General features: G+C 46.1%; 4 protein-coding genes across 5 annotated transcripts in view; 2 read left to right on the forward strand and 2 right to left on the reverse strand.

The window, feature by feature from the left end:
* Positions 1–1,203, reverse strand: part of CLDN19 (claudin 19) — a 16,588-nt gene extending 15,385 nt beyond the window's left edge. The window contains exon 1 of the mRNA XM_069068176.1: positions 781–1,203. Within this exon, the coding sequence (XP_068924277.1) occupies positions 781–1,003 (223 nt within the window). The 5' untranslated portion in view covers positions 1,004–1,203. The remainder of the gene's footprint in view (positions 1–780) is intronic.
* An 8,656-nt stretch (positions 1,204–9,859) lies between these two features.
* On the reverse strand, positions 9,860–32,287 carry P3H1 (prolyl 3-hydroxylase 1). 2 transcript variants are annotated; one of them, XM_069068177.1, is made up of 15 exons: positions 31,733–32,277; positions 28,444–28,596; positions 27,493–27,682; positions 27,000–27,131; positions 22,354–22,493; positions 14,800–14,889; positions 14,458–14,510; positions 14,136–14,257; positions 13,035–13,162; positions 12,792–12,887; positions 12,263–12,413; positions 11,880–11,997; positions 11,658–11,733; positions 11,212–11,352; positions 10,195–10,724 (listed from the first exon to the last, which is right to left on the reverse strand). In XM_069068177.1, exons 1-15 carry the CDS (start codon positions 32,222–32,224, stop codon positions 10,566–10,568), a joined length of 2,241 nt encoding a protein of 746 aa, XP_068924278.1. In that variant the 5' UTR covers positions 32,225–32,277; the 3' UTR covers positions 10,195–10,565. The 2 variants fall into 2 exon arrangements, with proteins under 2 accessions (XP_068924279.1, XP_068924278.1); XM_069068178.1 differs by lacking the exons at positions 11,212–11,352; positions 11,658–11,733; positions 11,880–11,997; positions 12,263–12,413; positions 12,792–12,887 and having other exon boundaries at positions 9,860–10,300; positions 13,137–13,162; positions 31,733–32,287.
* Positions 32,288–33,136: 849 nt separating this feature from the next.
* On the forward strand, positions 33,137–43,783 carry CUNH1orf50 (chromosome unknown C1orf50 homolog). The gene is made up of 4 exons (XM_069068180.1): positions 33,137–33,547; positions 37,030–37,116; positions 38,026–38,157; positions 41,120–43,783. The coding sequence occupies exons 1-4, from the start codon at positions 33,191–33,193 to the stop codon at positions 41,300–41,302; spliced, it is 759 nt and encodes a 252-aa protein (XP_068924281.1). The 5' UTR covers positions 33,137–33,190; the 3' UTR covers positions 41,303–43,783.
* A 10,457-nt stretch (positions 43,784–54,240) lies between these two features.
* The window catches only part of TMEM269 (transmembrane protein 269), a 12,772-nt gene continuing 6,277 nt past the window's right edge, over positions 54,241–60,735 (forward strand). Inside the window, 3 exon segments of the mRNA XM_069067876.1 lie at positions 54,241–54,259; positions 55,438–55,647; positions 57,055–57,609. Of these exon segments, the coding sequence (XP_068923977.1) occupies positions 54,241–54,259; positions 55,438–55,647; positions 57,055–57,609 (784 nt within the window).

The raw sequence follows: 60,735 nt of genomic DNA on the forward strand, positions 1-60,735 counted from the left end.
AGTTCCCTCCCAGCTCTGACATTCTGGCTTCTAAGTTCCCTCCCACTTCTGGCATTCTGGGTTCTAGTTCCTTCCCAGCTCTGACATTCTGGCTTCTAAGTTCCCTCCCAACTCTGATGTTCTCTGTTCCAAGGTCCCTCCCAGCTCTGACATTCTAGATTCTAAAGGTCCTCCCAGGTCTCATATTCTAGGTTCTAAGGGCCCTCCCAGCTCTGACATTCTGGGCTGTAAGGTCTGAGGTTCTATGATCTAAGGCCCTTTCAAAGGCTCTGAAATTTTACATTCTTACTTTCTATGTTCTGTGTGCTAGGGTCACTTGTGGTTCTAACCTTTTTTATTATGGCCTTCCTAGCTCTAATATTCTTTATCCTAAGGTCATTTCAACCCTGGCTTTCTATGTTCTGAGGGCCCTTCCCACACGGACATTCTCCAAGTAGGAATATATAGCATTATGAATCCTACATATGTAAGAATTATGGATCTGGAGGCGGGGCAGGAGTGTCTGATAGTGGAGCTCTGAGTGGAGCAGAGATACATCAGGGGGCTTGGGGCATAGCCTCAGAGGCACCAGGACTTCTATCCTATCCCAGTGAACCCCATCAGGTACCCCAAGTCCATTTTTTGCCTCCCTTGAGCCTCAAAGGGCCAGTGACACAAAACAACTGCTTGGGGTGCCAGATACTGGGGCCAGAGGAAGAAGGGAGCAGGAGGAACAGGGGAAAGAGCAGGGGGAGCAGGGGAGGGAGCAGGGAGGGAGCAGGGGAGGGAGCACAGTCCTACCGTCCAGGGCGAGCAGGGAGTCATAGAGCTTGCATTGCACCTGGCCGGTGCTCTGAGAGGCACAGGACATCCAGAGTCCCTCGTAGAGGCCCACTGCTGTGATGATAGCATCTCCTGCATATGAGGACTGTTTCCATTGGGGCAGGGCTGTGCTGGCAATGATGCCCACCCAACCCCCCAGCGCCAGGAAGTAGCCCAGGAGCTGGAAGCCAGAGTTGGCCATGGCCCAGATTGTCCAGTAGCCCGAGGTGACAGCTCAGAGCAGGATTGGGGTCCTTGTGGGGCCTGGGGGCATGGCCCCACAGGGCTTCTCTCCTGGAGGACAGCTGAGGGACTCAAAAACACTTAGACGCCAGTGAAGGAAGGGGGCAGGGGGTGGAGGGCAGTGGTGGCAACAGCAGTAGCTGCTCTGGGCTCTGGCTCCAGAATGCAGGGGGAGGTGAGGGGCTGGCAATACTGAGGCACCGCCCACTGCAGCCTGCCTGGGACATGGCTGAGTCCGGAATCAAAGTGGAGAACTGCCCCAGGTCTCTGAGCAGGGGGATGGGGTGAAACATGTGGCCATAGGAAGCTTCCCGAAGGAGGCAACCCTATTCTCCCAGCCCCAGGCACTAAAGGAGAGCTAGGGGCCCAATGCACCATCCATCCTCCCCTACCCAGAGGGAAACCACATTGGGTTTCATAAGACCATGCATTTGGAGCTGGAAGAGCCCTTCGAGTCCAATCCCCTGATTTTATAGAAGAAGATCTGAAGCTCAGAGAGGTGGTGCCTTGTTTGAATGATAGTAAATGGGAAAAAATAGATTGAAACCCAAATCTTCTGGCCCTAAATCCATGTTTCTAGAATGTTAGAGTTATGAAGGACTTTGGAATCATCTAGTACAAACTCAGTGGTATACAGATGAAGTCTTCCCAAGGGGAATGACTTATCCAAGGTCACATAGCTAGTGATTTGAACACAGGTCTTGGGACTCCAAATCCAGTGGTTTTTTGGTTTTTATTGTTGCTTTTTTTTCATCACACCACACTATGCTGCCAGTGATTCCTGGTCCTAGAATTCTCTGACCTTTGGGGTTTTCTATCCTCCGAATCTAGGGGCAGAACTGAAGATAGGTATCATGCAGAACTTCCCTCAAGCACAAACTGCTTGGAGACCTCTAAACCTTTGCTCCCTATTCTTGGGTTATGGGAGTCCATGTAGGAAGGGCCCAATCCCTCTGAGACTATAAACAGGAGAGACCAAGGTGCAGAGAAGAGGAGGCCCCCCCTCCCCCTGCAGCAGCCAGGAAGGGGGATGGCCTGAGGCTTGGCTCTCAGCCAGCTTGGGGCCTGGTGTTGGGGGGCGGGCGAGGAGGCAGCACCAGTCCTTCCTGGCATTAGTCTGAAGGTGGATTGTTCCAGCCCCCTAATCCCCTCCCCAGCAGCTGGATTAGCAGCTCCTGCTGGGACCCAGGCCCAAGCTGCTTCTGCTCACCAATCCAGGGATGGCCTGGGGGAAGGGGAGCCCTGACTGTGAAAAACAAGCCTAGTAATTCCTCAGACCGGAGAGACAACTGAGGGAATCTTGACGAGAGTGGGGTTGTCCTCAACGCTCCTCCCACCCCACCCCCAGGTTGGGCATCACACCCCCAGCCGGGGATTTGCCCTGATCCAGAATATTTGGAGTTGAGGACCCCACAACTAGCCTGGGTTTGGAGGAGGAAAGGAGGGGGCAGCCACGCCCTCTCAGGCCTCTGGAGCCTGGGTTAGGAGCTCAGCAATCCTGTCCCCCCTTCTTTCCTCCCACAGCAGGGGAATGTTTAACTGCCCTGGCCTCATTAGAAATCCCCTCACGCTCAGACTCAGAGGCTCTAGGTCCCTGCAGGTGGGGGTTGAAATGTGGGTCCCACACCCCACCACCATTCCAGGCAGCCTCTACCAACAGCCTGGTTCTAACACTAGCCACGTCTTGGCTTCATTTCATTCACCAAAGTTTCTATCAGCTACCCACCTCACCTTGCCAGTGCCAACCTGAGAGCAGGGGATGTAGGTTCTTCCCACCTTGTATTGGGGGCAGACAGGTGGGGGGATAGAGGTCCTGGGACATTTCTACCTGAGGTGTTGAGGGAGGCTCCAGAACTCCCTCCCTACCCCCACCCCAGGAGCTCTGGGTCCATAGTGTGCTTGTCTACAGGGCCTGCTCCCTTACATTCCTCACATGACTATGCAAAAGAGGAGGGTGCCAGGCTCTTGACGCACAATAGCATCTGTGTGTCCAGGACCCAGGCGTGGGCCTTGTGGTATGGTCCAGCACTCTGACCCAGCAGGCACCGAGAGCAGCCCACCACCCACAAGGTCAGGGGCTGTTTGTCTGCCAGCTCCCCAGGCCTTCCACAGCCTCCACATCCCAATCCAGTTTGGCCCCAAGGCAGATTCCCTGCCCAGGCAACACAAAACTATACAAATATGGGTCTTGGAGGTTCTCAAAAGGCAAGGTGAGAGAATGAGCAGGCTCAAGGAATAATGAATTCTAAGGCCCAGCCACCCCAAACACTATAGGCCAAACCTATAGAGTCTGAGTGGAATCCACTCTGAGGGAACAGGAGTATCAACCACTCTTATCCCCTTCATGGATTAGGAACTGAGGAACAGGGAGGCTGGGTGAAAGTCACAGACCCAAGCTCACCCTCAAAGCCACCTTCGTGTTGGAAGAACTACAGTCTGGCTTCTCCTAACTCCCAGTACCAGGGCTGGTTCTGTTACATGTCTCTCAGTCCTGTAGGTCATGAAGATGGGACCTCACGGAGCCTACATTCTGCACTTTGGATTTATACATCCCCAAATGCTGCTTCTGTACCCTCAAATCAGCCCACCTTTGTGCATAGCTGTCCATTCTGTCCAGTGCTCAGACAGTGCATGGCAGAGTCGGGACTTTTAATGTTCATGAACTAGATATCCTTGTGGCTTGTCCTGTATAAATTTAAAATACTTGTCCTCCATGCAACTTGCTTCTGTATATGTGTGTGCACTAGTATATATATATACATATATATGTATATACACACACACATATATACATATACACATCTATTAATGTATATGGGGACAGGTAGGTGGCACAGTGGATAGAATGCTGGAGTCAGAAAGACCTGAGTTCAAATTTAGCCTCAGATACTAGCTGTGTGACCTTGGGGAAATCATTTAACCTCTGTTTGCTTCAGTTTCCTCATCTACAAAATAGGGATAATAACCTAATTCCCAGTGTTGTTGGGAGGATCAAATAAGTAATATTTGTAGAGCTGCTTTTCGAGCCTTGAAGTTACAGAAATGCTAGTTATTAGTATCATCACTTCTGACCGAAGTCATTCTGAACTTACAAAGGGAAGCAGTGATCACTAAGAACTGGAACGGGCTTGTCAATCATGCCATGCTTACCCAATCTCCTTTCTGATATTACTAAACTGACAGATTAGATATCGTCATGAATAGCATTTATATAGTGCTTGCAAAGTACTTTACGAATTTTATCTCATTTGATATTATCTAGATGACAGATGAGAAAAGTAAGGGAGACAGCGGTTAAGTGACTGGGCCAGGGTCACACAGCTATTAAGCATCTGATGCAAGACTTGAACTCAGAGCCTCCTGACTGCAAAGTTAGCACTCTTTCTGCTGTATCCACTTTGCCAGGATTTTGGCAAAGCATTTCACAAAATTTCTTACAATATCCTTATTGAGAAGGAGAGATGTGGGCATGGTAGGGCAGAGCAGGAACTGGATGAGGACCAGACTCTGAATCAATGTGAGTGAGGTCTCTAGGGAAATGTTCTAGTTGACATCTATATTGGCTTGAGAAGCAGCATGGTGTCATAGAAGGAGAGCTGGCCCCAAAGCCAGGAAGACCTGGGTTCAGGTCTCACCTCTGTCACATGCTGCTTGTGCTGGAGAACTCTCTAAGACCATAAGTTTTAGAGAAGGTGTTTGATCTGCACTGGTTAAAGGGGTTTCCTCATCAGGGGATTCCCTACACCAATAAAATCCTAGATCCAGCCCCTAAGTAAGTCATCAATGACTTAGATGAAGACACAGAAAGCATGGTTATCCAAATTGCGGATAATGTGAATTTGGGAGGGATGGCCAATGAAATGCATAACAGAATGAAGAACCTACAATTGATGAAGGCTAATTAGAATGAATCTAATTAGATAAGCAATTTAAAAGAGACTCATATTAATCTTATACTTGGGTCCAAAAAATTAACTGTACAAGCACCGGATAAAGGACATATGGCTAAACAACGATTTCTGTGAAAAAGATCTGGGGGTTTTAGTGGACTGCAAGCTCAAGGAATCACCAGTGGAATAGAGCAACTGAAGAAAGTGCAATTTTAGGCTGCATTAATAGAAGCGATAGAATTGCTTTTAAAAAGGGAGTGATGATAGTCCTGCTGCCCTTTGCTGTGATCACACCACACCTAGAGTACTCAGTTCATTTTGGGCGCCATATTTGAGGAAGGGCTCAAACAAGCTGAAGCAGGCAAGTAGGGGTAAAAGGACTTAAAACCATACCTTGAAAGAGTCAAGTGAAGGAACTAGGACCATTTATCACCCTCAGAAGAAAAGAATCGGGGTACTTTCTGTCTTCAAACACTTGTAGTGTTCTCATGGAGCAACAAATCAACATTGGCTCTGCCTGGTCCCAGAAGGCAGAGTTGGGAGTGGAGAAGGAGGGGAAGAGAAACAGATGGAGCCAAGTGATGCCAACGAGCATTTATTGAGCACCTACTCTATGCTGGGCATTTGCTAAATGATGGGGATGTAAAGAAAGACAAAACTAGTCCTTGCCTTTAAAAAGCTCACATTCTAAACAGGTGACAACATACATACATATGTGTTTCGTGCACACGTGTGTACACACATGAGGTGAAGAGGATATTTGGAGGTAATGTCAGAAGGAAAGCATTAACATGAAGGGGATTGGGACAGGCTTCTTGGAGAAGGTGGGATTTTAATTGAGACTTCAAGGAAGCCGGGGAGCCAGCCAGGAGGCAGAAACAAGGACAGAGAGCATTTCAGACATGGGCGGGGGGGGGGACATTCAGTAAAAATGCAGAGTTGGGGGATGGGATGATTGAAGGATAATCGCAAGGTTGGTGTTACCTGATCATATATGGAAAGGAGCGAAGTGTCCGAAGACTGAACACATAGGATATTTGATCTTAGAGGTAATAGAAAACCACTGGAGTTAATTGAATAGGGGAGTGGGTGACATGGTCAGACCTGTCGTTTAGGATTTAGGATGATCACATTAACAGTTGGAAGAAATGTATTTCTGTACCCAACTCTTTGTGTGTGTGTGTGTGTGTGTGTGTATCCTTCATTCTTTTGACCAGTTCAAGTGAGAGTGAAGTTCAAGTTTAGCCATTAACCCACTCCTCTTTTTTGTTTGTTTAGATCCTAATCATGTGAGATAATTCTCCCTAAACTCCCTTTCACCCACCCTCCACCATCTCTCTTTCTATTCTTTTCACAAGATCAAGATCATCAAGACATAAACCTTAAAGACAGAACATTCTCAGGCCTCATCTAATTAGCCTCCCTCTATGATAAGTAGGGTTCTAAGGGGACACATGTACAACTCCCCTTATTTGAACTTAAGCTACTTATTCTGGTTTAATCCTTTATCATTGTTCATTCATGGTTTTTTTTTTTTTATCTTTCTCTTAACTTTTGTATTTGAACTTTGTAACTGCTTTGCAACTCTGATCTACTCAATGCTTAGAAATCCCACCATAGCATTATGCTTAGTTTTGCTGGGTAAGTTTTTCTTGACTAAAGCCCACGTCCTTTGCCTTATGGAATATCAAATTCCAATTTCTCTGTTCCTTTATAGTGATGGCTGCTAAATTGTGTGTGATCCTGACTGTGACTCCTTGTTACATGAATTCTTTCTTTCTGGCTGCTTGCAATATTTTTTCTTTGACCTGAAAGCTCTGGATTTTGATCATGTTTCTGAAAGTTTTCATTTTGGGCTTTCTTTCAGGAGGCGACAAGTGAATTCTAGTGATCTGGGCAGTTTTCTTTTGTGATTTCTAGGCTCTAGGATACCTAGGCTCTTTTTTCAGTTGTGATGTTCATATAATCCAATGATTCTTAATTTTTTTTCCTTGATCTGTTTTCTGGGTCAGTTATTTTTGCTGATATAATTTAATTTTTTCAGACTTTTCACTTTGTTTTAATGTTTCTTATTGTTTCATGGAGTCATTAGCTTCTCTTTGTTACATTCTGATTTTCAAGGAGTTTGCTGCATGGGCAAGGTTTTCTACTTCTTGTACCAAGATATTAATTCCTTTTCCAATTCTTTCTCCCATAGCTCTCATTTCTTTGCCAATTTTTTCCCCTCAAGTACTCTCATTCCATTTATAAAAACCATTTTAAAGTCTTTTTAAAACTCTTGCTTTGGGAGCCAAGACGATGGAGAAAAGGCAGGGCACTCACCTGAGTTCTCCCCCAAACGCTACAAACACCTTTAAATTATGCCTCAAAGCAAATTCTAGAGTGGCAGAGCCCATGAAAGGTCAGAGTGAAACAAGTTTCCAGCCCAAGACAACTTAGAAGTTGGGCAGGATAGGTTACACCAAGGTGAGAGTGGAGTGCAGCCCATGCCCCAGCAAACCAGCAATAGTCCTTGGGGGCTACTGAACCAGTGGTGGCAGTGGCAATTTCTAGACCTCTCAGCCCACAGATGCTAAGAGAGATAGATAATTGGTTAAAAGGAGATTAGAGGGTCCCTTTGTTGGCACTGTGGGAAGGATTGTGTGGCACTGCCCATATTTGCACCTGCATCACAGTCCTGGGTCAGGAAGGGCACTAGCACACCAGAGCTTGTGGCCGCAGGGGATTGGGGACCCTACTCACGGTTCCAGGGTGGAAAAGAGAGCATGTTCTCATTCACAGACCAGTGCACAGTACTGGAAAGTAGTAAACATGCCTCTCCCTGGATCGTACCACTTTGGAAGAACCACAAACTTATAGGCCCCCAAAATTACCTCTGAAAACAACTGCACAAAAAACTCTGAAGCTTGAGAGGGCTCTCTGTCCACTGGGGAAGCAGATCCCCACTTTAGCATAGAGATAAAAGTCAAGAAATAGGCTGGAAAATGAGCAAACAGCAGAAAAAATCCTGACTGTAGAGTTACTATGGTGACAGGGAAGATCAAAACACATACTCAGAAGAAGACAATAAAGTCAAAACTCCTACATCCAAAGCCTCAAAGAACAATATGAATTGGTCCCAGGCCATGGAAGGGCTCAAAAAGGATTCTTAAAATCAAGTAAGAGAGGCAGAGAAAAGAATTGGGAAGAGAAGTGATAGTGACACAAGAAAATCATGAAAAAAGAGTGAGGTCCTGAAGATAGGATTTAGTCTGGTGCATTTTCTCATTATGTTTGGAGGAATTTCTTTACTGCTATCTTGGCCCTGCCTAGAACTGTCTTTTCTCTGGACACCCTCGAGGTTGAATCTAGACCAGGGACGATGGAAGAACCCGGGACTGGAAGTTAGGAGACCTGGGTTCTGATCCTGGATCTGCCACTTCCTATGTATGTGAAAGACCCTTCTGTCTCTGGGTCTCAGTTTCTCTGCTGGAGATTATACCTGCAGGCATGTTCTAAGGATCCAAAGGTAATGGATTTGAAAGCATTTTGAGAAGCAGAAAGTTCTGCAAACTCAAACAACTGCTGGAGAGATTTGTTGAAAACAAAACAAACCAAAAAACCATGGACTCTTGGATATTCCCTATGTAATATATAATAACAAAATGACAGCTAACGTTCATATAGCTTCTACCATGTGCCAGGCACTGCCAATCACTCTACAAACATGATCTCGTTTGGGCCTCACAACAACCTAAGGAAGTAGGTGCTGTTATCATTCTCATTTCACAAATGAGGAAACTGAGTCAGGAAGCGGTGAAGGGACTTGCCCAGGGTCACCCAGCTAGTCAGTGTCTGAGGCCAAATTTGAACTCAAGTCTTCCTGAATCCAGGCCATGTGCTCCATCCCCAAAGAGGTGAGAACAGAGCCAAAGGACCGAATGGAAAGGCGGAGGTTAACCAGTAGAAGTTTTTGCTTCTTGCCCTTCTTTCTCACCACTCCTAAATTCCTTTTACATTTATCCTTTGGTGACAGCCTCTTTCCCTAATGCCCCTTCTGATGCGCACCATCTACTGTCACCACCCAAAAAGCTTCAGTGAGTGCTGTGGGGTCCTGTATTCTGCTCAAGTCTGAGCTCTGGGCACCTCTAGCCTCAGAGGTCGAGTCTGACCCATTTTAATGAGGGAACTGAGGCCCAGAGGTCAAATGACACACTGAGTGCTGGACTTGGGAGTTCAAGCTGGGCTTGAGTCCTTAGGACACCAGCTCTGCAACCTTCTTCATCTTGATAAGCCTCAGTTTCCTCACCTGTAAAATGGGTATGATACCACTTGCCTTACCTACATCACAGGGCAGTGAGGGAAAGATTCTGTAGGCCTTAAGGCATCATGTGAGTGAGAGCAATCCTTCTCCAAAGTATGATAAACAAATAAATGTTGATTGAGCTCATGTCACTCCCTTGCCTGAACAGCAACCTCCCCCTAAAACACAGACCCTCCTCCCTTCATTCAAACAGCTCCCAAAGTTCTCCTTGCTCAGACTGCTCTGAGGAAGACTGACCACTTCTTCTGGCCCTGTCCGGTCCTGGCCTCCAGCACTGGGGGCTTCTCTCCCCACCACAGCTAAGGACTTACCCAAGAATGGCCCATACCTGATGCAAAAGCTTCTCTTTTCTTGCATGTCTCAGTCTGGCTGACTCTACAATCCTCACATGCCTACTGAAATGCAGTCTGCCTTTACGCAGGGAGGTCCTGGGATGCGCCCAGGGCCAGGCACATCTCTGGGCAGCCACTAACATAGCACCACGGACAACTGCTGCTGCCTTGAGGCCAGAGCCAGGCATGGTCCACAGCCAGCTGCAAAGTCTCCTGGAGGGTGAAGGTGCCCACACGCCTTTTCTTGGGGGTTGTGGGCCATATACCAGCTTAGTGAGGATGAGGGTTGCCAGCTGCTCTGCTAGTCAAGGAACAGACAAATGGCCCAGATGGGCAAGCCAGATGGCAGAAGCAGGCTTAAGATCTCCAGGTCCATTCTTTTTGGAAGCTGCTGACCCCCAGAGGAGTGGAATTGCCAGGAGCCTCCAGGGGACTTTGGCAATGCTCTCTGACAGCAGGGATGAAAGCACGTGGCTGGCATCAGAGAGCCAGCGCCAGGGACACTGATGGCTGCTTCCCCCATGCCGGGACAGGATTAGGATAATCCTTACCAAATGGGGCCTCTCATGGGGTGGGGGCGGGGAGGCAGAGCAGATTTCCACCCTCCAAAGAACAAGCCATGACATAGAAAAGGAAATCTTTATTCTTTGGTTGTCTATATAAGGTACCCAAATACTGTAGTGTTGATGGCCTTGTAAGCCGGCCTGCACCATGACTCCTGGCAGAATGGGGATTCCCCCAGCATGGGGAGCCCTGAGCCTCCAGGCCAGAGCAGCAGCAAGCTGGCCCTTCCTGCCAGCCACTCAAGCAGTAGCACCAAGTTTGGGGGATGTGTCCAGTCACCTTGGTTCTGCAGACTGGTGTGGGGCAGCGGACAGATGTCACCCCCAATCCTCCAGCTCCAAGGCACTTGAGAAGGCCAGAAGGACCTCGTTGTAGGCCCCCCCACTCTCCCATCAATCCATGTGAAGCCAGTGTCCTTCCTCCTGGACACTGTCATAACTCATCCTTGTTTCCTGACTCGGTCACTGGGGGAGGCTCGTTGGGAGACATGGGTGAATCTTGCTGAGACTCAGGATGGGGCTGCTCCTGGGACAGGTCCGATTCTTCAGGGCTGAAGAGCATCTTCACCAGGTCATCTGCCTGCACCCGATCCTGCGGGCACACAGGGGCACGATGTTTTCTTTCCTCTGGTAGGGAGGAAGCCCCCCACAACCTTTCCTAGTGGTCAGGGGCTCTTGGTCTCTCTCAATGACCTGGGGAGTCATTCTCTCCAGAGTCTTCTCCTGCTTTGGAAGCAGGGACAGTCAAGGGACCCCAACCCACAGTTCTGTCTGCCCTTGGCATTCTGGGGCTGAAGACAAGGAGTCACTTAAAATCACTTTCATTGTATCTGGTCTGGTGAAATAAACAGGATCCCAGGGGTGTGAAGGGGCCTGACTCACCAGTCAATCTTGTCCCCTTACAGATAAAGAAATGGAGGCCTGAAGAGGCCTCAAGGTTACAGAGCATTAGGACCTAAGCCTGTCTCTGGTGTTCCTCTCACCACACCCAGGTCAAGGGATCAAGGGAAGGACAGTGGAAGCAGAGAGGTGAGGGTCTTCTGAGAAAGGAGCCCCAGAGGCATCCATTCTGCACTCACCCGCTCACTGTGCCTGGGGTCCAGGGTGAACCACAGAGCGATGGCACAGCGCTGCCCTCTGGTGACGGCCCTTACGCCATGGGGGTTCTCTGCCCCAGAGGTGAAGCCCACTGCCCTGCCACACTGGGGCTGCACCTCTGCCTAGGGAAACAAGGAAAGTGGTCCTACTCAGACTGGGTGTCCGGGATCCGAGAGCCAGGGCAGATGGCAGGATTGCCAGCTTAGAGGACCCAGGGACCCAACAGTGCTACAGTGGGCAGTCGCTAGAGGTATTCCAGTTAACCCAGGGCTCCCAGGCCTGATGTGCTCCTGGAGGGAGGAGAATGGAAGGAGAGGCAGCCTCCAGGGAGACATTCCTTATGCCATCCTATCCCCTCGCACCTCAGGGACCTCAGTTCAGCCCTGCTCCCTATACCTGCCTGGGCTCAGGGCAGAGGGTCACTCACCGTCACAGTCTTGGCATCTAGTTCAGTGAAATAAAAGTTTCCACCATCAAAGTCCCCATTTAGGTAAAGAATAGCACTGGAAAAGATACAAGCCAGCCCTGACTATAGGCCCTTCCTCAGGCTCCTCAAGGCTCACACAGCCCTGCATTTCTGGCTCCTGAAGCCAGTGGGCTTTCTAAGGAGAGAGGTGGCCCCAAGGGGGCCTGGAGATAGGCAGGATACCTGTAGTCCCGGAAGGTGTAGGCAGGGGGCTCTTTGATGCACACCAGGGCCTCAGCGTTCAGGATGCAGTTGTCTACATGCACTGGATGGCTGCTGTCCGTCCTGTCTTCTTGTGCTTCTGTAACCCAAGCACATCAGTGATGCTGCAGAGACTCCCCCCTGTCCTGCACTGGGGCCCAAGCCCTCCCCCTGCCCCACACCAGGACCTAAGGCTTCCACCACCCCTGTACTGGGGCCCAAGCCCTCCCCTTGCCCCATAACAGGGCCCAAGCCCTTTCCCTGCCCCACAGCAGGGCCCAAGCCCTTCCCCTGCCCACACTGGGGCCCAAGGCCTCCCCCTGGTAAAGGAGGCAGGGAAGAAGGGCTCCAGCAGTGGGGCCTACCTTCGATGGCTGTGCGGCACACCAGGTGGGAGTAGGAGAAGTAGAGGGGCGTGTCCAGCCGGAAGTAGGACTCCATGACACGCCTCACCTTCTCAGTCACATTGTAGTAGAGATGGGCACTCTGCAGGGGCACCTTCCCCTCCTGGCCCAGCTGCCGGGAGGCATGGTCCATAGCAGGTTGGTGCCCAACTCATCTTGTCCTTCATCTGCCCTTCCCAGGTAGCCCTCAGCCCTCTTCCCCGTTCCCTATCACACACAGCACCTCCTCAGGACTTAGCTCCTTTAACCCAATCTTTGGGTGGCTTTTGGTTCCTCCTCTGGGACCCCCTTAGGTTTCTCCTCAGAAAATAATCTTGTGCTAATGCTGGGGGTGTGCCAGTCTTGTCCTCCCTCTTCTAATAGCACGTGGCCCAATGCCCAGGGCGGGGACCTCCATTGAATGTAGTGGTCCGTCTCTCCAGAGGAGGGGGAGAGGAAGCTTCCTTTGCGCCAGCCTGTCATTCTCTTCCCCTCTCCCCATCACACTCACCTTGAGGGCTTTAAAGACAGTGACCCCATAGAACTTCTCGCTTTTGGTGTGGGGGGAGGTATGGCCGCGGTACCCATCCCCTGCAGTTGCTGCTGCCTAGAGGACAGAACCCCACAACATTAGGAATGGGTCACCGGACCTTCCACCCCACAGCCCCAAACTAAAGGGAGGATCACTGGCCTCTTGGGGAGGGGACAGCTTGGATCCCTCTGGCAAAGCCATCATGACCAGCCTCCCACTCACATTGGTGAGCCTCTGCAGCTCCCGACACTCGTCAGCAGAGATGACTCCATCCATCACCACCCGCTGGGAGCCATTCAGCACCCTGGAGTTCATGGTGAGGCTGATTCCATCATAGAGCAGGGGGCCGCCTGGAGTGGATGGAGGCGAGGATGGAACCCAGCTGGGACTGAGCTGCACCTCCATCCAGTTGCTTCTCAGGGCCCACAGCCACCGAGGCCCAGCAGGGCCCGCTCACTGGGGATGCTTCCCTCCCCACCACCCCTGACGGCAGTGTGGTTCTGAGGGAAGAATGAACCTCTAAAAGCTTGCAGACCCAGGCACTCCTCCTGGTTCTGCCCCTAACAGCTGCCTGGTGACCTTGGGCTATCATTATAGCCTGCAGAGAAATTTTCAGAAGTGTCAAACAGGAGTAACTCCTATCATTTAAGGAGTGCTGAGTGCTCAGAGAGGCTTTCCCAACAACCCCAGGAGGCAGGTTATCCATGTGTCTGCCACGTCCCAGTGGGTGAGACTCTAGTAGGGGGCTACTCCAGGAGGGCACAGACTGACCCTCCACTGGGGCACTTGGTGGTTGGGGAACAGAGATGAGCTGCCTTGAAAAAAGTGACCTGACCCCAAGGCCTTGAAGCAAGTAAGCAGAAAACTCACAGTCTGAAGCCAGGGCATGTGACTACATCAGATGGCGCCAGGCCCCTGACAGGCACCCTCCATTCTGAGGGTCTGTCTTGTTCCCCCAAGCAGATGATAATGGAGGGGAGGACAGAGACCATGTCTCCTCCTTCCTGGGCTCTCCACAGTGCCAATAAGGCCTTGATGAACTGAGCGGCTGTTAGACATTTAGATGCCTTGTTTTCACTGGTCTGAAGACGACAGTGCACACCATTCAAGACCTCTATGAGCTGGGAATGACCCAGGCCTGGTGTCAGGCTTCAGTCCTCCCCTGGGCTCCCTCAGGTCTTTTGGGCCTGCCTCACTCCTGCTGGGCCCAACACTACTTTGGCTACTTTACTACAAGGTAGTAAAGCCCTCTGGGCCTGCCAGTCTCCATCAGCTCCTAGAGCCTGACGCCTCATGCCCGTTTGGTTGCCATGGCCCTCTCACCTTCCCGGGCCAGCAGGCTCACATCCACAGCCTCCTTTGTTTTCTCCTCCACCAGAGTTTCAATCTCCTTCATAAGGTTTCCAATCTCTTGAGAAATTCGCACAGCTGTCTCCCGTTCTGTCCTGTTGGGACAAGTCCTCTGAGGAACACCATGGCAAAGGCTAATTAATGTCCAATGCCAACCCTAACATCCTGGGCCCATCCCCGACAACCTGTCCATCCCTGGATGGAATCCAAATCTGGCAGGGCCAGAGGAACCCGGGCACATCAGGAGCCATTCAAGGGCCCAAACCCAACCAAAGACTCCACCCGTGGTCCTCACTTCTGCTTTTCTTGCAATCTCTTGGGAATCACTTCCTCTGGGGTCCACGTGTCCTAAAAGATGTAGGTAAATGTTAGGAAAGGCTTGCTAACCACATAACCCATATCTCAGCTTAAAAAGTAGGGTTAAGATATGTTCCAGATGGGGAAAAAAAGGCTAATGTTGCTTTCCTAAGCCCCATCCAGATATCAAGAATGACCCATTCACACATCCATTCCTATCTTCTCGTCCTTGGGTTCCACCCCTAACAATCAGCTTCCTTCCATCCTTCTCCTGAACACCATCCAGTCCCAGTATCATTCCAACCTCAGACTTCCCAGGCTATCCTGAGTTACTGCTTACTGGGTCCACAAAGGGAATTCCAAATACATCATAAGCGAAGAAAAGCAGCTCCTTCTCCAACAGGCTTCGGTGTCGGTATCTCTGGGCATTCTGAGGAAGGAAGGCAACAAAAAAGTTACTAAATACTTACTGCATGCAAAACACTACTAGATTCTGGGGGAGAAGATACAGATCTTCAATAAGACACAGTCCCTATCCTCCTGGAGCTCACATCATGTATAAAGTTAAGGTGTAGGACAGAAATAACCCAAATACTTAAGAGTGAAGGGCTATGTGAGGTCTGGGAAGGAAGGTACTTAAAAGGGGGAAGAGGAGAAGGGGAAATCTGAGAAGGCAGCATTTAAATTGAGCTCTAAAAGATGTGCAGATATACTCAGTTGGGTATGGAAATCTATCTTACTCTACAGGAAAGTAGGAGGGGAAGGGGATGAAAGAAGGAAGGTGCTGATAGGAAGGAGGGCTGATTCGGGGAGGCAGTAGTCAGAAGCAAAACACTTTTGAGCAAGGACAAAGGATAGGGTGAAAGGAGAGGGAGATGATAAATGTGGAAAATAGGATGGAGGGAAATACATAGTAATCATAACTATGAAAAATTTTTACAGCAAGTTTTTCTGACAAAGGCCTCATTTCTCACATATACAGTGAACTAACTGAGTCAAATTTATAAAAATAAGAGCCATTCCTCAATTGATAAATTTTCACAGGATGTGAACAGGCAGTTTTCAGACAAAGTAATCAAAGCTATCTATGGTCATGTGAAAAATGCTCTGAATCACTATACTGATTAGAGAAATGCAAATTAAAGCAACTAGAGGAATCACCTCATACCTATCAGAATGTCTAACCTGATAGGAGGGGATGTAAGAAAATTGAGACATAAATGCACTGTTGATAGAATTGTGAATTAACCCGTGTAGAACAATTTGGAACTATGCTCAAAGGTCTATAAAACCAGGATTACCCTTTGACTCAGCAATACCACTACTAGGTCTGCAACTTAAAGAGATAAAAAACAAAAAGGAAAAAGACCTATATACATAAACATTTATAGTAGCTCTTTTCTGGTAGCAAAGAATTGGAAATCGAGGGGATGTCCATCAACTGGGGAATGGCCAAACATGTTGTGGTACAGGATGGAGATGGAATCTATTGTGCCATGAGAAATGATGAGGGGCGGCTAGGTGGCACAGTGAATAGAATGCTGGCCCTGGAGTCAGGAGGACCTGGGTTTGGATCCGGCCTCATACACTTAACACACACACAAAAAAAACCCTAAACACCTAGCCATGTGACCTTGGGCAAGTCACTTAACCTCAATTGCCCTCCAAAACGCAAAAAAAAAAAAAAAGATAAGCAGCGGGGCGGAGTCAAGGTGGCAGAGTAGAAACAGGACTTCCATGGGGCTCTGGCTCTAACCTTCAATTCATGTAAAACATGACTCTAGACAAACTTTGGAGCTACAGAACCCACCAAATGACACAGAGAACCTAACCTCCCACCAAGAATAGCCCGGAAGGCTGGCAGCAAGCGTCCAGAAGGCATTGTGAAATATCTCACTAGAAAAACCACTGACCTGGAAAATAGATCCAGGAGAGATAATTTAAAAATTACTGAACTACCTGAAAAGCATGACCAAAAAAAGAGCCTAGAAATCATCCTTCAGGAAATTCTCAAGGAAAACTGCCCTGATGTTGTAGAACCAGAGGGCAAAATAGAGGTTGAAAGAATCCACTGATCATCTCCTGAAAAAGATCCCAAAAGAAAACTCCTAGGAATATTATAGCCAGGTTCCAGAATTCCCAGATCAAGGAGAGAATATTACAAGCAGCCAGGAAGAAACAATTTCAATATTGTGGAAACACAACCAGAATAACCCAGGATCTGGCAGCTTCTACACTGAGGGATAGAAGGGCTTGGAATATGATATTCCGGAGGTCAAGGGAGCTGGGATTAGAACAAGAATCACCTACCCAGCAAAACTGAGTATCATGTTCCAGGGGAAAATATGGTCATTCAGTGGAATAGAGGACTTTCAAGCATTCTTGATGAAAAAACCAGAGTTGAATAGAAAATTTGACATTCAGATACAAGAAGCAAGAGAAGCTTGAGAAGGTAAACAGGGAAAAGAAATCATAAGGAACTTATCAAAGTTGAACTACTTATATTCCTACATGGAAAAACGATCATTGTAATTTATGAAACTTTTCTCAGTATGAGAATAGGTGAAGGGAATAGAAATGTATATATGTGTGTGTGTATATATATATGTATATGTGTGTATATATATACATACATATATATGTCTATACAGGAGGTCATATGGGCGTATGAATACATATGTGAGTGTGTGTATCTATGTCTACAGAGGGCATGGGACCAATTGAATAGGAAGGGATGACACTTAAAAGTTGAAATTAAGAGGTGAGAGTGGAATATAATGAGAGGAGATGGGGAGAGACAGAATGGGGTAAATTATCTCATATAGAAGAGGCAAGGAAAAATTATTACAATGGATGGGAAGAACAGGAAGGCAAAAGGGAATGAGTCAACCTTATTCTCATTGAATTTGGCTTAGGGAGGGAATGACATACACACTAAATAGGATGTCTCACCCTACAGGAGAGTAGAGGGGAAGGGGAAGAGCGGGGGGATAATGGAAGGGAGGGCAGGCTGGGGGGGAGGGAAGTTGGAAGCACCCACTTTTGAAAAGGGAAAGGATCAAAGTAGAGAATAGAACAAGTGGGGGGTGGAATAGGATAGCGGGAAATATAGTCAGTCTTCTACAATATATCCACTATGGAAATGTTTTGCATAGCTACTCATGTACAACCTATATTGAATTGCTTATCTTACCAGTGAAGGTGAGTGACAAGGGAGAAAGGGAAAGAATCTGGAATTCAAAGTTTTAAAATCAAATGTTAAAAAAAATATATACATATTATTATTAATATTTTACATGTAACTGGGAAATGAGATATACAGGCACTGGAGCATAGAGATCCACCATGCCCTACTGGAAAGTTGAAGGGGGAATGAGGGAAGATATGAGAGAGAACAGATTGGGGGAGGGAATATTCAGTGGAATCGCTATTTTGGGGTGGAAGGTAGGGAAAACTGGGGAGAAAATTTGTAACTCAAAATCTTGTGGAAATGAATGATATAAACTAAAAAATAAAGAGAGAAAGAAAAAAAGAAATGATGAGCAGAATGCTCTCAGAAAAACCTGGAAAGACTTACATGAATTGACACAAAGTGAAATGGGCAGAAAGAACATTGTACGCAGTAACAGCAATACTGTACAATGATCAACAGTGAATGGCTACGCTATTCTTGATAATACAACGATCAAAGATAATTTCAAAGGACCCATGATGGGAAATGCTATCCATCTCCAGAGAAAGAACTGATGGAGTTTGAATGAAAATCAAAGCATACTTTTAAAAACTTTTTTGGGGGGACAGGGGGAATCTTTCACAACTTGAAAAATATGAAAATGTGTTTTACATGACTGCACATGTATACTCTATATTAAATTGTTTGCCTTCTCAATGGGGCAGGAAGGAGAGAATCTGGACCCCCCAATTTTTTTTAAAGTTAAAAATTGTTTTTACATGTAAAAATATATTTTTTAAAAGATGTGTAAGAGTTCAAGGAAAGGAGGGACATTTCAGGTAGAGAGAAGAATATAAGCAAAGGGATATTGAGCCTGGAGAATGAGTGAATCTCCAAGTTGTGAGTGACCCTAGGAGACAGAAGCAGTCCATTCCCTCTTCTACATGATAGCCTTTCTGCCTTTTTAAGACAGCTGATCTTCATTGCACTGGAACAGCCCCAGTTCCTTCCAGTGTTCTTCATATGGTGGGAACCCGAGGCCTCCATTCTCTTGCCTTGGTCTGGATACCCTCCAGTTTGTCAACGTTCTTTCTCAAGTGTGGCATTCAGAACTGAATAAAACTCTAGCTGTGGTCTCAGTGGGGCACAGACCAGCAGAACAATCTTTGATTGTGTGAGCTTTCTTGGCTGCCATACCGTACTCATATTAAGCTTGCAATCCACTATAACCCCTAGATCTTTTTCATAACTATTACCTAGCCAAATGTCTCCCATTTTATACTTGGAAAAATTGTTTTCTGAACCTAAGTGATAGACTAAAGTCTTACATTTATTTATATTTTATCTGTATTAAATTTCACCTTGTAAGAGGCAATATGTTGTTGGCCTCAGTCAGGTACCACCTCTCATACAACTTGGCTGTGTGACCCTGGACAAATCTCTGAACCGCTCTGTGCTCTAGAGATTTCTTTCAGACTGTAAGCTGCAGAGAAGATGCCAGCCTGCACTGGTAGGTGGAATTCCTCTCCAGGAGCTTCCCATAATACTGAGATCACAGGCTTAGGCTCAATATCACCATATTCCATTAAGTCCAATGTTCTAGCCTGTCAAAACCTGACTGCACCCAATTTCGGCCGATGTCAGTTATCATCCCCAGGCTTGCCTCCCTGGCATGCCACCTATGCCTGTCCTGATGATGATGTAAACAGCATAAGTCTATGGGGGCACACCTCAAGACTTCTTCCCCAGCTGATGCTGAATCTCTATGAGCAGTCTTCAGGCCCCATCACTCAGCCAGTTCTGAAACTACATCATCACCAACCCACCTTTATCCAGCTTCTCCCCAAAAGTAGCATAAGATGCTACTTAGCAGTCAAATTATTTTAATTATATATTATTAAAATATATTATAATTATAATAATATAATTATATTATATATTATAATATATAAAATATATGATATTGTTAAAATATTATATTTTTATTCTTTTTATTATAATATTAGAAGCCAAATATTTTGCCAAATACTTTAATGACTTTCCACTGATCTATTAGTTTGGCATCCCTGTCAAAAAGAGAAATAAGATGAGTTTGATAGGACATATTCTTGATGAAGCCAAGCTGGCTCTGAGATCTCTGCCTCCTTTTCTAGAGAGATGCTTATTAACCATCCTCTTAAGAATCTGCTCTAGAATTTTTTTTTAGGAACTAGAATCAAGCTCCCCAGCCTAGAGTGTGTAAACTCTCTTTTTCTGGTCTTAAATTCTCCAGTCCTGTGATATGGATCCCTCTTCTCCACAATCTTTTAAAGACCACTGGCAGGGTCTCAGTCATCACATGCACCACTTCCTTCAGCACCCAATGACACATGAAACTGGGCCACAGGGTGACTCGAACTCATCAACTGTTCTCTTATTACCTCCATCTTATCTTGAGTATCAACTCCCCATTGGTCATTTTTGTTTCTAGAAATCATTCTCCTGGGCACACAGAAGCAACGTAAATGGAGCGACTCTATCAATTGTCATCAATGTTCTTACTGTCCCATCTGCTTTGTTTTTACCCCTTTTATCCTCAACTTTCCTTGCTGGTCTTGGCTCCTTCTGGGATTCTGTGCTCTGGCCCCTCACACCAGGGGACTGAGCTGCACTTTTGTACTTGTCCTTTGCTTCCCACCGGGACACTCTACCTCTTGTCTCAACTGAAGTTGTGCACAGATATCAGACTCTTTAATGTTAGAATTTAAATTCCTTCTTTTATTCCTGGTCAGAATTATTCCTTTGTCTTAAAATTTCATTCTTCATGGTTTCCCACTCCTCTTGGATTGACTTCTGCAGAATTTTAATTGATAGGCTCCTATCCTTTCTCCGAATCCTTTTAGGCTCTCCCAGAAGTCTAGGGTATATATCAGACTGAGTTTCTTATCTTCTTTGTCACAAATTCCAAGAGAGAGTGGGGCTTTTTTCCCAAGGGTCTCATCATTTCTATGTCAGTTATCTCCTCATAAAATCCCCAAAAGAATTTCCTTTTAGGAAATCACAAGTCTCTCTCCATTCACCAAACTTTTAAGAGACTTAAAAAAACAAAACAAAACTAGACCTGTGATTTCATCAGTTTAGAGATATCCTTGTGAGGAACTCTCCCCAACAATGCAGATTGGTAACTACTCTGCAACTTAGTAAGGGGGTTGGGGATCTGGGAGTACAAGTGACCTACCCAAAGTCACAAGGCCAGGAGGAGTTCCGGAGGTAGGGTCTGAATCTGTGTCTTGCTGATCCCAGAGGCCAGCTTTCTCTCCATTATACCACAAGGCCTCCTTGAGCTAGGCTCTCTCATTCATCTTGCTTGTCAGTCACACTCTGGGCGGCATGTGTGTGTATGTGGATTTGGGGTCCTCTGACCTTCTGACTGGTCTCTACTGCTATTCCTCCCATAGTATAGTGTCTACTCTCTAGGCTGGGGGATGTAAAAAAGCAGATCAATTCCTCTCTCCTTCATATTTAAAGCCAGAGTAATTAGAATTGCAGCATGCCAGGCAAATGCCCCCTTATCAGCCCTTCTTGGGAGTACCGTTTTCCTGTTCAAGAGCCTATAATCTAGGCCATGAAAGACTTCAGAGGAAACGATAGCTGTCTCCAACACTGAAGGGCTGTTATGTGGAAGAGGGATTAAAACGGTCCTACTTGCCACAGAGGGCATCACCAGCAGCAGGGGGAAGAAGAACAAAGAAGCCAATTATGACCTGATTTAAGAAAAACTTCTTAACAATTCAAGGTGTCCAAAAGTGAAGCAAGAAGCCCAGGCAAGAGTGAGAGAGGCTGCATGACCTCCTAACTGACCCTGCAGAAGGAATTCCTGGTCAGGATTCTACAACTCAGACATAAAGGGCAGGGTGGCTGGTTTATAGAAACGTCCTTTGGGTGGGGAGAGAAGAGCAGAAATAAGGGACAAACCAGAACGAGATGGAGGGGAAGGAAAAATGTCAGCATAAACCGCCAAACAGAGGAGCTCTTATAGAAGGATAAGAATGATCGGCTTTAGTTGCATAATGATGTTGAGTCTGTCCCTGGTGAGGAATAGACTCTATCCCATAGCAAGGAATCGGCTCTACCACACACACGGTCCTCCCAGCTTCTTCAAGCTGGCTGGCCCCATCCAGCCACAACCTCTGCTCTTTCGCCTGGCCCAAGGCTGACCCTTCCGCCATTACCATCTCAGGACAGCATCCTGGAGGATGAGCTGGACAGCGAAGGGTCTGAGCTCATGCCTTGGGAGGCTCTGTCAAAGGAACTAGGGGTATGTATGCAGTTTGGAGAAGAGAAGACTTGAGGGCACCACGAGGACTGTTTTCAAGTATCTGAAAGATTCACTTGATGAGGGGTGAGAAACATTCTTTTTGGCCTAACAGGCAGAATCAGGAAAAGTGGATGAAGGCCTCCAAGAAGTAAACAGGCTTAATATCAGGATAAGGTGTCCAAGAGTGGAATGGGCTGCCTTGGAAGGTAGGGGGGTCTTCATCTCCTCCTGAAGATCTTTGTACAAAGTTTAGACAACTACTTGGGGACTAGGTTGTAGTAGGGATTTTTTTCAGATCTGGTTTGGCCTAGTCCCTTTTATTCTAAGAACTGATGACCTGCCACAGGATGCCCTCCCTCCCCAGCTCCATCTCAGGGCTGGATCTTCCTGGCCAGACAACACCATGACAAATGGAAGCCACTCACCTCCCGGGGGCTCAGGAGCTTTGCCGGCTCTTCTCCCAGCATAGCTGTGTAATAGGCCAGGTTCTGATTCATCACCTCATCATTGGGAAAGAAGAGCAGGTACGTCTTGGCGCATTCAACAGCTTGGGTATAATTTCCGACTGTAAGAGAAAGATGATTGCAAAGGAGGGCCCCCCCCCCCAGCCCTCATGGCATGTCTCATCAGGACCCACTTCTCAGCTGGGGCCCAGTGTCATAACCACATGAGGACTCGGGGCCTGCTGGACTCACTGTCTGACATGCATCTGGCTTCACTGGGAACAGCCTTCAGGACCAGTCATAATGGTATCCATGTTTTGTTAAGAGAAAATACAGATTTACAAATGGTAAGAAAGAGGGCAAAGACAGAATAAAGCTCACATTCCTCTGATATTTTAGTTTACAAAATGCTTTCCTCTCCCCAGTAGTGTGAGGTAGATAGAAAGCAAGTATTTTCTCCATTTTACAGATAAAGAGATTGAGGCTCAAGGCTGAGTCCTTGTCCATGATCGTACAGCTAGGAAGGCTTAGAGCCAGAACTCATTCCCAATTTCCTGTCCCATGTCCAGCACCCTTTCCCCTGCACGACACACTGTTATGGTGATGAAATATCATCCCTTCTGGTCATTCTTGCTCAGAGAGGAGGGGGGTTTAGCCTAAAAGGGTGGGTCTTCCTCACAGAGTCACCAGGTTCCTACCAAACAACAAAAGACAGATTCCCAAAGTCTCTCCAGAGCTCGAAATTTCCACTCATCAGCTTGTCAGTAAAGACTGAAGCACGCCTCTGTTGATGATCTCCAGTTAAGCCTGTCCATAGCTTCTTGGTACATAGTGGTTTGGATGCTGTCTCCCCTGTTAGACTGGGAGCTCCCTGAGGGAAGGCTTTTGTCTTTCTTTGTACCCTCAGTGCCTGGCACATAGAAGGTACCTGACTGCTCACTGACTTGACCTCACCTCTACCCACTAACTCCTCAAATCTGGGCTGCCTTGAAGAGGCCAAAGCCCAGGCAATTTTACAAGAAGCTAGCTCTGTGCTGCTACCCATTAGTATCACTGTTGCTGCTGCTGCCTCTGTGATCAGCATTTCCCCCTGTTCTGCCACTGATGACAGCAGAATGAAAAGACAATCCCAGGCTTATCCTTCACTATTTAAATGCAGCTGTCTTGGAAAGCACCACACACACTTAGACATGCTCCATCCCCTGCCAACAGAGGCCCTTGACATCCTCATGTTTGTGGCAGGGAGTGAAGGACCAGAAAGGCATCCCTTGGGTAATGCCCTTGTATCACTGGGCACAGCCTGGCAGGGAGATACACCCGAGCCCGTTCCCTAGTTACAGCTGAGCTCCCTGGAAGTAGCCTAGGAAGGATACAACCGTTCCATTTAGAACCTTGAGGATGACGATTTCTATGAGCTTTTCTTATAGAACAGCTCAGAGGTGGATCTGCCTCCCAAAGGGAGATGGGGCTCCCAGTAGAAGGTTAGCAAGTTCCTCAAGTTTGTCCCTTAAGCTCCCCCCTCCCCAATCTCTGATGTCCCTGCCTTTGTTCAGCCTGTCCCTCATGTCCAGGATGCTCTCCCTCCTTACCTCTGCCTCTGGGAAGCCCTGGCTCCTTTCAAAGCCCAAGTTATGTGAGCCTTCCCCCAGAAGGCTTTTCTGGATTCCCCCACTGTTATTTCCCCTCCCATCCCAAAATCATTTTGCACATGCTTTGTATTTCCTGGTGTGCATAAGTTGTTTCCACCCTCCCTCCTGTTACCCCACAGAATGCAAGCCCCCAGAGCACAGGGGCCAGTCTAGTCACCTTTGCATTTCAGGTACCTAACACAGTGCCCGGCACCCAAGAACAGAACTGAGCCAGGACCACTCTCTGCCTCAACTCTCCCTGCCCAGGTCCTACCCTCCTCTAGTCACCAATACCCTCCACTCTCCTGTTAAAACTCCCTAGCCATTGAGAGTCCTTGATCTGCTACTAGAGGGCCAGGGGACCCCCAGACAAATCTCTGGAGACATGCAGAACCTGAGTGAGAGGGTGAGGCTCTCAACACGGGGAAAGGAGCAGACCTCATCCATGTAGCCTACTGGTGCTTCTGACCCTCATCTTTGTTCCTGGCACGTTCCCCCCAACTCCCCTCCCCCCTTCCCCTGGCAGTGCTTCCTCTCCCACTTTCTTAATGACTCCATCCCCTTCTGTCATCCTCAGTGGCACCGATGGTAACTTTAATGGCAGATGATCCTCTTAACAAGCAGGCCCGTCAGCTCCTGATTCCTACCACAACTATCTCCACTGGCCTTGGCCACCCTTTCAGACCTCAGGACTTTGAGATGCTTCCTTCTGACGACCCCCTCTCTCCCAAATGAACCTGTTCTCCGCCCTCCTTATACCCTCTGGCCCTCAAAGCCACGGCCTTGACTGGCCTCCCTTCGCTATTTCAAGAAGCACTCTCCTCCACTCCACACTGCCTCTCCATGCCTGGCCTTCTGCCATTCTGGCTGCTTACCCTGAAGCACCATCAGCTTCCTCTGTTCCCTCATCCTAACCTGCTGAGCACTGCTGGAGAAAGCGAAGAAGTGACCCTGGCTGGATCCTGAACCCCAGGCGGGCCTTCATTACTCCAGGCATGTAGCCACTTCATATTCATTGTCTCCCAGGGACAGCCCAACAGCTCTTCCATAGTTTTCCCTCTCTTAAACTCCCAACTTCATCCCGACTACCTTCTCTCTCATTTTCTAATTTACTGAGAAGACTGAGGCCAAACCACCTCCCTCCTCTACTTCTCTAAACCTCCCTGTCTTCATCTGTTCACTCCCTCTATTGAGTGTCTCTACTTCTTTTCCACCAGCTCAGCCCTTGCAGCCCTTAAGAAAGGGCTGCCACCCCTCGCCCACTCCTGAGACCTCTCCTTCCAAGGACGTCTGCAGCCCAGTCCCGGGTACCTCCTGTCGTCATCCTCTGGACCATCCCATCCCAACCCAGCACCAACTTTCTCCACATCTTCCCCTCTCTTGGTTTCCATGACACTGAACTCCCATTTAAAGAAAGTGTCCAGGTCAGACATGTTTTCATGCCTTTAGAGGCTTCACTTCAAATTTTCTCTACCAGGCCCTCAAGCTGGGGGCCTCCCTTGCCTCCTTTGGCTTCCTCTTATGAGCTGTCTTCTCCCTGTATGAGGTAAGTTTCTCAAGGGCAGGGGCTGTCTTTCTTTCAGCAGGTATTAGTTTTCTCTCAGCATTGAACAGTGTCTGGCATACAGTCAGCGTTTAATAAATGCTTGTTGACTGAGTGACACTGTTCTAATCTTGGCCTCTGACCTCACCATTAATTCCTCATGCGTTTCCTTCTTGATTCCCTCTTCATCTTCTTTCTGGCTCCCCTGTACTCTCAGCCCTCCACGTCGATGGCTCTCAGTGGCTCTTTCTGGTCCCAGTCTCTCTCCTGATCTAGCACTCTACATTTCTTGACCAGACTGAAGTTTATGACTCCAGTCCTATTCTTTCTAGGAAGCCTTTCCAGGCTCTTCCATCCTTTCCTCATCCTGTCTCTGATCTCCTCTCACATTTATAGGGCCTATCACCCCATCTAGTACTTACTGCAGGCTGATTCAGGGCTTTTCAGAGTTGCAAGGACCCTCAGAGAACCCACCTTCTCACTTACAAATGAGGAGACTGGGGGTCAGAGGGGTAAAGTTATTTGTCCAGGATCAAGAACTGGTTAGTAGCAGAGCCTGGGCCTAGAACCCAGGTCCCCTGACAATAATAACTGCTAGTATTACTTACATGTCCATAGTGCTTTTGAGCTGACAAAGCACATCCACACCCCACAAAATCTGAGACGTGGGTTGTTAACTCCCTCTGGGTTCAGGGATCTTTCCCTATCTACTCTGCAAGACTATTGTGTGGAAGAACTCTTTGTAAATCAAAAAGTCATCATTGTTATGTGTTAAGTCCCCCTCAGCAGACTCAGGCAGGGACTGACACAGAGTAGGCTCTACAGAGTTGTTAAGTGCTAGCTGTTCTGGCTTCTGAAGGTCACAGTCATCAAAACCCTGGCATCATGACAATGGGCAGGCCTGCTGTCTGCTTTGTGGGCTGCCAAAGAAGACACTGGGCCTTTATGGGTAACTTTGTTTTGTTTTGGTTCCAGGGCAAACTCTAATTAAATGCTATAGAAAGAACTGCAGAAAGGCCCTGGAAGCCTCGGCCCCTACCCTCCCAGGGCTTCAGGAGGTGCTTCAGAGGCCGGGTACAAAGAAGAGTAGAGAGAACCTTGGGATGGGATTGAGAGCATCTGGCTTCAACAAACCCTGCTCACTTGACAACCTACTTGTGTGCCCCTGGGCAGGTACTTCTCTGGGCCTCAGCTTCCTTATCTATAAAATGGGCTTTACCAGATGATCTCTAAGGTGCTTTGTAATTATAAAATTCTGAGATTCTGTGAAACCTACCAGGTGATAAGTAGGAACCATGCACTCTACATACTCAGAGGAGCATGCTTGAGAATCCCAGAGGGTGCTATACAAGCTAGAAATCAAATATATTTTTAATGAAGAGGAGTCAGGCCTTCTTTGTTTTCTCTATTGCTTTGATGAAAGGAGCAGAAAGACAGAGGAGGAAGACAGCTCTTACTGTTGTAGTAGGCAAACTGAAGATAATTATAGTGTGATGGGAGGAAATCTTCAAAGGGCTTCTCTCGGCTGGGATGGGAGGCAAGCTCAGTCACACAGCTCTGTTTACAGCTGAGCACCTGGATATAATGATCTGAAGGGAATCAAGAGAGGGGAATGAACATCAGTTAATCTGGGACGTTGAAAGCCGTGCACCAGATAAACAAAATCAAGCAAAAGTTAACGGTTGGTGGACTGTGCAAAAGGATGCAAACTATCAGACACTAAGGCAGAGTCCGGATCAGAGAGTTACAATGTGGGCTCCTGCCACATTGAGCAGAGGCAGTGAAAGGCCCCTGCCTTCCCCTAGGCTAGGGCTGAGCCCAGAGCCCCATCCCCCACTAGGCCACATGGGCATCATTCCAAGATACAGACCCTACTCAGGTAGCAACCAAATCTCTCCAGAGAAAAAGATGAGGACAAGGTCCTGTTGAGTAGAGAAGAGCAAGGCTCACCTGTGATGGACTGGAAGAGGTCAGCATTGTAATCGAGGTAGTTGTAGCCATCATAGTCATAGGGTCCCTCACAGAGGGCACGGCACTCCTCATCTGCCACGAAATACTCTTGCAGGGCTGCCTCCAGATGGGGCACAGCTTCCTGGGGCTGTTCCTCCGAGTAGAGCCGCACGCCCAGTCGGAACTCGTGCTTGAGGGAGGACAGGGGATTCAGCTTGCCAGACCATGAACTAAGCAAGGCCTATTCATTCCCCTCTGGCCAATGCTATAAGGTTCACAAACTCCTGCCCCTACAGAGCTGAGTCCTAACAAATGTTCACAGAATGAATGAAGTGTGCCTGGCAGGAAAATTAGGAGGGAAAATAAAGACTTGTTGATTGATAGTTACAAAAAGCTCCCACAAGATCCTTTTACATAAAAATTAAGCACTGGGCGTTATTGCCTCCATTTTACAGATGATGAAACTGAGGCTTAGGGAGGTTTATCAATTAGCCTAAAGCCATGCTTTACTTTATAAAACAGAGAGGGGTCTTCAGAAAGTCCCTGTGCAACCTTAAACTTTTTACTCTTCAGCTTTCAAAATTTAGGCTGCCAGTTTGAGAGAAACAACTTGTACCTGGTCTGGTAAGAAGCAGTGAATGCTACCCCAGGACACCATTGACTGAGGGAGGCCTTTCCCCTTAGCCATAGGATGTGAAATCAGAACTCAGTGTCCTGTGTGTCAGATCTATGCCCCCCTAGAACAAATTCAAATAAACTGACTTTGAGATGCTGTTTGCAGGTAGTTTCTAATGTATCTAAAACAAAAGATTTCCCAGTTTATAAGTGCACAAGGACTTTCGTAAGGCCTCTCAGCCCTTCTCAGGAGTGGGGGGGGGGCCTTCCTGTTGACTGAGGGGGCAAGACAGAAAGGGCACAGGGAAAGAGAGGCTGAGGACCCCCCTCATTCACCATGTGGGGTTTGGCCTCGAGGTCCTTGAAGTCCTCCTCCTTGACCCCTGACATTGTTTGATAATAGTCCAAGTTCTGGCGCATCTCCAGGTGCTCAGGGTTCCCCACAAAGAAGGTGTTCGCAGCTGCAACAGCCTTCTCCAGCTTGTTAATCTGGAAGCGAAGCAAAGGGACGCAGTTCTTGAGACTGTGCCGAGCAGACAGCCTCCATTCTGATGGGAGTCCCTGCCTCCAACTCTGCCCTTCTGCCCCCTGGGGTGTCATTGAGGGTAGGCCTGACCATGATACCTCCTGTCCAATTTCCAGTGGCTCCCTATGGCCTCCAGAGTTCAATATGAACAGCTCTGCTCTGTATTAGAAACCCTCTACAGCTCAGTCCTTCCTATCTTCCAAGTCTGCCAAGCTTTCCTCCCTGACTCCATTCTACAATCAAACATCACGTGCCTATCCATGCACAACACACTCCATCCTGAGACTCGATCACTGCCCAAGCCTGGGACACTCCTCACCTCCTCGTTCCTCCTGGCTCCCCAGATTTTCTTGAAGATTGAACTCAAAACCTCTTCCCTAGTCCTCTCTGGGAATACTCCCATTTCTATCACATATAGCTTGCACATGCCTAGTGGTTTGTGTTGGCTTGCCCATTATAATACAAGCCCCTAGAAAGCAGGGACTACTTCTTTGCCTTTGTTTGCATCTCACTGCTTACCTGAGTGCATGGCTCCGTTAGTAAATCCTTACTGACCAATGATTGATTGATATATCAGGGACACAGAAAACTATAATCCAAGAGGAAAGCCAATGGTGAGCAGAAATCCTCAGGCCCTTTCTAGCCAAGTGGGCCCAGATATTTCCTTCTAAAAGCATGAGCTAACTCTGGCCAGTCCTATTCTACGTGCCTCTGGTCGAAAGGAACTAGAAAGAAGAGTAATTTCTCTGGGACAAACATAAAGAGGCAGATGTTGAACAGTAAATGGATGTTTCTCTGATCAGGCCTTTAACACTACGTTAAAAGGGGTAATGCTTCACTCAGTAGGGGATGTTTCATTTTTTTTTTTTAAATAAAGGTTATATCAGGGTGGCTAGGGGGTGCAGTGAATAGAGCACCGGCCCTGGTGTCAGGAGGACCTGAATTCAAATTTAGCCTCAGACACTTTTAACACAAAACTACCCATGTGACCCTAGGCAAGTCACTTAAACCCAATTGCCCCTCCAAAAAGCAAACAAATAAATAAATTTATAACTGCTCAATTTGAGATTCTAATCAGGAACTGAGATGAATAGGAACAGAAACACTGAAAGAACTAAGGATGTGTGTAAGACCTTAAGGAATGACATTGGGCTAAATAAATACTTTGAAAAACAAATGGGGGGGGCAGAATAAAATGTTCAGGGTATATCTAAAAACAGAGTACAGTACTGTATACATTACTGTACATTAGTACAACACTAAGCACCTTCACAAAATTAAGGGTGGCTAGTGACACAGTGGGACTAGAGCACCAGGCCTGGAGTCAGGACGACCCGAGTTCAAACCCAGCCTCAGACACTTACTAGCTGTGCCACAGTGACCAAGTCACTTTACCACAATCTATTTCAGTTATCTCATCTGCAAAATAGGCATAATAGGGTAGTGGTGAGGATCAAATGAGATAACTTTAAAGTACTTTGTGAAGCTTAAAGTCTTGTATCCATGTAAAGTATCGTTATGATTTCATGTTTGTACCTCTAGTACCTAGCCAGGTGCCTGGCACTTAATGCTTAATTGGTTCAATTGGTTCCTACCCCAAAAATCCCTTCTGGAGAGAAGTTCCAGTTCCAGCTCCATCACTAACAACCTGTGTGATCTTGGAAAAAATACTTCAATTCTTCAGGCCTCAGTTTCCCCATGTGCCCACATGCCAAATGAAGGGGTTGGACTAAATGTGACCTCTGTTTCTCTTTGCAGGGCTAGGATTAGAAGTTACTGATGAAGCCTTCCCGATAAGATGGATTTGTGTTTCATTTTCTTCCAGCCTCTCTCTTGTGCACTGAAATATCTCCCTCCTCCCTTTCCCCCACCCCAGCCCCTGCCCCATGAGGCAGTAGCTGTCCTTTCTCCCTATGGTTATGTTGTTTCATCATTAGATTTTTGAAGGGATGTGAGTTTGGAGAGGAACTCTATATATCTTGCAGAGTTTTGTATTCTCTTATCTATAAGATGGGGGAGGGTGGAATCCAGAAAAAGAAAGAAAGGTATTTTTTTCCAGGGTAAATGTTGTGGGGAGATGGACATTTGAGTCCAATTTGCGCGCCTTATCTGCAGGTTGAGTTAAAAGTCTGTTCTTTGAAGAAAAACTTTTGAAAAACAAATAAGCAGTACTGTTAGCTCTTGTCTAGAGCCTCAAACCTCCCAGGATTTTTGTTTCCTCCTTGCAGAACCACTCCTAATATTCTGCAGAACTAAACTGAAGGGTTGGCACTACTGAAACCTTTAAGGGCTAGCCTAGTGAAAGCAAAGCCGTGTGAGTGAATAGGGAGAGAAATAAACAATACTAAGGGCCAGAAACAGGGCTAGTAGTAGCCTGTAATTTCTAACTGTTCTAACTTTGCTCAGAAACTTGAGAGGGTCCCTAACGGGGAGGAGTCTGAGGCCCCCTGCCTGCTACGTGGCATTCCAGGCCCTGAAACGGAAGATGCTGGAGTTCGTAGGAAAAGGATGCCAATCAAGAAAAGGCCTGCAAGTTACTGTTCTTGCAGGTCCTCTTTACGTCTTCTAGGCTTGCAAAGAGATGGGAATGAGAAACTTAGGCGGAAACATTGACCAGACAGACACCAAGCGCTGCAACTTCGCCTACAACGCACCATCCCCTGAACTAGCTTTAGGGCCAGTAGGCAGCTGGCTCCCAGCTCAGCCAGGATCCCAGGGTTGGGGCAGGAGCTGGAAGGGAAGATGCCCCTCCAAGCTCTAGAGACTTAAGTCTGGTGCACACTTACATTTCATCATTCAGCCTCCGATACGGCCCTAGGGTAGCCTGGAGGGGACGGGGAATCCCATCAGTTAAGCCCACAGAACCTCAGGATTGGGAAGGAACCTGGAGACAGGGTTCTTAGTGTATCTGAATGGGAGTCGCCTCTGTAATATGCCCAAGCGGTTATGCAACTTTGCTTGAAAACTTCCAGTGATGGGGAGCTCACTACCTACGAGGCCGGCACATTCATTTGGAGCAGCTCTCGCTAAGGGCTGGGAGGCTCCTTCTCACCCGGGGCCCGACTGTGGTCCCCCGCCAGCCCCCCGCCGCCGCCGCACCTTGAAGTAGGCCACTTGTAGGTAGTTGTAGGGGCTCCGCTTGCGGAACTCCAGCTCCAGCTCCTCGCTGAGGGTGTGCGCGGCGGGCGGGCCCAGGCAGCCGCGGAGGCAGGCAGCACGCCGCAGCAGCCTCCCGAAGAAGCGCAGGTCGTGCAGGGCGGCCGCGGCCCGGCCCGCCTCGGCCTCGGCCCCCGGCCCCGGCCCCAGCTCGGGCTCCCAGGGGTGCTGGGCAGCGCACTGAGAGCGGCACCGCAGGCGCAGGGCGCGGAGCGCGGCCCGGGAGCGCAAAGCGCGCTCCATGTGCAGCACCACCGCCGCCCAGTCCCCGCGCGCGTAGGCCGCGGCGCCCGCCGCGAAAAGCCCGTCCGGGGCCTCGGGCGACTCCAGCCCCGCCGCTGCGGCCGCCGTCCCCGGGTCCGCCGCAGTCCAGAACCAGGCCTCAGCCCCGGCCCAGGCCACGGACAGCCACAGCCACAGAGCGTGCCAGGCCATAGCCGACCTTGCACACCTAACGGGCCCGGCCGGCAGCTACTCCCGGCCCGCCCGGAGCTCCGCCCCAGAATACTAACCCCGCCCCTAGACTCACGCACCGCCCCCACGGCATGAACCCTTAGACCTCCCCAGAGAGTGAGCCCCGCCCCCAGAACTACGCACCTCCCCCAAAGGGTTAATACCCTCCCTAGACCCACGCCCTGCCCCTACAGGGTGAGAATGAGCCCCGCCCCTAGACCCATGCACCGCCCCCAAAGAGTGAAGCCCCGCCTTTAGACCTCCTCAGACAACCAGCCCCGCCTCTAGATCTATGCACCGCTCCCAGTGGGTGAAGTCCCGCCCCTAAAAGAATGGATGAGTTTTGTCCTTAGGTGAGCCGCACCTCTAGACCTATGCCTGCCCACCAGGGTGAAGCCACGCCCCTAGACCACACCCTTACGGACCAAGGAAACACAGCACAACACACATACTATCCCCGCCCCTAGATTGATTCATCATCCGCCTGGTTCCCCTTGCCTTTCTTCCATACTCTCAGGATAGAGATGAAATCTTAGACTAGAGTCCCATTACCAGAAGTCTTTCTCCAGGGCAGAGCCTCTCCCCAACCTAGAGCGAAGTTATGTCCCCGCCCCTGCCTCTCAGGATAGAGGTAAGCCGACGGATCTGATCTCTCAGAAAGCAGGCCCGCCCCCACGGTAGAATCCCACCCCCGGCCTAGATAGAAAGACCATCCCCCTAATTCTCTCCGCTGGTCGGAATGGAGGTGGCACTCTGAGGGCTTCCTAAATGGCACTTTCAGGGAAGCCCAACTTCCTTTCCAGGAGGCAGGGAATTTAGTCTTGTCTGCCCCGCCCCTAGGGGGCGCGGCCTCAACTCAAAGCCACGCCCCCTCATTAGGACGCAGCCCGCCTCTTCCTCACTGCGCATGCGTTTCGCTTCTGGCTTGTGTAGAGTTGGGCAAGCAACATGGCGGCTTCTGAGGAGGCGGTCTGGAACGAGGACGTGGTGGGGGCCGAGGGGGGCGGGAGGCAGGAGCCGCTGCCGGGTGAGGAGGTGTCGGGGCGACGAAGTCGAGGGGTGTGCCAGATGTCCGCCGCCCATGTGCTCAGGGACCACGTTTCGCCTGCAGGGTACCACCCTGACCCCGGTCCGGTCAACCCTGCAGACCCCACCGACTCCAGCCCGGTCAACCCTGCCGACCCCGCCGAGCCCGGCCCCGGCAACCCAGCCGTCCCCGATTTCCTCGGCCTGGTGAGCCCCTACCACACTCGCCGCGTGGGGAACCCCGAAGACCTCGTGGAGCTCGCTCAGCAGGTGCAGAAGGTGGGGGGGACACTGGGGGGGGGGGAGATGGGAAGAACCTGTCAGCCCCTTAGGGGAGGGGAAAAGGGAGGAGAGAAGACCTGGGGGTGGGAGAGAGGGGGAAAGGAAGGTGGAGCAGAGATAGAATAACTGGGTAGGGGGGAAGGAGGGCGGAAGAGAGTATCTGGGGAGTGGGAGAGAATACGTGAGTCGTGGTGGGAGGGAGGGCGAAGGGGGATGGGAGGGAGAGAAAATACTTGAGGGTGGGAGGGAAGGAGGGGGACACAGAAGACCTGGAGGAGGGGGAGGGAGAGGACTTGGACTTTGGATGGATGGGGAGGAGGAGAGCTAGAGGACCTGGCTTTCGGTGGGGAGAATATTTTCGGTGGGGCTCGGGAAAGGCCCTACTTAGCCTTTTTCTGGAGGAGAAAGAAGGGTGGAGGTAGGTGTCCTAATTTGTGACAAGATTAAGGAGAATCTGTCCTTGGGAGGTGGGGGGTACCGTTGTCTATTACCTGATGATGGGGTCAGAGCTGACTTTAGATATTTATACATCTTGTCTCCCCCTTTGCACATGATTCTTTGAGGGCAGAGGGACTAGTTTCACCTTTCTTTGTATCTCCTTTGGTGCCTGCTACTTAGTAGGTGCTTAATAAATGCTTGTTGATAGTCATCCGAGCTGGAAGGGACCACAAAGACCTTCAAGCCCAGCCCCTTCCATTTTATAGATAGGAAACTGAAAGACGGTTAAGTGGCTTACCTAACGTTGCACAGATAGAAGTTATCGGAAATGAGATTTGAATCCTTTTTTGACTAGGGCCAATGCTCTTTCTACAGTATCAAGCTGCCTTCAGTTGTGGGTTGATCTGGATGATCTCATTCAAAAATTCTATGAAATGTCTTAGTATGGGGCTACCTATACCAATGGATAATAGCACAATATGTGATTTTCCTAAATTCCCTCAGTTTTCAGTCTCACATGGATTTGATTTGCATTGAGAATTTTATCACATAGTGTTTTTTCTGCACTTCACCTCTAAAGATTGCTTGTGTTTTATAAACACTGTGATATTTGAGGATGGTTATGAAAAATGTTCCCTTTTTTTCATCTGCCTTTACAGAACCTTAATGATGGTAAATACAGGCAGCCAATTTCTCCACTTGTACCTTTGATATATTTCTTGACCCCTTTTTCCAGTGAAGGAAAAATTCAGATTCTGAATTTTCTATGACTCATATCTTCTCCTTTCTAGAGTGGGAAGAAAAGTATTACCATGGGTCAAAAGATAGTCATTTACTCAGGTGGATCAGTGGTGTAGTATCAGACAACTCTAAAGAAAACTAGCCTAGAATATAGAAGGCACAGTTTTTACTTCCCAAAATTACATGCTAATTATGTAAATATTCCATGGACAGTCAAAGGCAATGAGTGTCTACTATATTCTTAGAACTGTCTTAGATGCTACTTGTAGGGCATAGGGTGGGGGCAGAAATAGAGAATATAATACTTGGTCCTTTTATGGGGGCGTTAGTTGGGGAGACAAGACACATAACAAAAAATATGCAAGAAACAATTAGATAACATTGAGTAGCATGTAACGTGTGTATACATGTATATGTGTATAGTACATGAACAAGTTAAACTAGTACTTCGTACTTCTTGTGTGCTTATATTCTAATTTGTAATATGCCTTTATACCAGTAATGGCCTGCATACAAGGAGTAGTTATAAAAGATATCATCAAAGAAATGTAAGATTAGAAAAGGAATTGGGCTGATTATATGGCAGGAGTGAGAGAAGATAGCTAGAGTAACCCACTGGTACCCAGGAGATCTTTACATTTACATCTTTAGAGGGAGGTCTCTAGAATATCAAATGGATCCTACTAGATTGTAAGCAGAGGCTAGTGTTTTTATTCATCTCTCTTTCCTAACACGATGCATTGTATGTAGTAGGTGATGAAATGATAAAAGGATTGAATTACATGACTTAGGAACATAACTGCTGAGGAAACTGTATTGGGGAATTCAGATTACATGGGAATGCTTCAAAGTTCTTTCTTCTTCTTGCTTATTTTGAATGTGTATAGAATGTCAAGGGATGTAACCCTATTGGAGTTTCCACTGATAGCTATACAAAGTTTGTTAAGCGCTCCCTGGTAGCTCTGTGCTAGGTCCAATCCTTCCATTATATATCTATTTTTCTCATATTAAAAAAAATGCAGAGTAGGTAGTTTGGAAAGGATATAGGATTCCTCTGGCAGCTAGGTCAAACTGAGCAGTGGGTCTGGAGTCAAGAAAACCTGAGTTCTGACCTTAGTCAAGTCACAACCTCTGTCTGCCTCAGTTTTTTTCAACATTATGGAGGATAATAAGAATACCTACCTCTCAGGGTTGTTGGGAGGATCAAATGAGATAATATTTGTAAAACACTCAGCACCATGCTGGCACTTAATAATGTAATAAATATTTATTGACTGACTGATAAGTGACATAGCCAGGATTAGAGCATAGATCTGACTTCTATGGCTATTATTCTTTCCACTAGTGAATCATTAGGATAACTTTAAGCTGTAAGAACCTTGAGGGTATGAACTGTAATTATTTTTCTATCTTTCTTATCATCTAACATAGTACCCTTCCCAACTTCCCTATTACTGTAATGGCCCTTCCTTCTTGCCACTCACACAGATGTGACCCTGGAAACCCGCCCTCTTATTACCCCCTTATCTATCAACTTATACTTGAACTATTCCAGTAACCTTCTAGTTGGTCTTCCTGCCTCAAGTCTCCCCACTCCAGTCTGTTCTCCACCCAGCTGCCAAAGTAATTTTCCTAAAGTGCAGGTCTGACCATATTACTCCCCTAACTCAGTTAACTTTAGTGAATCCCTATTATCACGAGGATCAAATATAAAATCTAATGTTTTCTTTTCAAACTATTCATAACCTATCTCCTTCCTATGTTTCCAGTCTTCTTATACTTTTTTCCCCCCACATACTTGCTGTTCCATGAACATGGCACTCCATCTCCTAGCTCCATGCGCTTTTCAGTGATAATATGCCATTCCTAGAATGTTATGACTCTTTGTTCCTCCCTCTCTTTGCTTCTTTAAGACAGTTCAAATCCCACCTTCTTCAGGAGGTCTTTCCTGGTGATCCATTCTCTCTCCTTCCTATCCCCTCCCCCCTACTGCTACTGCCTTTCCTGTGATTACCTTCTATTTACTGTGTACATGTTTCATGTTCATTTTTTTTTTTGCATATCATCTCTCCCATTATAATGTGAACTCTTCTAAGGCAGGGACCATGGTTTGGTTTGGGTTTTTTTTTTTTCTGCTATTCTTTGTATCTTCTTAGTACAATGGCTGGCACATAGTAAGGACTTAATAACTACCTGCCTGCCTGAATAGATGTATGCTTATGTAAGGGTTCTCTATGAGTTTAGCTCATAAAAAGGCTTAGCCCTTTCAAGCCTTCAGTGATTTTTCTTCTCTTTCATAGGCTGATGAATTCATCAGAGCAAATGCTACCAACAAGCTGATAGTTATAGCTGAGCAAATCCGGCATTTGCAAACACAGGCCAGGAAGGTAAGGAAAATGTTGCTTTTGTTCCCAGGGTTTGGGTACAGGCTTCTTAATTCTTTGTGTTTATTTTCCAGGCCCAAGTTGGAATATTTTTTCTAATGTATAACTGCCAGTCTGAGCAAGCAAAGTGTTAACCATGTAGCTCTGTCAGATCAATAGGCAGTGGAGTGGGGGTGAGATGGGGAGAAGTTGTGGGATAGTCAGTTCACAGGTCAGGTCAGAGTTCAGTGCTGGAGGGCATTCTCAGGCCTTAATCCAGTTTGGGAAGCTCTTAGGAAGAAGAAAAATGACCCAAAGGATATAGATTTTAATATGGTTTCTGGTAACCGAGACCAGCAAAAATCTCAGTTCTGAACTATTTAGTCCTCAGCATTACAAAGTAAAGCCTTAAGTGTTACAAAATGTTCTTCTAATCAAGGGTTTCCCATGTTAGGGTATGCTCTTGCAGTTATATTTGCCAACAAACCAGTTAGAATATAAACATGTAGGTTGGTCATAGTCATCTCTCTCAAGGCAAGGTAAGCACAATCTGTGGGGATGCAGGGAGACTTTTTTGGACCAGACAGGGGATACAAACACCAGAAGAATCCTCCTGGCAGGTATATAATTGGAGGCATGTATCATGAAAAAAAGCAAGACCAGTGGAAGCCGAGGGACCATAAAAGACTGAATTGAGAATAAGGTAGTATCTGATTAAGAAAAAACTCAGGATAGTGCTTTATATTAAAAATAGTCTAGTTTTCATTTCTTCAAAATTGCCCAAATATTTCAGTTTGATATTCAGTATTGTGGGAAAAGCCAGAAAACCAAAGACCCCTTCAGACATAAAAATAATCTAGAATTTTAACTGGATGACGGCGAGCACAGATTTTGTCCTTGTTTCATTTGTTGTTGTTTTTTTGTGGTACCCAGGTATTGGAGGATGCTCAGAAAGATGCTGAACTGCACCATGCAGCTTGTAATATGGTGAAAAAACCGGGAAATATTTACTACCTCTATAAACGGGACAATGGACAGCAGTACTTTTCCATCATTTCACCAAAGGTAGGAGGACTGCATTTTTCGTTAGTGTGAGACAGGATCCTGCTGAGCTAACAATTGAACCAATTTACCCTTTAAGAAATCTCTTTGTCTCCAAAAAAAAAGATATCTCTTTGTAAAGTCCACAAGAATGCATTTATGGAGCAGGCAAAGGGTGCTCTTCATAGGAGACAGCTAGGTGCCACTGGCCCTGGAGTCAGGAGGACCTGAGTTCAAATGTGGCCTCAGATACTTGACACACTTACTAGCTGTATGACCTTGGGCAGGTCACTTAACCCCAATTGCCTTGCCTTCCCCCCTCAAAAAAAAAAAAGAATGCTGTTCACATTTTGTGGGGGATTTTTTTTTTAAGGGAAAGGGGGTGAGCCTAGATATAGTCCTAGCAACAAATTTTACTTTCCAAGGATCAACTAGCTACATATGAAAAGAAGGTTTGTCACAAGTAGACTTTCCACAAAGTGATTAATTCATTAGCTCTGATAACTAAAAAAAAAATAAGGAAAGAAAAAGATACTCCTGAGTCTTACATGACCCCTTTTCTGCTTTTGTAGTAATGGTGGCTGGGGGTGAGGGTGGGGTGGGAGCAGGGTACTAAAAGAATCAGTTTTTAGACCATCTATAAACATTAAGCATCGATAAAGTATGAGATCCAGTGACCAACAAATGGACCAGGTACTGGAGGAAGAAAATCACATCAATATTTATTCTTTCTATACATAAAACCAGGAGATAGAAGGAAATGGCAGCTAAATGGAATGATCACAGGATCATAGCTACTGAGCTGGAAGGGAACACAGAGCCCATCAAGTCCAGCCCCCTTACTTTAAAGATGAGGAAACTCAGACCCAGGGAGAATAAGTGATTTACCCAATATCACACAGGCAATAAGCATCAGAGGTAGAGTTCCGACTATAGAACCAGCACTCTGCACAAATACCATGCTGTCTTTCCAGTTTACAAGACCTCCCTAGACAGAGAAGGCATCGGCAGAATTGGTTTTATGGTTCATTCAAAGGCAACAAGAAGCATCATTTCCTGGGACATTTGGTCATCTGTTGAAATGCTCATGAACATTTGTAAAAACACCACAAAGGGAATTGTAGCTTATGTGTCAATATCTGTTGAAGAGAATAAGAAGGTAGAGAACCCAATAAGACCCTCCTAACTCAGTGACTTTCATGTGAAGGTGGGCAGTAAGGGAAGGTGATGAAAATATGTTAGAAAATATATGCCTCAGGGGGGCGGCTAGGTGGAGCAGTGAGTAAAGCGCCGGCCCCAGAGTCAGGAGGACCCGAGTTCGGCTCTGGCCTCAGACACTTAACACCCATACAAAAAAAACTAGCCGTGTAACCTTGTGTAGCAGCAAGCACCCCAGCGTCCCCAGGGTGGCTGCTCACACAGGTTCTTAGATCTGCTTTGATAAAGGAAAGCAACTCAAAATGGGTTAACAAGCTTACTTTAATCAAACATATGTATCGTTTACCTAGTTCAGGGGAAAAAGGTCAGCACCCCGAACTTCAGAATATACAGACAGAATTATCAGGACAGAAACAGATCAAGTAGACAAATTTCCAAACTGTCCAATCATTACATCCATACCAAACAACATCTGGGTTTCAAAGCCGGGGGGCTCTGGACAACGGCTAGCCCAGAGTTTCATCAAATCACAGAACACATCTCAAAGTGAGCCCCAAAACAAAGCTACACATCAGGGCTTATATAGCCTTCTCCTGGCTCAGAGAATGTAGCAACCTTATTGACTCACTGGCCAATCAAGAAGTATCTACTGAAAAACAAGCCTCCCACCCCAGGCTCCAGGTGCACTTCAGCCTAGGGGCAGGGAAGATCTTTAAATTTACATTCCCATTACACCTTGGGCAAGTTACTTAACCCCAATTGCCCTCCAAAAAGCAAAAAAAAGAAAATATATGCCTCAGGAATAAGAGAGGAAGGAAGGAGGCCAAAGGCATGTAGACTACATACCTATATTATGAATATTTTGTTTAAGGGGAGAATCAGGGGGCACAGAATTACATCTTGGAAAATGAAATTGATTACACATTAATAGACAGGAAATAACTAGGAGGAGAATTCCAAAGCAGGCATCTGTGTTGGACTGTTGACCTGTTAGAGACAAGTTCAAAATCAACAGCAAATTAGAGTAATAAAAGTAAGTAGGGATTTGGTGCAATTAAAGCAATTTCAGTCTGACATTTTTAGGTAACCTAATGATGATAAAACATGGGAAATGGACAAAAGACCAGACGTTGATAGAAACTATCACCATTTCCTAAGGAAATTTGACTAATAAGTAAATCAGTTGTCATAAGAGACCAAAAGAAACCCAGAAACCACTTTACCCAGCAAATCCTGGATCTTACCAGGTAGATACGTTAGCCAAGGACAACACTAGTTTAGGACATAAACTCATTTGTAAAATTTTATTGATGATTGTGGGAGATGATGAATTGTAGCATCTCAAGAATAGAAGCAGTGATGAGAGAAACAAGTTTACAGAAAACAAAAGATAACTTATAGACAACCGTGTGCTGCATTGGTACCTATGCCTTGTCAAGAGATCTAGGGGAAGGTTCAGAGTTTAGTTTTATACATACATAAATCCATGTGTATATACACATGTATGTATACATATGCATACATTGCACATTTATAGCTACATACAAATAATTTCAATGTTATAACTTGTTATTAATTTAATTCATTCCCTATTTAATGAGCCATGCCCTACTAGTCCTGGGACATTCTTGAATTCTAGTCTTTCTGCCTTAAAGAGACAAATGAATGATTCTGATACCTTAGCATATAAGTATCAAACTTGGACAACTTCCTAGGTAACTGACCTTTACAACCACAGTGGAATTCACAGCATGAGAATGTAGTGGGGTGGGGGTTTTTTAACATAGAAATATATAGTATATTTATCTGGCTTTTTTGCCTTCTCTAGGAATGGGGGAAAAGTTGTCCACATGATTTCCTTGGTGCCTACAAGCTTCAGCATGACCTGTCCTGGACTCCATTTGACAACATCGGGAAGCAAGATGCTGAAATTAGCATCATGGACAAAGTTTTGAGCCAGCAGATGGCTTTGCCCCAATGTACAGAGCCTAATTTCCAGGGCCTCACTTAGTGATCATGGACAATGCCAAATAGAATATGGGCCTGGATGTTCTGTCTCCTTAGCTTCCCTACGCCCTACTTTGTAGGAGTTGTGAGAAGTGAGATATGATGTACACATACCAGTACCTAGGATGGAGATCCCCAGTTTGAATTGAAGTATATTTATAATCAACTCCGTTTTGGGCTCCACATTCCCTGCTTCAGAGAATCCCCAACTAAACAAACATGGGCCAGTAACCATTATTACACATCACAGCTCACCCAGATGGACAAAATCCATCACCATAGCTGAGCTAGAGACTTTATAGGAAAGAGAGGAAATGTCACTTCTTTGAAAAGGTTATAGACTGCTGTTTATACACAGGAATCTTTACTGTCACCTCTTTTTAACTCAAGAAGTTTGGGAATGGGACTAGGGCCAAGCAAAGGGCCTGGCTCTTCTGCTTCTATAAGTGATTCTTCCCTGTTCCAAAGAACTTTAGGCTCAGAATCATTATCCAAGGTCTCAGGAATATGTACTGTGCAGAATGGCAAGTAGAGTAACGTGGCTGACCAGGAAAGTGATTCTAGTTTTCTTAAAGGGCTGTCTGAGCTGGATTTTCTCTAGCTCCTCAAGCCCTTCTCATTTGGCTGGAAAATGGAGACAAATTCGGGAGAGAAGAGTGATGGTCTTCCCTTAAATTCCTTGCCTCCGGTTCCTAATCAGAGTTTTAGGATTGTAGATTTAGAGCTGGAAGGGACCTTGAGAAGGCATTGAATCTGACACCCTTCTTTTACAGATGAGGGAGAGACTGAGATGTTAAGTGACTTGCCCAGGGTTCCATAGCTGTTAAGTGTGTGAGGCAGGACTTGAACCCACTTCCTCCATGAAGTCATACTGCCTCGTGGAAGAAGATAGTTGAATTTGTGTTAGCCTGGTTTGGGGAAAAGGTCCAGGACTAAACCATCGTATCAGTAGCATGAGTCGTAATTTAAATAGCTCTTTCAAACAATACAATGGGAATGAGAACTCGGAAGTTCTGTTTGCTTAGAATTTATCTTGCTTTTTTCATAGAATTCAGAACATCCAGTCTGACTCCCTTATTTTACAGATGATGGGCCTCCTGACCTTCTGTATCATGGCCTCATCAGATTGACAGCTTGGAGGGACCTAAGAGGTCATCTAGTCCATCCTTATTTGTTTATGGACATGGGAAAACTAAGGCTAGTGGTTGTTACGTGACCAGCCCAATGACCAGCTACACAGGTAGCAAAACCAGGATTCCAACCCAGGGCCCCTAACTTCTGGTCCAGTACTTTCGATGTTGTGCCAAACTTCCTCTTGTATTGATGACAGTAAACAGCAAAGGAATTCCCAAAGCAGGGAGCCAATTGCCTTCATTTATCTTCAGCCACATAGCAATTATGTGGGGAATTCAGATAAACTGTGAAGTATACAGAAACCTAGTGGTGAGGTAGGATATTCTTTTCTGTGAATTACCCAACTAATTGTCCCAATTAATTGTTTTGTCCAGAAAAACCCCAAACTTGTTTTGCAAATAGGATTCTCCTGGGTTTAACCCTAGCTAAAAGTCCCCACGAGTTCCTGATTCAATTCATGTTCATTTGGTAATTGTTAAGTGCCTACATGGGGGCAAAGCACAGATAAACTTCCATACTAGCCTGTGTGATGTGGTTTGCTGTCAAGAAACTAGGCTGTTTAGCTATAAGAGCTGCCACAACTCCTTGGGGAATAGCACCTATACTCCTAAACCCATCTTGAACTTTAGGGTCTTTCCTATTGAGCTATCTTGGTCAGTGAGTCACACATGGCCAGACAAAGCCTAACATTCATCTGGGCTTTTGGTAAAAGGAAGGTACACTAATCAGAGTTGGGACTGGAAGAAACTGAGGGGGAAGCATGGGGTAGGATGAAAACATGGGCAGAGAGCCAGAGTGGTAGAGAAGAGATATTTTCATTCCTCAAATCCCATAGGTAAAGACTAATGGAGCTAGCTTGGAATCCCATGTAACGTAACAGTGGGAGGAATGCCACTGGCGTAATGCTGTGGCTACTGTTGATTCTAGGTCTAGAATCAAATCTGGGGGAAGGACTTTTTGAAAATAGTTCTATTCAACAGGCTTAGTTTCTGGGAACTTGGAGGAAAGGCTATCATAGTAGGAAGTGGGAACTATTTTGTATCTAAGGAAATGCAGTGAGTTTACTCTTCTCAGAGAGCATACATGGTTCATTGACTATCTGCCTGCTCTGAGTATTGTATAAAATTAAGAGAACACCTGGACTTTCTATTATGACAAAGGCTGTGCCTTTGTCTGATTAACCTCTTGGGCTATTCTGTCTACTGTAAGAATTTGAGCATGGAACCAGCCAGAGAAACTTGGTGTTTACTAGGTGCTGACTTCTAGAGCACTGTGCTGGACTCTGGGATAGATACAAGGATTAAATGATGTCTTATCAAGAAAGAAGACTAAAATAAACATTACAGCCTAATTTATTCCTACTACTGATGGAAGGGGGGGACTGTAATGTAATGCCAAGGAAGGGTAACTTCCCAAGGTTCAAAATACCAGCATAGGTGCTCTCCATTTTATTCAGTGACAAACCAAGAACAGAGAAGGTCAAAACATGACATCATTCAAAATACAGCATTTACTAAGTGTGATTAAATAATCTCCAAGTACTACCCCCACCCCAGGACCTTCCATTCATTCAATCAATTACAAAGTCCCTGTTCTAAATACTACTCCACCCCTAGGCTGTACCTTCACTTAGTCCACCACAAAGCCCCTCTTCTCAAATGGAGGTTAGTTTCCAAACATAAGTAAAGTACTTTCATTTGTTCAACCATAGAACACAAAAAGGTCAAAAGTTCCCCACCCCTGGATCACAATTAAATCTACCCCAGAGTTACATCAAGTTTAAGCACAGCACTTAATACCTAAATGGAGGTCTTTTCTTCATCTTGACACAGGCAAGTTCTCAGCAATCTTAGTTCCTGGGGAGACAAGGCTTAGCAAGGCCACAAGATACATTGCCAGTCTCTTCATTAATTCATCCTCTGTCTGTAGAACAGTCCTAGAACCCCTGAAAACATTAGCAAAACCCTCTCCCAGGATTTCTGTAAACATACAACAAGAAAATCCTTCTTCAGGGCTTCTGAACCAACAGAAAGGTTCCCAGACCCCTGCAACAACAGCACTGTCCTTCACCAGTGGACAGTATTCACTCTCTGCAGGACAGTCTCCAGACCCCTGCAACAACAGCACTGTCCTTCACTGGTGGACAGTATTCACTCTCTGTCTGCAGAACAGTCTCAGGAGCTCTTAGCCAACAGCCAGGTTCCAGGACTTCTTCAACAAAAGGACTGTCTTTCACCAGTGAACAAATCTGGCAAAACAACATCAAAACAAACAGACTAAAGTACCAGCAAAACAGCCATGTCTCCTCAGTCCTTGGCAGCTCGGGGCGGGGGCAGGTATCAAAAGTCCAGGGCAATTCAAAGTGGCCCCCAGCAATTCTCTCAGTCTCTCTCTGCCTCCACAAGGTGCTGCTTCCAAAAAGTTCTTCTGCCTCTCCCTTGTGTCTCTCCAAATCTATGTCACCAGCTCCTCCCAGTTCAGGATTTTCTTTTCATGTCAACAAGTCCATCCCACAGGTGGGATTAACAAGCTCTGGGTTTTAACACAATCAATTTGAAAACCAAGCCAATACAGGGGGATCTTTATATTCCATTACTATCACAGGGTCTCAGAAAAGAAAGATTAAGGAAAGGGGCAAGAAAATTTAGGAATAATAGACCATTAGCTGGAGATGAAATACATTTAAAAAGAGCTAATTAAAATGGATTTCTTTGTCTGGAGTCTTTTGAATCTGACCAAAATGGCTTTACAGAGAAAGGAAAAAATATGGCAATGTTAGCCACCAAGCTTGATGGTGTAGAAAGTCCCTACAAGAATAGAAGAGGGAACCAGTAATCCATAGGAGACTATCTGAGAAACTATAAAACCGATAGGCCTCAGGTTACTCCCGTTGTAATAACTGCATTCCTTCTGAATAAAGTGCACCCTCCTTCCTAAGCAACTTTCCGTTGAGTCTTTTGTCACTAAGGCTCAGTGATAGCTACACCAAATTTACCTTTTGTATTAGGATCCCTGGTTCTGCCTATTAGCTATGGTATATAAAAATATATAAATATATATACAAATATTAAAATGTATATACATCTATATGTATATGTAAATATACCGCAGCTAATAGGCAGAACCAGAGATCCAACAGATATAAGAGGTGTTTGATGTAAGTATCACTGAGCCTTAGTGGGATAAGACTCAAGGGAATGTGGCTTAGGAAGGAGGGTGCACTTTATTCCAAAGGAATGCAGTTATTTTAATGGGAGTAATATTACATATAAAGGTACACACATGAGGAAATCTAAGAACCCAAGGGTGGAAACATGGCAGAGAACATTTTAGAGAGGGAATCATTGGATGCCAAAACAGAAGGAATATAGTCACAGGAGCATATTATAGACGCTAGACAAAGGAGGAGTATGAATATCAATATGCATTAAGTGCCTACTAAACCCCTGAACTATGTGAAGTGCTGAGGAGACAAAAATCCCAGACCTGTCCTCAAGGAGCTCACATTTTGATGAAGGCAAAATGTCAATGACAAGGTACATGCAAGACTTAGGAGTAAATGCAAGTTAATCTGAGGGGGAAGGAGGAAGTTAGGGAAATCAAGGTGGGGTAGAGGGGGCAAGAAGATTGCAAGTGTAGGAGAAAGCCAATGCAAACACATGGAGATGAGCAATGAAGGTTTGTGTTCAGAGGCATTGTAAACAGGGATGGAAGGGAATGAGCATTTTATTAAGTACTTATTGTGTGCCAGGCACAATATCATTTGTCGCAACAACCCTGGGAGGTAGATGCTGTTTTTACATATAGTAATGTCATTCAGCTAAGGAAACTGAAGCAGGGGTTAAATGCCCCAGGTCACATGGCTAGTACATGTCTGAGGCTAGATTTATAGGTCTTTCTGACTCCAGGCCCAGCCCTCCTTAACTGCCTCCCAGGACATGGAGAGAGAGAAAATGTAAGACTGCCCTGATAGGAAAGGGCCAGGTTGTGAAGGACTTTAAAGTTACATTTGATCCTGGAGATGATAGAAAATGGTTTGGAGGGGGAAAAGATGAGGCAAGGTGCCTGACCAGAAGGCTATCTCAATAGTCCAGGAAAGAGGTTATGAGTGTCCAACCTAGGATAGAGGCTTTCTCTATAAGTGGAGAGAAAGGGATCTATAGGAGGGAGATTGTGAAGGCATAAATTCAGCAGTGGATTGGACAGCTGGGGTAAGCATGAGAAGTTTAGAATGACACCAAGGCCACCCTGAACAATGAATAGCATTTGTGTAGCACTTGAAAGTTTGCAATTATAAAACAATTATCTTCACAATTACCCTGGGGGCAGGTGCTATGAAGAAAGCCACTAGTCCAGAGTCCACAGTTAGTATGTGTCTGAGGCAGGATTTTAACGACTCCACACACACCAGTATCCATTGTGCCACCTAGCTGAGTGACTGGGAAGATGGTGGTGCCCTTGATAGTAACAGGGAACTTTGGGGGTAACGACAATGAGTTTTGTTTTGGACATGTTGAATTTGAGATGTCTTTGGGTCATCCAGTTCATGTTATCTAAGAGTTTTGGTGATTGGCTGTAGCTCAGGAGACTGAGCTGGAGAGACTGCGGCTGGAATTTTGGGAATCTTCTTGCATAGAGATGATAATTGAACCTAAGGGAGCTGGTGAGATCACTCAGATACTATAGTATGAAAAGTCCAGGCCCAGGGCAAAACATTAGGTGACAACCGGGGGAGGGGAGGAGGGGAGATGGGAAGAGAACATGACATGGAGAAAGAACTAGCAAAGGAGACTGAAGAGTGGTCAGATAAGATAGATGGAAGGACAACTGGGAGAACACAATGTCATAAGAACTCAGCAAAGAGGGTATCCAGGAGGAGAAAGTCATCAGCAGTGTCAGATGCTGAAGAAAAGTCAAGAAAGATGAAGACTTGGGAAAAGGGCCATTATATTTGGCAGTTAGATCACTGGTACCTCTGGAGAGGAGAGTTGATATCTCATCGCTTGAATGATGAGATCAGTTGCCATACTTCAAAGGTTGAGAAGAGAGGAATCAGACAGCTAGTAAGGATGGCTTTCTCAAGGATCAGCAGATTACAAACCTGTATGGAAGGTACTTTGACTATGCAGATGTCTGCTGGAGTTATTTTCTGCTTAAAGTAGAATAAATTTTTAAAAAAGAATAAAATGGAAAAGTAGAATAAATAAAATTCTTGGCTTTTCTTATCAATATTTTCATCCTATAAAAGAAGGAAGCCAAAGGGGAAATAGGTATTCTGGACTCAATTCTGATCAATAAAGAGGAATATTAATAATTGAAATAGAAATGATAGGCACCTTAGGAGCAAATGATCATTATGGAGTTTACGAACTAGGCAAAATTTGTCATGGACCCTAGACTCTTGAGAGTAGATTACAAAGTATTCATAGAAAGGTAAGGAAGGATGCCATATGTGACGACTGGATAAGAAGATGGTATCTGAAAACTATATGTGAGTGTCTGGACACAGCTTAAAGTATAGGAATGATGAGCTCTTAGGCAGGCAGTCAGTAAGCATTGTTAAGAGTTTTTACTATAGGGGGGTGGCCAGGTGGCTCAGCGAGTAAGAGCACCGGCTCCAGTGTCAGGATGACCTGCATCAAATCCGGCCTCAGATACTCAGCACCACACCCAGAAATAACTGGCCGTGTAACCTTGAGCAAGTTACTTAACCCCGATTGCTTTAAAAAAAAAAAAAAGAGTTTTTACTATGTGCCAGTCACTGCTGAATACTGAGGACACAAAGAAAGGCAAAAACATAGCACTTGCCTGTGAAGGTCCCTTTTTCCATAGCTACTTCCTGCTGAAATTGGATGTAGAGCTGTCCCTGCCCCAGGAGGCGAGTTCTTTAACTGGCATCTGGAGTTTTGTTGATACCAGGTCCAGGGGTGACACATCACAGTCATGGACAGGGGATGACATCCGGCTGAAGTGACCAAGCATCTGCAGGAGGACAGTACTAAGCCTGCTGAAAACAAATCTAGCAAACAAGTTGGACAGAAAGCCAAAAAGAAACAAGAAGACAAGAACCAGAAGCAGGGTAGATAGAGGGTCAGCCGTGCTTCTGGAATCCATGAACCCACCATAGCCTTATTCATTATTGTTTTACTCTTTTCAGATTTGCAGTTTTGGGGTCATCATTCTGGCTAGAGATATACTCTCTTTAATCTGAGCTGGGGCCTGGACAATTTTCTATTCTCCCTACAGGTGTGACGAACTTGGAATAATGTTTCAGAAGGATCTGTAGGGGCAGTTCTTACTTCCCTGCTCAGTCTAATATTAAGCCACTTTTCTCGGCACATCTTATATAGCTCATTAGCTGGAATACCATCTGTTTTCCCAAAATCTACCCTTGCTCTCAGTAGAGCAGTAAACAATTCTTTTATTGTCAGTCTATTCTGACTTTGAATCTGCTAGCCATCTACTCTTCTCTCTTGAGGAAATTTATCTTTTTTCCCATTTCCCTAAGTCACCCAACTGTGATATCCAGCACTTCTGAAAGAGAGTTCCCTATTTCACCAATTAGTAAAGTCAGAATAAGATGCTTATAAGCAGAAGGAGCCATCTTCACTGTGATATTTCTATGAGAAATTGCTAAGGGGGTATTGTGATACACATGTGAGTCTCCCATCGTTATTGATGTCTTCATTACCTCCTTCTTTAACTTTCTCATACAGTCCCTGAGTACCAAGGTATATCTCCACTAGGCCACAGAATCAGTGGGATACATTTTATTGCATCCCTCACCAGCTAAAGCTAACAGATTAGTTCCATTGTTACCTCCTTGCATATGGTAATCCCTAAAAGCTTGCTGTACAAAAGGATTCTGACTAATGCCCATAAATTTCAAGCAATCTATGTTATCTATCTCCTCCTCGGGCCCCTTCATCACTGATTTTCACTATCCAAGATACTAATGATTCTTCCATCCTTTGGGTGAATGAACTTAATATATCAGTTACTTCCTGCTGTGTGGCCTCCCTAGTTCTCCTGCTTTCTTTTTAGTATTGTAGGCACAGCTACAGTCTTAGAAGCCTCCTCATATAACTTTGTTTCATTTTCCTCTGTGTATTTTCCTGGCAATTGTCATGGCAACTAGGCCCATCCTGTGCAAGGGCTGCATGTACCTTTCTCTTGTTATTTTTTTGCTTCTTTTTGAGAGCTAAACACACAGCAGCCTTCTCTTCTACCACATGAGATTTTCCAGCTTGGTCTTCTAAAAGAAAGCTCACACACTGAAACACAGAAAGCTTCTCATACAAATCAGTCAACTTTCTTTCCATCTGAGCTTTCTCTTCTAGCAACTTGTTTATGCTTTTATACATAAGGTGATAACTTGTTAGCAAGACCCAACCTCTCCTATATACCCCTGCCCATTCTTTCCCCAGTTCTATTGGTATTCTTTGCAAACATCTTTCCAAATCTCTAGGTTCTCCCTTCTACAGCCTTGATTCCCAGTTTTCAGAGAACCCTGTGCTTTTAGCCCATTCTCTTGGTAGGGAGGAATAAAGTAAACCCTCCCATGCTGGGATATCCATTTCTCTCTCTAAAGCCTTCCTGCCTCCAAATATAGGTCTGATATTTTGCAATCCCATCCTCATGGCCAAATGTAGCACCAACATGATGTTCATAGCTCCTTTGGCGGCTATGAATATGCCGGCGTAATTTTGGATCACAAAATATAACAGACTTTCCACAGGAAAGACAGAACCAAAACATTTATTGAAACACCATGTAATGGGAATGTAAATTTTTAAGATCTTCCCTGCCCCTAGGCTAAAGTGCACCTGGAGCCTGCAGTGGGAGGCTTGTTTTTCAGTAGATACTTTTTGATTGGCCAGTGGGTCAATAAGGTTGTTACATTCTCTGAGCCAGGAGAAAGCTATATAAACCCTGATTTGAGGCTTTGTTTTGGGGCTCACTTTGAGAAGTGTTCTGTGATTTGATCAGATGAGAATCTGGGAAGCCGTTGTTGAGAGCCTCCCGGCTTTGAAAAACCCAGATGTTGATTTGGTATGGATGTAATGGTTGGACAGTTTGGAAACCTGTCTACTTGATCCGTTTCTCTGTCTTGATAATTCTGTCTGTATATTCTGAAGTTCGGAGTGCTGACCTTTTTTCCCCTGAACTAAGTAAACAATACATATTTGACTGATTAAAGTAAGCTTGTTAACCTATTTTGAGTTGCTTTCTTTTAACAAAGCAGATCTAAGAACCTGTGTTGGCAGCCACCCTGGGGATGCTGGGGTGCTTGCTGATACACACCAGAAAGCCAAATCCATCATAGCAACAAAGAAATCTATATATGATAACAATGCAGAGGGCACCACCACCCCCAAGCCTTCCCCCTGCTAGGGCCTTCCCACAAGGACAAAGAACATGTTTTCTTTAAACTTTATCTCTCCTTTGCCCTCAAGGCCCAGCAGAGGGTTCTACACACAGCAAGTGCCTTAATTCTGACAAGTATATAGTGGTGCTTTGTTGCATTTGGGCCCATCTCCAGTCGTCCTTATCTATATTTTGCCAGTGGGCCCAGATGACTCAAGAAAAGACAGTGAGGCTAGTGGTTTTGCCCAGCCTTCCTTCACTTAAATCCAATTCACTTGCATGTCCCTGATGCCACGGTCCTCTCTGAGAACTAAGGACAAACAACAACAGCAACAACTGGTCCTTCAACACTTCAAAGATCAGTGACTTCGCTAGGGAGGGGAATTCTTCCACTACACAGTTCTTAGCCCCTCTGCAGCCCATTAGTTTATGTGAATTTCTACAGCCACAATAATAAAAAAAAATCACTTGGCAGCCAACTGTGACGATGAGCATCTCCTCACTTAGACTGGCTGATCCTTGGTTGACAGACAGTTGTACTGTTAATGTATTTTTGCTTAATGGGAAGATCTTTCCCATCCATTAATAGGTCCACTGATTTCAAGAATCTGAGGGGCTGTCATGTGGAAATTGATTAGATATGTTCTGACTGTTGATAGGGTCAACGCTAGGAGTATGACAGGAAGCAAAGAGTTGATATTTAGGACTGATTAGGAGAGAATTTCCAATAGTGGAACAGATTGCCTTATAGTGATAGGTTCCGCTTCAATGGAGGTCACTGAGCAGAGCCAAGATGGCTCCTTGTCATCTACATCATGGAGAGGACATTCTGATTCAAGTGCAAGTTGGACTAAATGGTCTCTGAAATCCTGTCATTCAATGGTATCAGGTAGCAGCAAGCACCCTAGCATACCTAGAATAGCATACCCAGGTTCTTTGATCTGCTTTTCTAAAGGAAAGCAACTCAAAAGGGGTTAACAGTTTTACTTTAATCAAACATCTATATCATTTACCTAGTTCAGGGGGAAAAGTCAGCACCCTGAACATCAGAGAAAATACAAACAGAAGTGACAAGCAGACAAAAAAAAAATAAGACAGAGAAATAACAATTCAGCAGACCAACAGACAGGGCTTTTAGCTGTTGGATCATTACTTCCATATCTAGTTAGTCACCAGAGAGAGAAGCACCAACATCTGGGTTTTCAAAGCCAGGGGGCTCAACAGCTGCCCAGAGTCTCATCTGGCCAAATCACACAACTCTTCCCATAAGCAAGCTCCAAAGCAAAACCTCACCTCAGAGGTATATATAGCCTTCTCCAGGGTCAGAGAACATCACAATCCTTGTGACCCACTTGAATACAAAGTAACAAAAGTTGTGCCTTCCTGAAAAACAAGCCTCCCATCACAGGCTCCATGTGGCCACATTCAGCCTATTAGGGGGCAGAGGTTTCAGGGCAAGGAAGATCTTCAAATTCCCATTACCATTACATCCCCCAATAAGACACTGTCTCATTCCACTTAAAGACCTCTACTGAGGTGGAACTGGTCTACTACCTCTGAGGGTAGCTCTTGCTGTTAGATAGCTCTGATTGCCTGGCTTATAAGCAGTCAAAATCTGCCTCTTTGCAGCTTTCACTTGTGGCTCCCAGTTCTACTCCCGAGGGCCAACCACAAAAGGTCCAAATGTCTTGGCCAAGAGGTCATCCATCCTGGGTTTGAAGTCCTCCTGACCATTCTCCCTTTTACATGAGAGCCCTTCAAATACTCGAATGCTGAAGTCTTGTCCTTCTTAAGTACTCTTGTCCAGGATAAATCCATAGGATGATAGTATTTAGAGTTGGAAGAGGTCTTAGACATCATCTAGCATAACCCCCCTCATTTTTTTTTAAGAATTTTTTTCAAAACAAAAATTTACCTCTCCCTCTTGCCTTCTCTTACTCCTGCTGAAAAACAAAACAAATTCCTGCATTGGCCTTGTCCAAAACATGTTGACCTCAGTCTGTACCTTGAGTCTATGACCTTCCTCTCTATCAGGAGGTGAACAGCATGCTTCATCATGAGTCCTCTGGAGTCATAGCTGATCATTGCATTGATCACAGCTCTTTAGTCTTTCAAAGTTGCTTGTGTTTGCAGTGTTGTTATTATTATATACATTGTTCTCCTGGTTCTGCTTACTTCATTCTGTATCAGGGCCGTGTAGCAGTCATCCCAGAAACTGTCTCCATCAGTCCTGACAACAAAATAGGATCTATTATATTCACATATCATAATTTGTTCAGACATGACCCAATCAATGAATGGGCACCCCCTTAATTTCCACTTCTTTGCCACCACAAAAAGAACAGCTATACATATTTTTGTACATAGGGAAGCCCCTCATTATAGAGAGAAGACATTGGAAGTTTGGAAAGCTAAATGACTTGCCCAGCATCATCCAGTTAGTAAGCAGCAAGACTTGGACCCTGATCCTAGCTCTCATTTGCCACAAATGTGACCTTGGGCAAGTTACCTCACCTTTCTGGGCCTCAGTTCCTAATCTGTAAAATGTGGACTTAAGGTCCCTTCCAGCTTTGTATCTGCGATCCTATGATGCTTCTTACTATCCATGTGTCCTTGGGCAAGTCACTGAACCTCTCGGCCTGTTTCTTCTCTGCAGAATGAAGAATGCTAGATAGCCCCTAAGGTTCCTGCCATCATATTGTCTTCTGACTCCCAATCCACTTGCAGTAGAAATTGCAAACATCTCTAGTTCTTTTATCCAGTCCTCAGATGGCATTGTGTCCAGTTCCCCCTCCCCCTCCCCTACTGGCTGCCTTTGAGTATGTCCCAGTTCTCAATGTATCACCCAACCCATGCACACATGCATGCATCCATATCTACTGAATAGCTTGGTGCTCAGCCAGCAAGTGCTGGGGAACATGGGATGTGGCAGGATACTGGTTGTATATCATTCTCTACCAACCCTCTGTTCATTACTTAGAGAAAGAAGGCTCTGGGCAGCAGCAGTCTGAACATAACAGTGTTTCTACCTACTCTGGAAAAACCAGGACCCCCTGAAGCCCCAGGCTTTCTCCCTAGGGTCTCCCTTATAAGCTGCTAGGGAGATCTCCTACTCACCTCACTCCCTTTATAGATTAGAAAACTGAGGCCAAGAAAGGAACTTGCCCAAAAGTCATACCTCCCAAGTAACTGGAGAGTATAAGACGTTTATCTCTGGCCCAGGCACCCTAATGTGAGTAAGAACTTCCTGATGCCCCTCTGTAGGGATGTCCTGCTCACCAGAAGGGCATCCAGATGTTTGATGTCACAGGCAGGCAAGCTCTGACCAACCTACTGCTTTTCAGTCTTCCTGGAGCTGTTGATGATCCTGCATCTTTCTTGGGTTTGGAGGTCCTGGTAGGGGAAAATTCCAAGAACCCCCAGAATGCTAAGTAGCTAAGGATGCTGGTGGTGCCTGTTGGTGAGTTTGGGGCAAAGAAAGGGCAATAAGGGTGGACTCAAGGTTAGAAGAGCTGGGAGAGGTCTTGCCCCAATGCCATTGTCTACCCACTTCAATGTGACTTTGAGGAAGTCATTTAACCTCTCTCTTTAAATGGAAAGATATAGACTTCTTGTCATCATCATTCTATCTTCTTCTTTCTTCTTCCCACTCTTCCTGGAGGCTTCAGCCTGGCTGGGGATACAATCTCTCTTCAACCTTGTTCTGGCTCAACTCTGGGGTCATTATAATGGGCATTCCATTTCCTGGTGGAATGAGAACATTATGTTTAGGGCCAAGGCTAAGCTTGGAACTGCCCCTCACTCAGTGTGGTGTTATGGTTAAGACTTGGCGTTTAAAACGGATGATGTAAATCAGAAGTTAATAAAGCATTAAAAAAAAAAAAAAGACTTGGCGTTTAGAGACTGGGTTAAATCCTAGCTCTTACATTTACTGTGTGACTCTTAGCAAGGCAATCAAATTATCTGAGACTCATTTTATTCATTTGTAGAATGGCTATGATGCATTGCCTTCCTAACAGGATTATTATAAGGAAAACATTTCCTAACCTTGCCTTATAAATGAAGTTAAAAAAAATGATGATGATGATGTCCTCTAGTTTCCACTGGGGAGTGATTATGCATGGGAAGGAGTACAAAGGATTGGGGGGCACCCCTAGAGGGGCTCAGTGAGGGTTTGAGTAACAACTCCAGATTCTGATTCCTGCAGGGCTCTGAACTAGCGTGCCCAGAGACACTGCACCAAATGCAAACCTCAGTCTCCTCATTACTGCATCCTCTGCCCTGCCTTCTACTTTGGTCCTCTAATCTCCTGTATACCAGCCCCTAGCCTCCATTTTCACACCTGAATTCATTCTCCATCCTACAACTACTCCCATGATTTATCCCCACTTCTGGTCCCATCCTTTATCACCATAACTGCCTCCCTTGGCTATCTGTACACCTGCCATTATTCTCCCACCCACCACCTATCTGTTGAGCAGAGACAGGGCTTAAGATGAAGATCCCGTAGAAAAGCTACCGACTACTCTAAAGACTCCTTATTCCAGGAAAACAAGTCCCCAGGCTGGTGGAAAGGCCTGAAGGTCCAGCAGCTCAAGGTCCTGGGGCACTTTTCATGTTTATCTTAGGCTCTTCAAGGACTAAGCAAAGAACAGAAACCTGCTGGCAGGAAGAATGCTGCTAACATCCTGTCCTTGGGCAACATAGTCCTGGGGTTGTCTTCCATCTTCTGCAGTTTCAACAGGTTGGCACATTTCCTGGCCCAACATATGCCGGGGCATGTGGTTCAAAGTCAGGAGACCTGCATTCTATGCCTGGTCTTGCCACACACTTCATATGTGACCTTGGGTAAAACACTTCTCTCTGGCCCTCAGTTTTGCTAATTATAAAATGGGTTGGAGCTAATTATCTCTATGGTCTCTTCTAGCTCTAAAATTCCATGCTTTTTCTGCTTTTTTCTTCCAAAAGGCACTGTGCCTTGAGGCTCCTCCTCATCAGCTTTTTGCTCCATCTAGCAGATGAGGCTGTGGTCATACAATTGAACATTTGTTTTACTCTGGATGAATGAGGGTTTCAGACCCAGGTCTCAGAACAGTCCCCATCTCATCTCCCTGCCCTCTAACATTTACGGCCCACCACACTTCCCATAGCCATAGTAGATATATCCCCATTCCCCAAGTCACAGGATCACAGATTATACACAGAAAGTCCCAGAGGGGACCCTTGAGGCCCACAAGTCCAACCCACTCATTTTACAATGATCTGCCAGGGTCACACAGAAGAGACTGAAGCAGTCTGAACTTGGGCCTTCCTGAGTCTAAACCCAGCATGCCATAATCCACTGCACTAACCAGTTGTCTCAGATAAGGTCAGCAGTGGGGCTTGAAATAAGAACTTTCAAGTGTCAAAGTTACTTCTCTGTTACCCCACACCACCTCTAAATTCATTCATTCACTCAACAAGCATGCTGATACCTGTTTTGTACAGTGTCTTGTGTTGTAGCACTCACTATTAGGAATAGAGAAATGAGTAAGATTCCATGTCTAGGCTTTACAGGTCAGTAAATAATAAGTGCATAATAAAAGAGGATTTTTGAAAAATTCTGAACTTAAGAAATAAAACAAGTATTTCCATAACAAAATAGAATTTTTAAAGATTGCACATGAAACTGCAGATCTATTACGTACAACTTTCTTTTCCTTTTAAATGTATAATAAAGTTAGCATGTAACTTTCTTCCCCCAAGCCCCCCACCCCCAACCACCGCTTCCTTCCCCCACCTGCCCTAGAAATGGCTGCCATTAGACACAAATATGTGTCTAAGGTATCTAGGTAAAACTAATATCTATCTGTGTAAAGCCAGTAACAAGGGCCATCGTTTACAACTGTTGTATTTATTCTCTATGTGTTACATCTTCGGTTCCCTTTAGCTCTATGAGGAAGGTAGTGCAGCTACTGTGATCCACACTATTTCATGGATAAGGCGACGTTTCAGAAGGCTTGAGTGGCTCTTCCAGAGGAACGTCACCCAAATCCAGAGTCAAACTTAGGCGTCCTGGGAGAGCCTGGCTCCAGCTCCTCACTCCCCTGGAGGACACGGCTCTCGCCAGCTCTTACAAAGCTGGAGCAGGTGGTTGGTGAAGCAGACACTGGCCTGGGAGCCAGAGGTTTAGATTCTCTCCATCTTTCTCATCTTCCGCTCAAAGAAGAGCATTGCCTCAGTGGTCTGGGAATTGGGAAGGGGAGTGGTCCCTAGAATTGTGGAGAATCCACATCTTTGTCCCACAGTGCCTGGTGCATGGAGAGGTCCTGTGGAGCCAGAAGTGGCCCTCTTGTGTCCCTTCAGGGGCGGGAGCCCATTTGTGTCCCTTCAGGGGCGGGTGCCCACTTGTGTCTCTTCAGAGGGTGAGTGTTCACTTGTGTCCCTTCAGGGGCGGGTGTCCCCTTGTGTCTCTTCAGAGGGTGGGTGTTCACTTGTGTTTCTTCAGAGGTGGGTATAGTGGCCAGTGGTCCCACGAGCCTGGGAATGAGAATCCTGTCTACACTGCAGGGACCACTGGGAAGTGCCTGAAGTCACTCCAAGCTTCATTTGCCTTTTCTCCTCAGTCTCCCACTCTTGTCATTGGTGTCACTTCTTGCTATCCACTTACCTCCCCATTGCTTCCCCCAATGTGCCGGATCATCCTGCTGAGCAGGGGTCAAGCCGTCCTCGACACTGCCCTGCTTCTGCTGATGGATGGGCCCCTGAGTGGGATGCTCACCACCTTTGATGTGCTGGCAGTCTTCTTCCACTTGTGTTTCTGGTCAGCTGGTGAGTGTGGTCCAGGGCAGTCAGAGAACTAAGCAAGAGACCAAGGAGGCTTGGTGCTCCAAGTCCCCTAGATTAGAGCCCGAGCACATGTCAAGAGGCTAGGCGGTCCAGATCCAATAGCGTGCTTTGGTGGGGAGAAATGTCAGATCTTACAATTGAGTTAAAAAAATCAATTGCCTACTCAGGATTGGGGAAATAAAGCTCGACAACAATGCATGGAAAAGGATGAGCTCAGCGACTCAACAGCATGATAGGAAAGTTAGAGAAACAATACAAGCTTGGGGGGCATTGATAAGCATAGTGTCCAAAAGAAGAAGTGACAGTCCTCCTGACCTCTGCCCTAGCTAGGTCACATCTGGAGTATCCTGTTCAATTTTGGGCAAGACATTTAAGGGAAAGAACCTTGATAAGCTGTAGAGGGTGCAGAGAAGGCTGAACAGGATGATGGAGGGATTCAAAAACATGCCCAACAACGTTCAGTGGAAGGAACTGAAAAAAAGAGATCCCGTTTGGAATCTTTTGGCCTGGAAAAGAGAAGGCTTAAGGGAAACATGGCTGCTGTCTTCAAGTATTTCAAGTGCTGTCACTGGGAAGAGGGATTAAACTTTTCTTTGGTGTGTTGTTTGGTCATTTTTTCAGTCATATCCGACTCTCTGTGACCTCATTTGGGGTTTTCTTGGCAAAGACACTGGAGTGGTTTATCGTTTCCTTCTCCAGCTCACTTTACAGACAAGGAAACTGAGGCACACAGGGTTAAATGACTTGCCCAGGGTCACATGTCTAGTAAGTATCTGAGGCCATATTTGTGTTCAGATCCTCCTGACCCCAGGCCCAACTCCACTTAGCTGCCTTGACTTTTCTTTTACTTGGCCCCAAAGAGCAGAGCTGAGAACAGTTATGGTAAGTTACAGAGGAAGATTTTAGCGTCCTAGATTTAAAGCTGGACAGGATCCCAGGGATCATCAGATTTTATAGAGGAGGAAACAGTTCTGGATCAGGGAAGTGATCTGGCCAAAGTCACAGAACTAGTGACATAGCACTCGGATAGCTGCCCAGGTCCTCTCAAATCCAAATCCAGAATTCACAATGGATCACATGCACATACACACACCCTAAACATACACAACAACTCTGAGTGCTCTACACTCTTGAGGGGTAAGGGTATTATCTCCATTCTACAAATGATGAAACTGATTTGAAATGACTTGTCTAGGGTCCTATAGCTAGAAAGTGTAGTAGCTAGGATTTAATCCCAGATCTCTTAACTCCAAGCCCAGCACCCCATCAGCATCCCATGTTCATGATCCTACCTCCTACCTCTTCAAAAATTTGAAGATAGGGGCAGCTAGGTGGCACAGTGAATAGAGCACCAGCCCTGGAGTCAGGAGGACCTGAGTTCAAATCCAAAGCCATACACTTAATTTTTACTTGCCGTGTGACCTTGGGTGTACAGGACAATGTGAGTTCAAAGCACTTTCTGTCCCACGGGAATTCAGGAGCTGCCTCAGGGCCTCTGGGTTCCAAGGCTGCTCTGTACTCCTTGGAGATAAGGAAGTGCTGAGTGCCACAGTCCAGTTTACCCTCTCACAAGGAAGTCTCCCACAAGACTGCTCACTTGAGCAACAGCTGACATGACTGGGGGGGGGGGGGGGCCTCCATTGGTTCACACTCCCCGTGCACGAGGAGATCATGCTTGAATCATGCTGTATATAAAGAGACAGTTTCCCCCACCCCCCTCTCCCCCTCTCCCCGCATCCCGCCATGTTAGAATAAACTGCAAGTTGTTTCTCTCTCTTGTCTCTGATCTCTTCATTCCCTCCTGAGAACACAACCTAAGGCTGGCCCTTAGGTTAGTAAAGTTAGTGGCCGCTCACACTTGGGCATGTCACTTAACTCCAACTGCCCTGCCTTCCCCCCTCCAAAATAAAACAAACACTTGAAGATAAAGTTTGAGTGGCCTGCTTCTTGAGGTTTAAAGTGCCCAGACCTTAGAGGTCTTTGGCCAGAGCTGAGATTGCTATGTGACTTATTAAGAGGGTTGTAAAGGGGATTCTTCCTCATATTGAACTGGAATCCCCAAGAGTCAGAAGGTCTTACAGGTCTCTGGAGATGGGAGAGCTTGGGGTCTGCCCAGTGGTGGAAATGACTCAGTAGAATTTGCCTAAAGGGGCCTTCCCAAGTAAAACTGAAGTCTCCAGGAGTTTGTCTTTGACATCTCTTCTCTAAGGACCCCTCTTCCCCATTCCTAGCACCTATCCTGTGTCCAAACAAGTTGCACAGGGCCTAGTCCCTTTGACCATTATATGAATATTAGTGACAATTAATGTGCTGCCTCTCCAAGACTTGTTTGCCTTCCAAGAAGTGAATATTGAGGACTCAAAAAAAAAGCATCTTTAATGGTGGAATTTAAGGTATTGTGACAGGCAGTAGGAGAAATAGTCAAGTGTATGTGGCTGGAAGAACAGAGAGAGAGGAGGGCCAACTTGGCCTCCTGACTTAGCTTTCATAAGAAATATCAAGTACCATTCTCATGTCAGTCTCCTAGGGAATGGCTGGATTATCCCTGGGTCCCAACCTTCTTGGAAGGGAGCCAGGCAGACCCATTCTAGATTAGGGAATAGTTATGTTAGGATAGAATGCAGAAAGGATTAGGATGGACAAGGAAAGATGGCATCTTGAGAACAGATGCAAACAGCTGTCCAATCCCATAATGGACAGCTAGATCCCTCTTCTTTAGAATATTTATCTGATAGTAAAACGTGGCCATCATATGAATTGCTTTGTCATATTACTTCTATCCTGGAAAATACTGAAGCCTAGGCACAGTCATCTTAGGGTGGAACAAAATGGTTTGCAAGGGTTGGAGAGACATACTTACCTGTATGTCTAAGGCCAAAATGAGTGTTCTACGCATCTACATTGGGGAGGGGGCAAGGAAGAGATGAATAGGGGTGTCTACTGACTTCACAATTTCATTATGATACAAAATGGGTTGAAAGCCATGCAACCTGGCTTCAAATTTTGGCTCTTTCCCTCTCTGGGCCCCAATTTTCCCATTTGTAAAATGGTGGTGGGAAGTGGGGGGGGGGGAGGGAGAATGGGCTAAATGACTTACATGGTCCCTTC

Source organism: Petaurus breviceps, unplaced genomic scaffold (genome assembly GCF_028583685.1).
Source record: "Petaurus breviceps papuanus isolate PSGF00001 unplaced genomic scaffold, PetGlider_PUasm1.0 90760, whole genome shotgun sequence".
NCBI lineage: Eukaryota > Metazoa > Chordata > Mammalia > Diprotodontia > Petauridae > Petaurus > Petaurus breviceps.

What these genes read in the sequence shown, in the direction of transcription:
- P3H1 (XM_069068177.1), bottom strand. Translation starts at nt 32,224, where the DNA reads ATGGCCTGGCACGCTCTGTGGCTGTGGCTGTCCGTGGCCTGGGCCGGG. An exon ending in TCGAGGCCAAACCCCACATG is followed by an intron (nt 27,683 to 28,443) that starts GTGAATGAGGGG and finishes TCCTCCCTCAAG; the next exon opens with CACGAGTTCCGACTGGGCGT. An exon ending in TACACCTTCCGGGACTACAG is followed by an intron (nt 11,734 to 11,879) that starts GTATCCTGCCTA and finishes TATCTTTTCCAG; the next exon opens with TGCTATTCTTTACCTAAATG.
- CUNH1orf50 (XM_069068180.1), top strand. Translation starts at nt 33,191, where the DNA reads ATGGCGGCTTCTGAGGAGGCGGTCTGGAACGAGGACGTGGTGGGGGCC. An exon ending in TCGCTCAGCAGGTGCAGAAG is followed by an intron (nt 33,548 to 37,029) that starts GTGGGGGGGACA and finishes TCTCTTTCATAG; the next exon opens with GCTGATGAATTCATCAGAGC. An exon ending in TGCAAACACAGGCCAGGAAG is followed by an intron (nt 37,117 to 38,025) that starts GTAAGGAAAATG and finishes TGTGGTACCCAG; the next exon opens with GTATTGGAGGATGCTCAGAA.